The following is a 72,089-nucleotide window of genomic DNA, read 5'->3' as shown; positions in this document are numbered from 1 at the left end:
CTGCTGTTCGATCGGTTAAGCCGTCCGATTTGAATTACTCTTCGGATCATGAGATACTATACTTTAACACTTGGTCAATTTTCAACGTGTTCAATGCACTATGAGTGCCACTCGATCGAACAACCGTCCGATCAGGTGTGTGACAACTCGAATTTCCAAGATTTCTATTCCGCATTTATTGCACGTTCATTGTTCGAATAGTTAATTATTTGCACAACTGATTGCTATGGAATGGTATACGTTTTGATGAAATAAATCGTATTGTGTGATTGTGCATGGTTGTTTGATTAATTGTGAGAGACTTGTCAATTATGTGAACCTGGTGGTGAAACTGTGAAATGCTTGTAAGATGGTATGCTTGTGTAAAATATAATTATTCAGGGTGTATTGAGCAATTAGTGAAAAGTTAATTATACTTAACCCTAATCCTTCACTAAACCACACATACACACAAAAATCCAAGCACGTAGTTCACAATTCTCTGGCAATCATCACCAAATCATTGGCAAGACATCACAAGTTTGATTCCTCTCTTTCTCTAGGATCAACACAAGGTAATTGTTAATGATTGTTCGTTGATTATTTGATTGTATCAATTCTTGATTAATTGTTGATTGATGGAATGCTTGTAAACCCTAGCTTTGATTTGATGGTTCTGTGCTTAATTTGAATCTTGGTTATTGAAATGATGATGATGATTAGGATATACTTGATAGATTGATCATGTGATGATTGTGTTGTTAAGTATCTAATGAGTGATTGATTCTGCATTGTGAAACTATGTAACTAGGGTTTTCTGGTCGTATGAAAACAAGAAACGTAACTATTGTAGAGAACGTAACTGATACAATCGTGACTGCTTGTAGTCTGAGCTTTGTGAATGTGTTAGTCCGACTTTCACTAATTGTATTAGTGTCCGAGCTTTAATAGGTAGTATGGTCCGATGTTTACTTCAGTTTAATGTTGTCTGAGTTTCATAGAATACTTAGCCCGAGGTTATATGATACACTTAAGTCCGAGTATTTCAAAGATAAGAAGGTCCGAGCTTTAACCCTATACCCTCTTGTCCGATGTTTAACCTTGTAAAGGGACCGAGTTTAGTGATGAATTATCAAGGTCTGACCTTTTTGCATGGTACAAGGTGTCCGAGTTTCAACATGGCAACCTAGTCCGAGTTTCCTCTCATATGTATGTCCAAGTTTAATGGGGGGGGGGGGGGGCAGCCTAGTTCGAGTTTCATGACACCCTTGCATGATCCGAGTTTTGATTCCCACACCCCTGGTCCGAGTTTGTTAACCTTGCCACATAGTCCGACCTTTAAACCCCCAATACATTGGTCCGAGTTTCATAAAAGGGGATGGGTTATTGTCTGAGTTTGTGACTTGTTTCTCAGTTGCCATCCGACTTTTAAACAGGGGAAACCCCCCCCCCCACACTTGTTTGATGTTGTGTAATTGTCTGATGTTGTGTAATGATCAAATTGAAACAACGAGCTGCATGATATATTATGTTAATTCTGTTAAGCTGTGTATGACACTTTGATTCCCTGACTTCGTTAAACGTGTGAAGTTATTTACACTGTTAAATGTATAAAGCGTGTTAACAGTGGCCACTAGAATAATATACGCGTAAGATTAAACCGTGAAATCAGGGACGCTACGCATGAATTACGTGAATAGGATTGACTGCTTACATGATGTATGATTCTATGTGAATAATTGTATGATATTGAATGCAACGGTATGATCCTGCATGTGTGAACATTTTATGTAATATCATCGTGTACACAATAAACACACAAAGCACCGTTGCTTGAATATCGAGGATTGTAAACCCTAATTGAATGAATCATGTGCAATATATCCTAGGTCGTGTGTAACGGACTTAGAGATTAATAAACCCTAGAAGCAATAACATACCGAGCAAACCAAGGTGAGTTCACACAGCCAAGGCATGGGGTTCCCAGGGTGGGAATGGGATTGGATTACTTTATTGTACATACTCAGTTGATTGAACCTAACGATAAGGATACGACTAGACTAGTAACACTTATTGAACTGATCTTCGCACACCTGCCAAGGGTTGGCCGCGATATTATGACTGACTTCGCACACCTGCCTTTGGAAGGCCGCAAACTGTAATTTCTTAATCTTCGCACACCTGCCTGGTAGGCCGCGATACAGGTAAACCTAGTCTAGAATACTCGGGATGAACATCCCCTAATATCTTCGCATACCTGCCTGGGAGGCCGCGATGGAAACTAATACGATACATGACATAACGAACGAACATACTACTACTCACACTGCACTATTACTGAACTGTTAACTGTGAACTCGCTCAACTAGTTGTTGATCCTCTGTTACATGCCTTGCAGGTCGTTAGATACTTATGGAGCTTGCACAGGGAGGAGCAGGTCGTTGTGGAGCATGGATTATGTTTTGAAACTTATTGAACTTATGTTACACATTTGGGTTTTCGTACTTATGCTTCCGCTATACTTATAAACTATGATTATGTTTTGAACACCTATCGTATCGAATGATTGGTTTACATTTATTATATTTGACATTAGTTGCATGTTCGATATGATTGGTGGCTTGATCCTGGTCAGTCACGCTCCCAAGCGGTGATACTCCGCTGGTGGATTTTGGGGGTGTGATAGATTGGTATCAGAGCCATTGGTTATAGAGAACTTGGTTTTAATATGGGAAAACGTTTTTATTAAGACCAGACTATAACCAGAACAGTGCTCTCAACGATCCACAACGAAGCTTTGCTCCACGTGCAAGACTCGACATACTAGGTAATAAGGTTTATGTTTATTACCTGCTTGCTAGAACTGCATAGAACTTTGCTCGTAGTATGCTTACATTACTTTGCTCACTACTTGTTATTGCTTGAGAACACCTATGTGCTTACATTCTTCTGTCATCGCACTATTCGCGAACCTTTCTCACTTATGTTGCCTTTGATGTGAAGATCAATGGCCGGACGAATTAACATGACTCAAGCCCAGCTAGAGGCTCTCGTTCAAGCTCAAGTTGCTGCGGCACTTGCAGCTGCTCAAGCAGGTAGTATACCCTGCAGTATAGACACACACTAGGATCTTTAGATCCTACATTAACTCTCGTATTTAACCTTGTCCTATTCGTACACAATAGGTCAACACGCGCAGCAGCCTGTCTGCACTTTCAAGAACTTCATGGACTGTCGTCCAAGCTCATTCAGTGGCACCGAGGGGGCAGTGGGACTCCTCCATTGGTTCGAGAAGCTAGAATCTGTGTTCGAAATGTGTGAATGCCCTGAGGCTCGCAGGGTCAAGTACGCCACTGGCACTTTGGAAGGAATCGCGTTGACTTGGTGGAACGCGCAAGTACAGATCCTAGGGTTGGCAGCTGCTAACGCCACCCCTTGGAATGATTTCAAAGAATTGATCAAAAGGGAATACTGACATTCACAAGCTGGAAGATGAACTGTATCACTTGAAAATGACTGGGTCAGAAATCGAGGCTTATACCAAGAGGTCGAACGAGTTGGCTGTGTTGTGTCCAACTATGGTGGACCCTCCATACAAGCGCATTGAGTTGTATCTCAAGGGTTTGGCGCCAGAGATCCAGAGCCATGTGACATCGGCTAATCTTGATAATATCCAGGCTATTCAGCGCCTTGCTCATCGTATTACAGATCAGGCAGTGGACCAGAACAGGCTGCCAAAACGTGTCAAGGCTACCACTACTGCTGTCACTACTTCTGCTACTCCCAGTGACAACAAGAGGAAATGGGAGGGGGATTCCAGCAAGGGATCAGTTTCTGTTCAGTCTTAGTAGCGCAAGACAAATGACTACCAGAATTCGAGTCAGCAATCATCTGGCAGTCAGGGGCAGGGTGGATATCGGGGAATTCACCCACTGTGTAATAAGTGCAACAGACACCACAACGGAAGATGTCGCAGGGAACGTTGTCAAAGATGCCTCAAGATGGGTCATGAGGCAAAGGATTGTAGAAGCTCTAGGCCAGCAAATCAGAACCAGCAACTCCCACCGCCAGCACCACAGAACCAGCACCAGCAGCCACAGCGTGGAAACCGGGGATGTTTCTAGTGTGGGGCTGAAGGCCACTACAAACGTGATTGCCCTCAACTGAACCAGAATCAGAATCACAACAACAACAACGGGGGAAACAACAACAACAATGGCAACGAGGCTCGTGGCCGTATGTTTGTGCTAGGTCGGGGTGATGCAGTGAATGATCCCAACGTCGTTATGGGTAAGTTTCTTCTCGACGATATCTATGTTACTGTCTTATTTGATTCGGGTGCTGATACAAGTTATATGTCCTTGAAAATGAGTAAACTGTTAAAACGAACACCAACACCCCTAAACACCAAACATGTCGTAGAACTAGCAAATGGTAAAAGTGTAGAAGCCACGCATGTAGTCAAGGGTTGTAACATCGTTCTAGCGGGTCAGACCTTCTCGATAGATCTTATTCCTATAGTTCTGGGTAGTTTCGACATCGTCATCGGCATGGATTGGTTATCTAAGCAGCAGGCAGAGATTTTATGTAAGGAAAAGATCATCCGTATTCCTCGCTCTAAGCAAGAACCTCTCGAAGTTCAAGGCGACAAGAGTGGTGCTGTGGTTGGCATCATCTCTTTCTTAAAGGCGCATAAATGTTTACGAAAAGGGCACACTACAATTCTGGCACTTGTCACTAACGCATCAGCAAAAGAAAAGAAGCTGGCGGATATTCCAGTTGTGCGTGACTTTCCTCAGGTGTTTCCTGAAGATTTACCCGGTTTACCGCCTCATCGTCAAGTCGAGTTTCAGATTGAGTTGGCTCCTGGAGCAGCACCAATAGCCCGCGCACCGTATCGTTTTGCTCCAACCGAACTGGAAGAACTGTCGAAGCAGCTACAAGAGCTCTTGGAAAAGGGCTTTATTCGTCCAAGCTCATCGCCTTGGGGAGCTCCAGTACTCTTCGTGAAAAAGAAAGATGGCACTTTCAGGATGTGCATCGACTACCGCGAACTCAATAAGGTGACGGTGAAGAACCGTTATCCTCTTCCGCGCATAGATGACTTATTCGAACAGTTGCAAGGGTCGTGTTATTACTCCAAGATAGACTTGAGGTCAGGCTACCATCAGCTGAGAGTCCGGGATGAGGACGTCTCCAAGACAGCATTCAGAACTCGCTACGGCCATTACGAGTTTCTTGTCATGCCATTCGGGCTTACGAACGCGCCTGCAGTCTTCATGGATCTTATGAACAGGGTGTGCAAACCCTATCTTGACAAGTTCGTCATTGTCTTCATCGACGACATTCTGATTTACTCCAAGAGTCAGGAGGAACACGAGCAGCACCTACGATTGATCTTGGAACTGCTACGAAAGGAACAACTGTACGCTAAGTTTTCAAAATGCGACTTCTGGCTTCGTGAAGTCCACTTCTTAGGCCACGTGGTGAATAGGGATGGGATTCATGTCGATCCATCCAAGGTAGACTCGATCAGGAACTGGCCTGCACCGCGTACACCAACGGAAATACGCCAATTCTTGGGTTTGACGGGGTATTACAGACGATTCATCAAAGACTTCTCCAAGATCGCACAGCCGCTTACTATGTTGACACAGAAAGGTGTTACCTATCGTTGGGGTAACACACAAGAAACGGCCTTTCAGTACCTGAAGGATAGGCTTTGCAGTGCACCTATTCTCTCATTGCCGGAGGGCACAGATGACTTCGTGGTTTATTATGATGCATCGATACAGGGTCTTGGTTGTGTATTGATGCAGCGGGATAAAGTTATTGCCTACGCTTCGCGACAACTCAAGGTTCATGAACGGAACTACACGACGCACGATTTAGAGCTGGGAGCTGTTGTTTTCGCGCTTAAGATATGGCGGCACTACCTGTACGGTACCAGGTGCACGATTTACACCGATCACAGGAGTCTCGAGCATATTCTTAAGCAAAAGGATTTGAACATGCGTCAACGGAGATGGGTTGAACTACTGAACGACTACGAATGCGCCATCAAGTATCATCCAGGCAAGGCCAATGTTGTGGCCGACGCCCTCAGTCGAAAGGACACCCTACCTAAGCGCGTGCGAGCGCTACAGCTTACTATTCAGTCCAGTCTTCCTGCACAGATACGAGCAGCTCAGATAGAAGCATTGAAACCCGAAAACGTCATGGCTGAAGCCTTACGCGGTTCAAGGCAACGAATGGAACAAAAGGAAGACGGCGCCTACTATGTAACGGGGCGTATTTGGGTCCCACTTTATGGCGGTTTACGAGAGCTTGTGATGGACGAAGCACACAAGTCTCGCTACTCGGTACATCCAGGGTCGGATAAAATGTACCACGACATCAGAACTACATACTGGTGGCCTAGCATGAAGGCCCACATCGCCACCTATGTTGGCAAGTGCTTGACCTGTGCAAGAGTCAAGGTTGAATATCAGAAACCCGCAGGCCTACTTCAACAGCCTAAGATACCTCAATGGAAATGGGAAGAAATTTCCATGGATTTCGTTACAGGCCTACCTAGATCTCAGCGTGGGAACGATACAATATGGGTAATCGTGGATCGACTCACCAAGTCTGCACACTTCCTAGCTATAAAGGAAACGGATAAGTTCTCCACTCTCGCAGACATTTATCTTAAAGAAGTTGTTTCGAGGCACGGAGTGCCCACCTCTATCATTTCGGATCGGGATGCACGATTCACGTCAGAACTATGGCAAGCGATGCACAAATCCTTCGGCTCACGATTAGACATGAGCACAGCATATCACCCTCAGACAGATGGGCAGTCTGAGCGAACGATCCAAACTCTTGAAGACATGCTTCGGGCATGTGTTATTGATTTCGGCAACGGCTGGGAAAAGCATCTCCCTTTGGTGGAGTTCTCATACAACAACAGCTATCACACCAGCATACAAGCCGCTCCATTCGAGGCATTGTACGGACGTAAATGCCGGTCACCTCTCTGTTGGGCAGAGGTGGGGGATAGTCAGATCACGGGTCCAGAGATTGTAGTGGACGCCACGGAAAAGATTGCACAGATACGACAACGCATGGCGGCAGCACGCGACCGTCAGAAAGCCTACGCGGATAAGCGTAGAAAACCATTGGAATTTCAGGTCGGGGACCGGGTTTTACTAAAAGTCTCACCCTGGAAGGGTGTGGTTCGTTTTGGCAAACGGGGCAAACTAAATCCGCGGTATGTCGGACCGTTCGAGATCATTGAGAAAATAGGCAAAGTAGCCTACAAGCTAAACCTACCAGCTGAACTCGGTGCAGTTCACAATGTATTTCACGTGTCGAATCTGAAGAAGTGCCTGTCAGATGAGACCCTCATAGTTCCTTTTAAGGAACTCACTATCGACGAGCGGTTGCAGTTCGTCGAGGAACCTGTAGAAATCACGGACCGCGATGTGAAGGTCCTCAACACAAGAGAATCCCTCTTGTTCGAGTTCGTTGGAACTCCCGACGTGGCCGAGAGTACACCTGGGAACGCGAAGACCAAATGAAAGAAAAGTACCCCCAATTATTCGAAACCAATGCAACCACTACTGAGGCTGAAGCTACTACTACTGAATTTCGAGACGAAATTCCAAATCAACGGGGGGATGATGTGACACCCCAGGAAAACCAGTGAACGATATAACTTACCTAACTTCCTCAGTGAGTGCGTACCAAATTTCGGGACGAAATTTCTTTTAAGTTGGGGATAATGTGACAACTCGAATTTCCAAGATTTCTATTCCGCATTTATTGCACGTTCATTGTTCGAATAGTTAATTATTTGCACAATTGATTGCTATGGAATGGTATACGTTTTGATGAAATAAATCGTATTGTGTGATTGTGCATGGTTGTTTGATTAATTGTGAGAGACTTGTCAATTATGTGAACCTGGTGGTGAAACTGTGAAATGCTTGTAAGATGGTATGCTTGTGTAAAATATAATTATTCAGGGTGTATTGAGCAATTAGTGAAAAGTTAATTATACTTAACCCTAATCCTTCACTAAACCACACATACACACAAAAATCCAAGCACGTAGTTCACAATTCTCTGGCAATCATCACCAAATCATTGGCAAGACATCACAAGTTTGATTCCTCTCTTTCTCTAGGATCAACACAAGGTAATTGTTAATGATTGTTCGTTGATTATTTGATTGTATCAATTCTTGATTAGTTGTTGATTGATGGAATGCTTGTAAACCCTAGCTTTGATTTGATGGTTTTGTGCTTAATTTGAATCTTGGTTATTGAAATGATGATGATGATTAGGATATACTTGATAGATTGATCATGTGATGATTGTGTTGTTAAGTATCTAATGAGTGATTGATTCTGCATTGTGAAACTATGTAACTAGGGTTTTCTGGTCGTATGAAAACAAGAAACGTAACTATTGTAGAGAACGTAACTGATACAATCGTGACTACTTGTAGTCTGAGCTTTGTGAATGTGTTAGTCCGACTTTCACTAATTGTATTAGTGTCCGAGCTTTAATAGGTAGTATGGTCCGATGTTTACTTCAGTTTAATGTTGTCTGAGTTTCATAGAATACTTAGCCTGAGGTTATATGATACACTTAAGTCCGAGTATTTCAAAGATAAGAAGGTCCGAGCTTTAACCCTATACCCTCTTGTCCAATGTTTAACCTTGTAAAGGGACCGAGTTTAGTGATGAATTATCAAGGTCCGACCTTTTTGCATGGTACAAGGTGTCCGAGTTTCAACATGGCAACCTAGTCCGAGTTTCCTCTCATATGTATGTCCGAGTTTAATGGGGGGGGGGGCAGCCTAGTCCGAGTTTCATGACACCCTTGCATGATCCGAGTTTTGATTCCCACACCCCTGGTCCGAGTTTGTTAACCTTGCCACATAGTCCGACCTTTAAACCCCCAATACATTGGTCCGAGTTTCATAAAAGGGGGTGGGTTATTGTCTGAGTTTGTGACTTGTTTCTCAGTTGCCATCCGACTTTTAAACAGGGGAAACCCCCCCCCCCACTCTTGTTTGATGTTGTATAATTGTCTGATGTTGTGTAATGATCAAATTGAAACAACGAGCTGCATGATATATTATGTTAATTCTGTTAAGCTGTGTATGACACTTTGATTCCCTGACTTCGTTAAACATGTGAAGTTATTTACACTGTTAAATGTATAAAGCGTGTTAACAGTGGCCACTAGAATAATATACGCGTAAGATTAAACCGTGAAATCAGGGACGCTACGCATGAATTACGTGAATAGGATTGACTGCTTACATGATGTATGATTCTATGTGAATAATTGTATGATATTGAATGCAATGGTATGATCCTGCATGTGTGAACATTTTATGTAATATCATCGTGTACACAATAAACACACAAAGCACCGTTGCTTGAATATCGAGGATTGTAAACCCTAATTGAATGAATCATGTGCAATATACCGAGCAAACCAAGGTGAGTTCACACAGCCAAGGCATGGGGTTCCCAGGGTGGGAATGGGATTGGATTACTTTATTGTACATACTAAGTTGATTGAACCTAACGATAAGGATACGACTAGACTAGTAACACTTATTGAACTGATCTTCGCACACCTGCCAAGGGTTGGCCGCGATATTATGACTGACTTCGCACACCTGCCTTTGGAAGGCCGCGAACTGTAATTTCTTAATCTTCGCACACCTGCCTGGTAGGCCGCGATACAGGTAAACCTAGTCTAGAATACTCGGGATGAACATCCCCTAATATCTTCGCATACCTGCCTGGGAGGCCGCGATGGAAACTAATACGATACATGACATAACGAACGAACATACTACTACTCACACTGCACTATTACTGAACTGTTAACTGTGAACTCGCTCAACTAGTTGTTGATCCTCTGTTACATGCCTTGCAGGTCGTTAGATACTTATGGAGCTTGCACAGGGAGGAGCAGGTCGTTGTGGAGCATGGATTATGTTTTGAAACTTATTGAACTTATGTTACACATTTGGGTTTTCGTACTTATGCTTCCGCTATACTTATAAACTATGATTATGTTTTGAACACCTATCGTATCGAATGATTGGTTTACATTTATTATATTTGACATTAATTGCATGTTCGATATGATTGGTGGCTTGATCCTGGTCAGTCACGCTCCCAAGCGGTGATACTCCGCTGGTGGATTTTGGGGGTGTGACAAGGTGACCCCCTGCTAAGAACTTAACTGCTGAAGTACCTAACCGATCGGTTAGCCGGCCGATCGAACAACCATCTGATCGACCGACCTGAAAGGTAAAGATACTTCAATGTTTTCAAATACTACAACGGAAACCTCAAATAGTCAAACCATCATACACAAACACATCCTTCTCAAAGGAAGAAACAATCCACTCGAACAGCCATCTGATCGGCCTACCAACCGACAGGACAGCTGTCCGAACGGACAGTCAAACCGAACGGTCAGCCGTCCGATCGACCAGCTGCCGACCCTCCAATACTCAATTACTTTAAACGCTAACCATTATCGCATGTATTACGTGACTAAATGAATGCTTGTTGTTATGTTTACACGTGGAATGTTGTCTACCTGCCTTAATGACGATAGTACTATAGTTTGGACTCAGCACCCGTTCACACGGGGGTTGTTAAGGACAATTACTTGCATGGATTACGGTGGTAATCATGTATTGCGATCTGCCTCGGGCAATCAACCCGCAGTCATTGGTATCGATAAATCCATGTCGATAATTAACATGCTTCGTTTTCCTCTGTGTACGTGCTGGTTATGCGTAAACTATTTCGAACTCTATTATGCTATTATCAAACTTGTATGCTCACCTTTACATTTTATGTATTGACTTTATTTTAACGTATGTGACAGGCAATTAGGATGCTTATCTGCTAGGAAGGCGAGCTTAGAATAAGCGTCTAGAGCATAGTTGTCTGTAGATCTTGCAGATCGAGTCTCTAGAAGCATTTGAACAATATTTATATTTGAAATCTGAGTTGTCGGAACAAAATAATTGACTTGATGTTATCTGTAATAATATGTTTGCTATTTAAGGTACGGTATTGGACGTATTATATAAATTGAATTGTAATGATAGTTGTTATGGAAACTTCTGGACAATCTGTTTCGCTCAGTGCCATGCCCCGATGATTCCGCCATCGGTTGGGGTGTGACAAACCTTATCCTATATCTATATCTCTCTCTCTCTCTCTCTCTCTCTCTATATATATATATATATATATATATATATATAGTGGAGGGTTCAAATGAGAAGAATTTTTTTGTAATAATAAAAAAGAACAAACTTCAACCAATAAGAATGCTTTATTTTACTTCATTTAATTTTTGTATTTAATATGGGTGTAAGGGTATATTGGTAAAATTAGATAGATCATTAATTGTTAATCTTCCTTTTTAATAGCTAACTAAATTAGATTTGTAACTTATTTTCAAAAATATATATATATATCTTTTCAAAGAAGAAAAAAATTAATTTAAGGTGTAGGATAAATTATGAGGTGTGTAGAATGAATTACGAGTTGTGTAGGATAAATTTCAATATGTTTAGGATAAATTTCAAAAACGTGTAGGATAAATTTTGACGTGTCTAGGAAAAATTATAGTGTGGATGATGATTATCTTTATGACTATTTAATTAGTCAAAAAGAATAATAAATGAGATGAGAGAAAACAATTTAATGTTTTACAATTGTACCCTTTGTTCTTTTTCTTCTCAATTTAATTTTCTTCTCAAATGAACCTCCCCCTGTATATATATATATATATATATATATATATATATATATATATATATAGAGAGAGAGAGAGAGAGAGAGAGAGAGAGGACTGCTAAAATGAAAACCACCTCCAGTTGTAAGAACCGCGAGAACCAGTTCCTAGCCATTAGATCTTCAAGATCAATGGATGAGATTAAAATTAACTAAAAATAATATTAAATATTTTTTGTCTTATTATGTTTTTAATATTTTAATCCAAAAGGATAATTTAGTAAAATAACTCTATTTTGTCCTTTTGTTTTTATTGTTTTTTATTAGATTTTTGTATTATTATGTTGGTTTTTATTTTTTAAACATAATTTTTTTATTGAAAGCATTTTTAAATTCATATTTTTAAAAGATTTCTTATACTTTTTACATTTTACGTTTTACGTTAAATTTTTTACGTTTTACGTTAACGTTTTTACGTTTTACGCGCCGGTTTTTGCACGCCTTTTTCAATCGTCGTTTTTTTAACGCGCCGTTTTTATGTCGGGGCTTTTTCAAGCGTCGTTTTTTTAACGAGCCGTTTTTACACGCCGTTTTTCAAGTGTCGTAATTTTAACGCGCCGTTTTTACACGTTCTTTTAACGCGCCGTTTTTTACACTTTAAGTTTTTTACGTTAAAATTTTTACGTTTAACGTAAAACTTTTTATGTTTTTACGTTTTACGTCAAACTTTTTACGTTTTACTTAAAATTTTTTACGTTTTACCTAAAACTTTTTACGTTTTACGTTTTATGTTAAAAAGTTTACGTTTTACGTTAAAAAGGTTTCGGTTTAACTTTTTTTTACAAAAACTTTTTTACGCAAAAAACGAACGCACCCAGAAATCGCACACTCGGGAGAGGTCTCAGATATATCGTTATCATCATCGACTAGGGGGGAATAAGAAAACAACATCAAAACAATGTGTATCTCGAAAAAAAACGGGGTTTGGCTCAGATTATCCGATAATCAAAAGGCTGCAAAAGTGGGGTTGCAGGTTCAAAAAACCTACCCTCCGCCGTCCTTGTCGCGCCATCGTCATCAAAATCTATGGTTTTTTTTATTGCATCATCGCCCCCCCCCCCACAAATCCAAACCGATCAAAACCCACATTATCAAAGAATACAAATGGATCATTCAAGAAACCTGTATCCAGATCCAAAAAACATTCAAACATCAAACAACGTCAAGAACCGAACCAAAAACATCAAACAACCCACCAAAACAGAGACACCCCTCCTCACCCCACCCCTCCACCCATCATTCACCTCCGCCGCCGCCACCGACACACCGCCCCCTTAACCCACCACAACAATCCCCCTTCACCGGCCACCGCCGCCAAAAAACGTCAAGATCAGAACCAAAAAACATCAAACAACATCAAAATAACAGAACCAAAAAACATCAAACAAACCCCCAAAACAGAGACACAAAGAAAAAATCGCTACATTTGTCTCTCTCTTCGTGTTCCACCACCACTAAAGAACTGAACCACCGGCATCACGCACCGCCACGACAGTTGGGTGGCCGGAGATTACTGTGGATACGGAGGGGGTGGGTGGGTTGCAGTTAACTATCGTCGGACAGCCCATCGCCATAAACGGGATGAAAGAGATGAGAGATTTTGGAGCCACCGACATCACGCGCCGCCACCACAGTTGGGTGGCCGGCGATTATTGTTGAGACGGGGGGTGTTTTAGCTGGTGGTTGTCGTTGAAAACAGGGTGGATGAAAGGAGTGGATGAGAGGTTTTGGGAGGGTTGCAAGTTTTGTGTGCTTCTCCGATGATGACAGAGATGAAAATGGAGGAGAGTGATTTGAATTTAAAAGACAAATGAAAGAGAAGAGTGAAGAGAGAAGAGAGATAAGAAAAAAACAATACAAATACCTGCTATAATTAATGAAGAGAGATAGAGAGAGATTAGACATATGGGGTAAATGACCAAACTACCCTTTTGGTTGGCATAATCTAGTTGGTGGAGTGTGGTTCTCACGGTTCTTACAACTGGAGGTGGTTTTCATTTTAGCGGCTCCCTATATATGTATATATATATATATATACACTATATATAAAAGCATATTCGAAGGGTAGAAATGATTATTTGCCATTGTACAAGCATTTCAAGCACATTTTACAAGCATTTTAAGCACGAATGTGTTGAAAGTCCTTTTAACACCTTTTCAACACACGCAACCCACGCAGGCGGGATAAACAAAACCCTAATCACCTTTCAAATTTTAAACCCATTTCTCCCTCTCTCTCAAATTCCCAAGAACTTAGATCTAGATTTTCTCTCTCTCTCTGTCTTTCTGTATAGGTTGTATTATTGGCACACCTTGGCTTATTAAATCGACACCCTCAATACGCATCGTATAGGCCTATACGATGCGTATTGAGTTGGTTAATTAATTCTGTGTCAGTCAAAGGCTGACACTATCTCACGGGGTTAAAGTAATACGCATCGTATAGGCCTATACGTTGCGTATTACTTTTTTAGAAAGTATGATCAGCTTTCTGTCACTGTTGAGTGACGTAAAGTGATTGACGTAAGCCCTATACGCATAGTATAGGGCTATACGACTCATATTGAATTCTAAATTTGAATTCTTCCTCCCCTATTTAAACGACGAAGAAGACGATATATATTCACATTCACTAACAAACATGTCTTGGTACAACTATGTTTTCGGTGAGCCGTCTGACGCAATCACGAGCACGTTTATTTCGGATAGCGGTGTGGTATATCATTTTTTTTAACTTATTTCGTTTTTTTTTGTTTATGAAATACTTAGCACACCGTTTGTATTAGGCGGGGTCTAATGTCCCTGATTCTTACGATTGGGGTGGAAATGATGATCACGCGCACGAGGTCGTGACCGGCTATCGTCCCCAATGGGATTCCCCATCATAATGAATCGTTGTTTCCAGACCTCAACGAGGTAAGTATATATATTTACTTTTTTATATTCGGCGTTAAGCTTACCATTACCTTTTACCCGTTTGTTTTTTTAGTCTGCTATGCCCCGCCAACCGTTGTTACCAGATTTGAACGCGTGTAGCCAAGATCAAGGTTATGGGTCTCCGTATTATGAACCCGGTTATGTTCCCTCGTACAGACAGGAAGAATACGGCAATAACGTTTTCGTTTGTGGTGCCTCGGGAGTACAAGAAGACGTTGGTCAGCCTTCTTGCGTGCAAGAGTCATTGGGTGAGGATCCACCCGTGCAAGAGTCATTGGGTGACGAGCCACCCGTGCAAGAGTCATTGGGTGATGAGACACCCGCTTACCCTGAAGTTTCGTACAAAACTGATTTAGGTACGAACGATATATATTTTTGTTACATGTTATATTTTTTTCTGTTAAAAATTTATTATAAAATGTTAATACAAAATACATTAAAATTGTTATATCTTTCAAATAGGATAAAAATTAATTAATAAATGTTATATGAAATATTTTTATAAACTTAATTAAACCAGTTATATTTTTTTAAATATTATAAAAATACATTAAAATTGTCATATTTTTTAAAAATATTCGTTGAAGTGTTGAAGACACTCGTATTATACAAACGAGATGATTTCACCAAAACAGGCGTGAAACCCATAATTTGGTGAATGACTCTCAATCCGCTTATTCAATTTTGCACGAAATTACGCCATCAAGTTAGGAGTGAGATCCATATCTTGACGGTAAGTTTCCAATTCAAACTCTAGTGGACCCTCGTCAAAGTGTTGGAATTAACTTTCTTGACCCAACGAATACCAACCACACTTATGGTACGAAATCTTCAAGTTAGGGGTGAAACCCGCATCTTGTCGACTAGTCCCGTTCCTCGATTTTCAATCCCGCCAAAGTTTCAATTTTTCAATTGATTAGGGACGTGTAGTAACTGGAAGGGTAAAGTACCGTTAATCGCTTCTCAACGAGAGTATTTTACCTATAGGCCAAAGCACGTTTCCCTAATTTGAAAGGACTTTCGATTCACTTTGGAATAGTTGAAGTTTCTAAACCCGAAACAATCCGATGTTTTATCAAGCCTCTCTTTTACGTTAACTCAATTTCTGTGTGTTTTAATACTTGTTACCTCGTTCATTTCAAAACCGATGCACAATTCGCACGTTCCTCGCAATAAAAAACAATAATAATTTGCATAATAATAAAAAAGTACATTCAAAATTGTTATATTTTTTTAAATTACTTGTTATATTTTTAGGATTTTTTATCCCGTGATGATTTGGAAAGTTGGGTAAAACAAAGGAGTTTACCCAACAGATGTGTTATTGTTACCAGACGGTCCAAGGATCACCGGGTGTGGCTCCAATGTTCTCGTAGCGGCGAGCATGAGAGTAAGGCCACGGTTAGGAAAACCGGCAGCAAAAAATGTGCATGCCCTTTTCTGGTGATAGGTCGTCTCGACCAAAGTCGTCAGGCTTGGCGGATAGATTATCTGAACAAAAATTTTAACGAGACGCACAACCACGGCCCTGCTGAACATCTGGAGGGTTACGCGTATGCTAGGAGGCTTAGTCCTAATGAGTTTAGGCTGGTGCAAGAGCTGACAGATCAAGACAAACAACCCCATACAATCTGGAAGGCCGTAACCGAACAGAACCCTGAGAACAAATGTGTTCCGAAAGACATACGCAACACTCGCCAAAATATTAGGGCCGCAAAGTTCGAGAAAAAATCATCTCCCATGCAGCGGCTGGAACAAATCCTCTAGGAAAAAAAGATGACCTATTACATATAGGCGGAACCTTCCACCAACGTCGTTCAGCATGTATTTTCCTGTCACGAGAAGTCCTTTGAAATGTGGAGGGCATTCCCACATGTGCTTCTGGTCGACGCTACCTACAAGACTAACATGTACAATCTTCCATTTTTGCAAGTTGTGGGTATAACGTCGACAAACCAAATTTTCTGTGTTGCGCATGCATTTCTTTCAAACGAGCAGGAGGCAACGTACGTCTGGGTCATAGAGAGGGTCAGGTCTATGCTGCACGAGTGCATGGAGCCGCGTGTAATTCTAACGGACAGGGACGAGGAACTGATAAACGCGTGTAGAAAAATATTCCCTGGCGCACACAGATATCTCTCCAGGTTCCACATCTTACAAAATATTGTGAAGCACTGCAAGAATTCGTTTAATTCGCAAGATTGGGATGCCTTTATTTCTCAGTGGAAAACAGTGTGTAATTCCGCTACCGAAGAGTTATACAAATATAATGTCCTCAACCTTCAGAGACACGTTATCAATCAACAACGTACATGTATGTTCTCTCTAAGTAAATACATTCCTACAAATAGATATATAATTTGAATATGTTTATTTTTTTCAGATGTTTTTGATTACCTATGTAATAACTGGTTAAGCACCTCCAGACAATTGTTCGTATTTGCATGGACCAATCAAACCCTGACATTCTTCCAAACTACAACAAACAGAGCTGAAGGCGAACATGCTGCATTAAAGAAACAGCTGACAACACCGAAATGCAGTCTGGAAACGCTGGTGAAAAAGGTGGACACCTTGGTACTAAAGCAATATGCGCAAATAAAGAAATCCTTGGAAGAAAGCCGCACCAAGCGAATGAACAGCCACCTTCAGATTCCTTTGTTTGCAACCTACTTCTTAAAGTTTCCATCCATGCTCTTAACCTATTGGAAAACGAGCTAACACGGAGAATAGACACGTTGCGGTCATTCGGATCAACATGTGGCTGCCAGCTGCACTCGGGTGTCGGGTTGTTATGTGCCTGTCGCCTGGAAAGATTGCAGAATACAGGTACTTATAGACTTATAAAAAATGTTTTGTTGTCTTAATTTAATATGATTGTCTAATGCTCTTTTTTTTTGTTTTGCAGACTGTGTCATTCAGCTCGAAGATATAGACATTTTCTGGAGAAAACTTGACCTGAACCCATCAAATTTTGATGAGGAAGATGTTGATGTAGACAAACAATTAGAATATGTGAAACAACAATTGTCTACCCAACCCCCACAAGAGAGGAAAAGCGTCTTAAAGATCATGGCGGTGGTAAACCCATATATGAGCGACAAAAAACCGCCTGTCGTACAAAAAAAGACTCGCGGGCGGCCAACTTCCAAGGTCCAACAAAAAAGAAAAGAACAACCTGTTAGAGATAGCTCAGTTGGGCCTCCCAGACAACAAAGTAGGTGTGACCCTCCTCGACATAGCTCTTATGTACCATCGCAAGATTCCCTAATACCGTCTACCTCTGCAAAGTCTCTAAAGTCTCAAAGGTCGTTAAATCGACGCGGTCGTTCAACATCTTCACGTGAAGAAGAGCCTGGCAAGGGCAATGCCTTTCCGTTAATCACTTTTCAGTCTCGATCCCTTTTCCTTTATCCGTAGGATTTTCTATTTTTGGAATTCTCCTAGTTGCGGGTTTCCTCCTACGTACTTTTCTCCAACCTACATATCTTCTTCTTTTCTTAGCTTTTGCTTTCTCAAGAGATGGAGCTTGAAATTCCATAGGTTCCTCCACATCAGCAAAGTAACCAGTAAAGTCATTGGAGACTTCGATTGGTACTGGATAGAGATTGAGATTCTGAAGGGCTTCAGATAGCTCATTCATGCTGTTTAGCATATATGCAAAATGCACAAAAATGCTAAGTTAAAATTTTATAATAAAATTTCACAAATACTATTTTAAGTATTATTGCATACCGTGTAATTATACAAAGAACAACTGAAATCTAAACACACTAGGATTTATTGTCACTTATTTATTTACGGGATACTTTTCATTAGAGCTTCTAGCTTGTAGGTACTATAGGTACTGATTTAGAGGTTTGCATTCACTGCTACAGTAGCTAACATGTAAAGATCTGCCCATTTTTCATCTAATTGGTCTTCCCATGGTGGATTATTGCCTATTTCCTGGGTTTCCGGATTAAACCTCACTTTCTTCGATTTGGATTTCTTTCCTTTTTCCTAACTTTTCCTAAGTATCGAATTTCTTTTACTGGGAGAAAGTGGCTTTTCAAACTGGGCTTTACGGACAAATATTCCTTCCTCCATATCTGCGGGGTATTTTGAGGAAGTTCCTTTTTCTTTAGGTGCAGTATCTAATTTATGATAGATATCCGAAAGTTTTTGTTTACCCATACTGTAGTTAACAAATAATTAGTTAATAAAACACATAATCACAGAAAGGTAATCAGTAGAATTAAGTATTTTGTAGAATACTTAATTTGCTTAAATCAGTGGCTCTGATACCACATTTTCCTGGCACGGCCCACGGGCCCGGTTTGACCCGGTTCGGGAGCCGTGGGGCAGGAATCCCGTGGTATTTAGTTTAAAGCGACAGCGGAAGTCTTTTTAATACAGGATCTTTTAATACTAAAATCGCCCGTTTACTTTATTACATAAAATTTAGGGATAAAACCCTGTAATTTACAATAAGGTGATTTCACGGGGAAATCTTTAATTCTCCAAAACATGTTTCTTTATTTATTTACATTGAGCCACTCTTTTAAGCTGATAGTGCTTCACGGCACTTTCTTTGGATTACACCAAATCACCTGAAACATGTTTGAAAAAGATTTTGTCAGCGGGGAAATACTGAGTGAATCATTCTTTTAATGTAAAACAATATTTAGTTATAATTTACAGTATTAAGAGCGATTACAATGTTTCTACATGTCAACCATATACCCACGGTATTTGTCACTCGACTACCCATTGGCTATCTCGTTGTCCAATGGTGTCTGTGACTATGGTCATATCACCCCTTGGCTATCTTGTTGTCCAATGGTGATGGATTAACAAGTAATGTATACAAAACCCCACATACCGGCTGTAATGAAGACTACAAAGACTTAATCCCTGTAATTATAACTTTGAAAATAGTTTCGAGTTTTGTAAAGCATAGTTGATAAAAAAGAGAATGACTCACATTGCAGATTTAATGAGCAGTGTATAAGCCTACTGATTAGCCTCGTTTAACCTAATTTAAATAAAAATGCACACAAACTGGGTTAGTAACTAATACAACATTTACGATAATTCACGAGATTAAACCCTCACAACGATTGACAAAGTGCAATACTTAAATATCCAGCGGATTCGCAACGAATAACAGAGCATAGCCCGAATTTAGGCAATACCCAAATATCCTGTCGGAATCACGACGAATAACAAAGTATAAACCCAATGTGAGCAACAATCCACCAATCGTTGGATAGTTTCAATCGATCGGATGTTGAATCGTAATAGCGATCGAGTTATTACCCTGTTTTGCGGCAGCGATTCGTGAATCGTGTGTGTTTTCTAGTAAACAGCTAATATCTCGTAATATATATGGAATTTTAACGTCGAATCAGTGTCAGAATTCAAGTCCCAAGGCCCCCTATTTATACCCGAAATTTTCCCCCCTTGCGCCACGCGAAAGGTCTCCTTGTGCGCGTCGCGTGGCGCGAGAGACCCTAATCTAGCATAGGGTGGGTTCGTGTCCAGGTAGGCTTGCTGAGTTGACAGTTCGTGCAATTTCAATTTAGACAACGAAATATAAAGATAATCATCAACTAGGGTTTACCCCCCCTGAGTTTTAGGGGCCCTGATCCTGATTCCGATTGTTCTGAAAATTTTAGGGTTTATGCAGAATTACTTGGGTTTCTCAATTAGGGTTTCCTTAATAGACAATTACCATACTAAGTATTACTTTTAGTGAGAGTTATTACATCCTCCCCACATTAAGAAAAATCTCGTCCTCGAGATTTACTGTAATAGCTGAGGGTATTTCCGCTTCATTTCTGATTCCAGCTCCCAAGTGTATTCTGGTCCTCTCTTTGAATCCCATTTGACTTTGACTAGCACTAGTCGTTTGTGCTTGAGAAATTTAACTTTCCTGTCTTCTATCTGTAGTGGTTTTTCTACAAATTTTAACTTTTCATTTACCTCTACATCTTGAAGAGGTACTACCAGGGATTCGTCAGATAGACATTTCTTGAGGTTGGATACATGAAATACATCATGTACTCCAGCTAGTTCTTCTGGTCGTTGTAGACGATAGGCTACTGGTCCTATTCGTTGGGTTACTGGAAATGGTCCGACGTACCTTGGACTCAGTTTTCCTTTCTTACCGAATCGTACTACTCCTTTCCAAGGAGAAACTTTCAAGAGTACTTTGTCTCCGACTTGAAACTCTAACGGCTTGCGGCGATTGTCTGCATAGCTTTTCTGACGATCTCGAGCCATTTTCAGTCTTTCCTTGATTTGAGTTATCTTGTCAGTGGTTTCTTGCACAATTTCTGGACCTGATAATTGACTTTCTCCTATTTCTGCCCAACAAACAAGAGTTCTGCATTTGCGTCCGTAAAGTGCTTCGAATGGGCAGCTTCAATGCTTGAATGATAACTATTGTTATAGGAGAATTCAATCAAGGGTAAGTGGTTATCCCAGTTACCTCCAAAATCTATTACACATGCTCGGAGCATGTCTTCCAGGGTTAGTATCGTTCTTTCACTTTGTCCGTCTGTTTGTGGATGATATGTCGTACTTAAATTTAGTCGGGTTCCCATTGCTTTCTGGAAGCTAGTCCAGAAATGGGAAGTGAAACGACTATCCCTATCCGATACAATGGAGAGTGGAACTCCATGTAAGGATACCACTTCGTCTACGTACAACTTTGCTAACCTTTCCATGCTAAAGGTTTCTTTCATGGGTAGAAAATGAGCTGATTTGGTTAATCGATCCACAATTACCCAAATTGCATCATTACCTTTTTCTGGTTCTGGGTAACTTAGTAACAAAATCCATTGTTATGAGTTCCCATTTCCATACAGGCATTTCTAATTGTTGTAGTAGTCCTGAAGGTTTCTGATGTTCTGCTTTTACTTGTGAATAGGTTAGACACTTAGATACATATTCAGCTATGTCCTTTTTCATACCTATCCACCAGAAATTATTTCTTAAATCTTGGTACATCTTATTGTTACCTGGATGCATGGTATACCTAGATTTATGGGCTTCCTCTAAAATCTTATTTCTTAATTCTCCTTGCTTAGGTACCCAAATTCTTTTCTTGTGGAATCTCCAAATTCTATCACTTCCTTGTTCCAGTTCCTTTATATACCCTTTCATTCCTTCCGTATCGTCCTTGATTGCTGTTTCTTGAATTTTCTTCAATTGTTCCATTAAATCTAATTGCAAATTTAATCTAAGCATATGAACTCGTCATTGCTTCTCATGATATTTTCGACTTAAGGCATCTGCAACTACGTTCGCCTTTCCTTCGTGATACTGGATATCACAATCGTAATCACTTAGGATTTCCATCCATCTCCTTTGCCTCATATTCAATTCTTTTTGCACAAATATGTACCTTAAGATTTTGTGATCTGTATAAACAGTAAACTTACTTCCGTACAGATAATGTCTCCAAATCTTAAGGGCAAAAATTATAGCTCCTAATTCTAAATCATGAGTCGTATAGTTTTCCTCGTGCTTCTTCAATTGTCTGGAGGCATACGCAATTACCTTCTTGCGTTGCATCAACACACATCCAAATCCTAATTTTAAAGCATCACAGTAGACTTCAAAATCTTCTGTTCCTTCGGGTAAAGCTAAAATTGGAGCATTTGTTAACCTTTGCTTTAAAATCTTAAAAGCTTCTTCTTGTCTGGGTCCCCATTCAAACTTAACTGCTTTACAGGTCAGCTTAGTCAAGGGTACAACTATCTTAGAAAAATCTTTAATAAATCGTCTATAGTATCCAGCTAGGCCTAGAAAGCTTCTGATTTCCATAGCTGTTTGTAGGACTTTCCATTTAGTAATTGCTTCTACTTTAGTAGGATCTACATGGATACCTTCGTGATTCACCACACGACCTAAGAATTGCACTTCTTGCAACCAAAATTCACATTTCAAGAATTTGGCTTAAAGCTTTTCTTTTCTTAACAAAGTTAAGAGTGCATGTAGGTGCTCACAATGTTCCTCCTGACTTTTGGAGTAAATAAGTATATCGTCGATGAAAACGATCACAAATTTATCCAAGTATGGTTTATAGATTCTATTCATCATGTCCATGAATGCTGCGGGTACATTCGTTAATCCGAAGGGCATGACTGTAAACTCATAATGACCATACCTAGTTCTGAAAGCAGTTTTAGGTATGTCTTCCTCTTGTACTTTCAACTGATGATATCCGGAGCGTAAGTCTATTTTAGAGAAATACCTAGCTCCCTAGAGTTGATCAAAAAGATCATAAATTCTAGGTAATGGGTATCGATTCTTAATTGTAACTTTATTCAGCTCCCTATAATCAATACACATTCGCATCGATCCGTCTTTCTTTTTCACAAACAACACTGGTGCTCCCCAAGGGGATGAACTAGGTTGTATGAATCCTTTATCAAGCAACTCATCTAGTTGTTTCTTAAGTTCTAGCATTTCAGTGGGTGCTAGCCAATAAGGTGCCTTGGCTATTGGTGTAGTTCCAGGAATTAGATGAATTCTAAATTCTACTTCCATATCGGGTCGGGTGGTAACCCGGGTAATTCTTCTGGAAAGACGTCTGGGTATTCTGAGACTACCGGGATGTCATGAAGTTCCTTACTTTTAGTGTTAATGATTACAGAAATCATATACACTACTTCTTGTTTTCTTGAATAATTGGCCAACTTCATTACTGAAATGAATTTCAATGGTTTTCGTGGCTTATCTCCTGTAATTAAAATTACCTCTCCTGTAGGAGTACGAATTTCTACGGAATTTTTATCACAAAGGATTCGAGCCTGGTTGGTTATTAACCAATCCATTCCTAACATGACATCGAACCCAGCTAATTTCATAGGTAACAGATTTGCAGAAAACTTATGGCCTAATAGCTCTATCTTTCCTTCTTGCAAAACTTTATCTATGTTAACAGAATTCCCATCTGTCGTTTCGACCGTAAAAATCTGCCTAAGTGTGGTTAAAGGTAAATTAGGAGCTTGGCAGAACGGAGTATTTATAAAACTTTGGTTTGCACCAGAGTCAAATAATACTTTTGCAAACACGTCGTGAACTAGGAACGTACCAGCTATCACATCAGGGATGAGTTTGGCTTCTTGAGTGGTCAACTGAAATGCCCGTGCATTCTTTTTAGTATTTCTGTATGCTGGTTTGGCTTTGTTGTCTGTTGGTTTAGCTAGCTTAGGACATTCTGGTCTTTTTCCTACAGTCTTCTTCTCGATGTCCTATCGTTTTGCAAAAGTTGCAGGTCACATTGCATCTTCCAAAATGATTCTTTCTGCAATTTCTGCAAAAAGGCGGATTTGCGGATTGCCTCATTCCTCTCTTCTTGAACTTATTATTATTATTACCCACACGAAATCCTTGGGTAATCCTTTGAGCCAATTCCTTCTTTCGATCTTCTTCTCTTGTGCGTACCAGTTCATCAGTTAGGGTATTAGCTAACTCCACAGCATCGTCAATAGTGCGAGGTCTCGCAGCTTTAACGATATTAGGGATTTCGCCAATTAATCCCCAAATGTATCGGGAAATGAGTACCGGTTCTGGCGAAGCCAATATTGGTACGACTCTAGCATATTTGAAGAAAGTCGAAGTATATCCTCGACAATCTACACCTACCATGCGGTGGTTCAGAAACTTATTTGCCATTTGTTCTTTTTCATATTTGGGACAAAATTTTCTTTCCATTAACTGCTTAAATTCTTCCCAGCTCATGGCATAAGCTACATTTCTTCCTTTGGCTTGAAGTGCCGTATTCCACCATTCTAGCGCTCCTTTGAAAAGGTGTGACGCGTACATTACTTTATCTTCTTCGGCACATTTACTTATTGCAATCACTGCTTCGGTTTTCTCTAACCATCGCAGTGTTGCAGTAGCTCCTTCATTACCTGCAAACTCTGTTGGTTTACAGGCAAGAAATTCTTTGTAAGTGCAACCAGGCGTTGCAGCTTTCATTTTCTTAAGAAGTGGGGCTTGCCGTGGATTGTTGTTATGATTATCATGATTGCCGCCTCCGTTTACACTATTACTAAAATTATCTTCCTGAGTACGTTTACTAGGAATGATTTGTTGCGGTTCAACAGGTTTTTGAGCAGCAGCCACGATTGCTGGAATAGCATTGTCTATCCCTTGAGTAATGATATTCTCAATATCTTGTCTAGTCATATATTGGTTTTCCTGATTTTGCTCAGATTGATTTCCTTCATTAACTGGTTCATTACTAGCGTTTTCCATCTGATAATTATTATAGATATAAACTATTTGTGTCAAATAATTGTTAATCTAACAAAACAATTGCAAGTAATCACATAAATCTTTTCACAACACATACATATAGCCAAAATTGTCGATTTCTCGACTTCCATTTTAATAGATTATATTAGGCATCAATACACACTGTTTATATTACAACGTTTTATTCCTGAGCTATTTCACAGAGTTATATTTTACTACTACTGCTATTATACAGACATACTTCCGAACCCCACTATTCTTTGGTCAACTGGCAGTTTAGTAGCGACGCTCCCTCTCGTCGTATTTCCAGGAGATTTGTTCTCCCATTTCCCGGATCCTATTCCCCGTACCTATTAGTTCTTCGCCAAACTGACAGAGTTCGGCTAAGTTTTCGTTACTCATCGGCGGGTTTGGTATAGGTTCTGGGTCAAACTGAGGAAGAAAGGTATAAGGACTATTTATTACGTTCTGGAACTGCCAATCGTTAGTCCATCACTCGTCCATTCCTCCTAAAGGTTGGGTGTGGATTAAAGGGTCTAGAATAGCTGGTTCCAAATTTATGGGAATTTGGGTTTCAGCGGAGTAAGGGTAAAGGTTGTTGTTGATAGGTCTAATAATATCACAGTTTGCCAGTAGATGATCTATTTCATCTTGAAATGTTACTTCTTCAGTTTGTTTAGAACTCTCTCCCATTTCTATCCTTGCTGGTCTAGAATTTTTCCCGATTTCTATTCCTGTTGGCCTAGAGTTCTCTTCATTCTCGATCCCTTTTCCTTTATCCGTAGGATTTTCTATTTTTGGAATTCTCCTAGTTGCGGGTTTCCACCTACGTACTTTTCTCCAACCTACATATCTTCTTCTTTTCTTAGCTTTTGCTTTCTCAAGAGATGGAGCTTGAAATTCCATAGGTTCCTCCACATCAGCAAAGTAACCAGTAAAGTCTTTGGAGACTTCGATTGGTACTGGATAGAGATTGAGATTCTGAAGGGCTTCAGATAGCTCATTCATGTTGTTTAGCATATATGCAAAATGCACAAAAATGCTAAGTTAAAATTTTATAATAAAATTTCACAAATACTATTTTAAGTATTATTGCATACCGTGTAATTATACAAAGAACAACTGAAGTCTAAACACACTAGGATTTATTGTCACTTATTTATTTACGGGATACTTTTCTCTAGAGCTTCTAGGTTGTAGGTACTATAGGTACTGATTTAAAGGTTTGCATTCACTGCTACAGTAGCTAACATGTAAAGATCTGCCCATTTTTCATCTAATTTGTCTTCCCATGGTGGATTATTGCCTATTTCCTGGGTTTCCGGATTAAACCTCACTTTCTTCGATTGGGATTTCTTTCCTTTTTCCTGACTTTTCCTAAGTATCGAATTTCTTTTACTGGGAGAAAGTGGCTTTTCAAACTGGGCTTTACGGACAAATATTCCTTCCTCCATATCTGCGGGGTATTTTGAGAAAGTTCCTTTTTCTTTCGGTGCAGTATCTAATTTATGATAGATATCCGAAAGTTTTTGTTTACCCATACTGTAGTTAACAAATAATCGATTAATAAAACACATAATCACAGAAAGGTAATCAGTAGAATTAAGTATTTTGTAGAATACTTAATTTGCTAAAATCAGTGGCTCTGATACCACTTTTTCCTGTCACGGCCCACGGGCCCGGTTTGACCCGGTTCGGGAGCCGTGGGGCAGGAATCCCGTGGTATTTAGTTTAAAGCGACAGCGAAAGTCTTTTTAATACAGGATCTTTTAATACTAAAAATGCCCGTTTACTTTATTACATAAAGTTTAGGGATAAAACCGTGTAATTTACAATAAGGTGATTTCATGGGGAAATCTTTAATTCTCCAAAACATGTTTCTTTATTTATTTACATTGAGCCACTCTTTTAAGCTGATAGTGCTTCACGGCACTTTCTTTGGATTACACCAAATCACCTGAAACATGTTTGAAAAAGATTTTGTCAGCGGGGAAATACTGAGTGAATCGTTCTTTATATGTAAAACAATATTTAGTTATAATTTACAGTATTAAGAGCGATTACAATGTTTCTACATGTCAACCATATACCCACGGTATTTGTCACTCGACTACCCATTGGCTATCTCGTTGTCCAATGGTGTCTGTGACTATGGTCATATCACCCCTTGGCTATCTTGTTGTCCAATGGTGATGGATTAACAAGTAATGTATACAAAACCCCACATACCGGTTGTAATGAAGACTACAAAGACTTAATCCCTGTAATTATAACTTTGAAAATAGTTTGGAGTTTTGTAAAGCATAGTTGATAAAAAAGAGAATGACTCACATTGCAGATTTAACGAGCAGTGTATAAGCCTACTGATTAGCCTCGTTTAACCTAATTTAAATAACAATGCACACAAACTGGGTTAGTAACTAATACAGCATTTACGATAATTCACGAGATTAAACCCTCACAACTATTGACAAAGTGCAATACTTAAATATCCAGCGGATTCGCAACGAATAACAGAGCATAGCCCGAATTTAGGCAATACCCAAATATCCTGTCGGAATCACGACGAATAACAAAGTATAAACCCTATGTGAGCAACACTCAAACAATCGTTGGATAGTTTCAATCGATCGGACGTTGAATCGTAATAGCGATCGAGTTATTACCCTGTTTTGCGGCAGCGATTCGTGAATCGTGTGTGTTTTGTAGTAAACAGCTAATATCTCGTAGTATATATGGAATTTTAACGTCGAATCAGTGTCAGAATTCAAGTCCCAAGGCCCCCTATTTATACCCGAAATTTGCCCCCCTCGCGCCACGCGAAAGGTCTCCTTGTACGCGTCGCGAGACCCTAATCTAGCATAGGGTGGGTTCGTGTCCAGGTAGGCTTGCTGAGTTGACAGTTCTTGCAAATTCAATTTAGACAACGAAATATAAAGATAATCGTCAACTAGGGTTTACCCCCCTGAGTTTTAGGGGCCCTGATCCTGATTCCGATTGTTCTATAAAATTTTAGGGTTTATGCAAAATTACTTGGGTTTCTCAATTAGGGTTTCCTTAATAGACAATTACCATACTAAGTATTACTTTTAGTGAGAGTTGTTACAATGCGCACAGATACAAAAAAAAAATTCCAAAAGTGTTCCACCCCTACATTTCAAGAATAAAAGATGTGAGGCCGGATGGACATTGTGGGTTTTGGGTGACGGCTGTGAGTTTAGGGTTTGAACAAGACTACTTTGGGTATATTCGAAACCAACTACGTGAAGAGCTGTCGGGTCTAAACAAAGAAATGTGGAAGTACGTCTTCGATAGTGAATTACCAGGGGACTACGACCAACAAGTACAGAGAATAGGTTTTACTGGGGTTGGAATGGCACCCAGGGAACGTTGGATGGAGATGCCTCAAGCAGCACTCCTTCTTGCCAATAGGTTTGGTGTGATTGTTCACATATTAGACATCCAAGGTTGTTCTACTGTATTTCCCTTATATGATCTAGAGCACGAACGTGACCCCCATTAGTTCGTTTCACTGTTATTTGTTAATGGTAGTCATTTCATCCACGTCAAACTTGAAGGGGACTATCCAATGCCGCCACCGAACCTTACGTAGAGTAGACGCGCGCGCGAAGAAGCTTTACGTTGGATGGAAAACTACACGGAACGGATAGCGTTGTATGATATGCTAAGGAAGCCTAACATTGACCCTACATTGCTTGTTATTGATTGATTTGTAATTTTAAAGAATAATTTATTTGTATAATGTATTCCATTTGTTTATTGCCAAAACAATGCATTATATTGATTAATTTGTAATACGAAAATACGGTAAAATATTCGAAAATGCGCTAAAATACGTCAAAATACATTACTTTTGACAAATAAGTTATCGATATTTTAAGTGAGACTTAAAAATATATTATTCAAGACTACAAATATACATGAATAAAATACCCCCATCCTTGGGAAGAAAATACGGAAATAAATACTCGAGAAGTGTTGTTACAAAATATTGTTAAGCAATTATTCCAAAATGAAATATAATTTAAAGTTAAAATAATTTATTTTAACAAATAATTATAACTTGGAATAACATAAGAAACGCAACTCAAAAACGTTAAACTCTAAGCCAAGGCACGACCCGTTCGCCTAATAGACGTTAGTACACTGTAAGTAGTCGTGATTAGCTGCGAAGATTTGAGTTGCCGGTACTGAAGACGCAATACTGTGAGTTCATGTCCCCCTTTTTCTTTTAACTTTTTTCAGTTTTATACTTCGGGGGTGAAATACATGTTACAATTATTACAGCGTTTTATACATGGTATGGTTAGCTAAGGAGGGCTACTTCTAGATCATGTGAGTGGTTGGTATAGCACTTAAGGCCATTAATCCTCATCGTAGGACCGAGGGACATGAGTGATAGATCTATTCGGGTGTAGCGAGCCCCACCCCTGAGTCCGCTGAGTGGACCATGAGGTGACTATGTCTTATTGACGAAATCTGCTAGGTTTGAAGTCTTCCTGCATCACTTCACACATACCATTGGCTTTGCAACCCAATGGTGATCTCTTTTTCCTTATTGCTACATACTAGGGACTTACATACATACTTACAACGTTTCAAAGGTTTATACATACACACAAATGAACACATGAACTCGCTCAACTTTTGTTGATGTTTTTCAAACTACATGTATTTCAGGGAAATTGTAAAGTGGATCTGGCGGGTGTTGGAAGTTTTTATGTTGCGTTAAGAATAAAGATGTCATCCATGGTCTTTGAGTTTAGTTAGTGTGTCTTATTCCTGGACGAGACACGTCTTCCAAACCTTGGTGTTATTCATTAACTTTTGGCGAGTCTTTAATGAACTCATAAACAATTAGGATGATTTGTAAAACTTGAATTTGAAGTCTACGTTTTAAAACGATGTTATGTTTTACACTTAATTGATGGATGACAAACCTATGGTTTTATCATATAGTTGATGTTATGATTGAATGCAATGATATTAAGAAAGTCACACCATAATCATGCTTCCGCAAAAGTCAGGGTGTGACAAAATGTTCGAAAATACGGTAAAATAGGTCAAAATACAATTAAATACGCTAAAATACCTTAAAATACCCTAAGATACATGAAAATATGCTAAAATACCTTAAAATACGATATAATGCTCTAAAGTACACTAAAATGTTCGAAAATACGGTAAAATACGTCAAAATACAATTAAATACGCTAAAATATGCTAAAATATGCTAACATACGCTAAAATACGCTAAAATGCGCTAAAATACCTTAAAAATACCCTAAGATACATGAAAATATGTTAAAATATCTTAAAATATGCTATAATGCTCTAAAATACGAAAAAATACGTGACTAATGATATTTCCACAAGCGTATACATATAACACGGCACTATGGAGTACAAGCGAACTTCAAACAAAAATGTACGTAATCATAAAATACGATATTCGCACCCAACCGAACTCCACCGAAACGACGTATGTTGAAGTCATACGTCATAAAACGACAAAATATGCGAAAGTTCGTCAAAAAACGACTCGTATACGCGTCGAACCGAGGAAAACACGAAAAACCAAATTTTCAAACTATGGCATATACGATCGTATAGGCCAAAGTTGTATCATATTACCCCATAAATACGAATCGTATATATCTGTACGATACGTATTATCCCCTGGATTTATTAAAAAAACAGGGGTATATTGGTAATTTCCTACCCATCGTATAGATCTATATGATTCGTATAAAATAGAAAACGATATAACCCCTTAAAACACAGGGGGTTGATACGATCCAAAAACAAACAAAACTCAAAATACACCCAAATACACACACATACGGTGGTATACATACGGTGAAGAAACGGTCGAGATTTTAAGATCGAAGACTAGTACGGTATTCATCTCCAAACCCTCATCATTTAAATGTTTTCAATTTTGCATTTTAGTCGTAGGTTTTGTGTGATTTTTGGGTTGAAAACTTGGGTTTTTTTTAGGGGGGGGGGGTTTCAAGAACTTTTGAATCGATCCCGATGCGTATCGGCCTATACGCTTCGTATAGTTTCAAAATTTCAAATTTTTTTCAAGAACTTTTGAATCGATACGATGCGTATCGGCCTATACGCATCGTATGGATTTATAATTTCAGAGTTTTTTCAAAAATATTTCAACTGATACGATACGTATGAGCCTATACGCATCGTATTGATTCTAAATTCTTGTTTTTTTTTCCTTTTCAGTTTTATAAAGTATAAACAAATGTTTTATATCTTAGTTTCTTTTAATGTTTTACTAGTAAGTAGAATGTTTTTATTTTTAGTCGAAGTTGTCCGTATCGCGCGTAGGTCGATAACGAGCGTCGAAACCTAAGACGTCGTAAATATATATATATATATATATATATATATATATATATATATATATATATACATATATATATATATAGAGTAGGGTTCCTGCGGAAAGTGTGTTTTTCCTAGAAAGTCTAGGAAGCAATAAGAACGCGACATGTGGCATTGAAGGATTTTAACTAAAAGGGCAATTGTGTAATTTGAATATTATTTTAATTATGGATTATTTTATTAGGATAACTAACTATGGAAACTAAATATTCCATTTAAATCAAATTGGCAGTTTCAATTTAAATGATACAAGACGCTGTGTTTCTTGACAACGTGTTTTAACAGCAAGCAGATTTCTTGACGCTGTGTTTTAACTGCAAGCAGATTTCTTGACGCTGTGTTTTAACAGCAAGCAGATTGCTGGAGGATTATTGACACTGTGTTTTAACAGCAAGTAGATTTCTTGACATTGTGTTTTAACAGCAAGTAGATTTCCTTGACAATGTGTTTTAACAGCAAGCAGATTTCTTGACGCTGTGTTTTAACAGCAAGCAGATTGCTGGAGGATTCTTGACACTGTGTTTTAACAGCAAGCAGATTGCTGGAGGATTCTTGACACTGTGTTTTAACAGCAAGCAGATTTCTTGACATTGTGTTTTAACAGCAAGCAGATTTCCTTGACACTGTGTTTTAACAGCAAGCAGATTTCTTTACGCTGTGTTTTAACAGCAAGCAGATTGCTGGAGGTTTCTTGACACTGTGTTTTAACAGCAAGCAGATTGCTGGAGGATTCTTGACACTGTGTTTTAACAGCAAGCAGATTTCTTGACATTGTGTTTTAACAGCAAGCAGATTTCCTTGACACTGTGTTTTAACAGCAAGCAGATTTCTTTACGCTGTGTTTTAACAGCAAGCAGATTGCTGGAGGTTTCTTGACACTGTGTTTTAACAGCAAGCAGATTGCTGGAGGATTCTTGACACTGTGTTTTAACAGCAAGCAGATTGCTGGAGGATTCTTGACACTGTGTTTTAACAGCAAGCATATTTCTTGACATTGTGTTTTAACAGCAAGCAGATTGCTGGACACACTGTCATTGTCTTCGTCTTCAACACAACCCAGTGTCTTCGTCTTCAACACACTGTCATCAATCAACATTAAAATGGTAAAACACATAAACCTAGAGCCCATCTAACATGTCAAACATTGAGGTCCATTAACTAAAAATAAGAACCCGATTCAATGATAGAAAAAAAAATTGAAACAAGTATGAAAAACAACCGATATATGACTAATCAGAGAAGAATATTTGCAGGAAAAATGGTTGGTTCTTCTTTGGTTGCGTTAAGGGAGAGAGAGAGAGAGAAAGAGGGAAATCCCATGATTTTAGGGATTGGTTATTAATATGGCAGTTTCTTGACTAATTTAAAACACTTCCAATTACCAAAATACCCTCACTATATTAAAAGTCTCTAATTATATAACTCAAATATTACGAAAATGCCATCCATTAGATCTAAGCCATTAAAAACACCAATCGGATGGCCCAGATCGCTTCCTAGACTTTCTAGGAAAAACACACTTTCCGCAGAACTCCTACTCTATATATATATATATATATATATATAGTGGAGAGTTCAAATGAGAAGAAATTTTTTGTAAGATCAAAAAAGAAGAAATTTTAACCAATAAGAATGCTTTATTTTACTTCATTTAATATAAGTATTTAATATTACCATAAGGGTACATTGATAAATCTACATATGTCATTAATTTCTAGTCTTCCTCTTTAATAGCTAACTACATTAAATTTTTTGTAACTTATCTTCACAATATATATTTTTTCAAAAAAATAAAATAAAATATATTAAAGTGTAGGATAAATCACGAGTTGTGTAGCATAAATTTCAACGTGTAGGATGAAATTTCGAAATATGTAAGATAACTTTTGATGTGTGTAGGCAAAAAAAGTTAGTGTGGAGGATACTAGTCTTTATGACTAATTAATTAGTAAAAAATGACAATAAATGAGATAAGTGAAAAAACTATTTAGTATTTTACAAAATTACCCTTTGTTCTTTTTCTTCTCAATTAAATTTTCTTCTCAAATGAACCTTCCCATATATATATATATATATATATATATATATATATATATATATATATATATTATTTTTTAGTTGAAACGTCCGTATCGCGCGCAGGTCCGTAACGAGCCTCGAAATCTAATACGTCGTAGATAGATAATAATTAGAATATACCGTTCGGGTCGTCCGTAACGCAATTAGGTCCATTTCGAGCGTCGAAACCTAAGACGTCGTAAATATATAGTTTTTTTTTTATTTTTTTAGTCGAAACGTCCGTATCGCGCTTAGGTCTGTAACGAGCCTCGAAACCTAATACGTCGTAGATAGATAATAATTATAATATACCGTTCGGGTCGTCCGTAACGCGATTAGTCGTCCGTAACGCGATTAGGTCCATTTCGAGCGTCGAAACCTAAGACGTCGTAAATATATAGTTCTTTTTTATTTTTTAGTCGAAACGTCCATATCGCGCGTAGGTCCGTAACGAGCCTCGAAACCTAATACGTCGTAGATAGATAATAATTATAATATACCGTTCGGGTCGTCCGTAACGTGATTAGGTCCATTTCGAGCATCGAAACCTAGGACGTCGTAAATATATAGGTTTTTTTATTGTTTAGTCGAAACGTCCGTATCGCGCGTAGGTCCGTAACGAGCCTCGAAACCTAATACGTCGTAGATAGATAATAATTATAATATATAGTCGTGCTCGTCCAGGGAGGTGGTGGTATTATATTTTTTTAAAATTAAATAAAAATTGTTATATTTTGAAAAAAAAAATCATTAAAATTGTTTAATCATGCAGATATGGATGTCGCTATTGGTAGAGGGAGAGGTCGGGGAGGTGGCGGTAGAGGTGGTGGTCGAGGTCGAGGTGGCGGTGGCGGTGGACGTGGACGTGGCCGCGCACATGGAGCGGCAGGGGCGTTGATCGCGGTGCCGGTGCCTGGTAGGCGTGGACGTGGACGCGGCCGGGGGCACGGGCGTGGCGCTGACCCTGGAGAGGATCCCCTGTTGGAGAATAATTATCTGAAGTTCGAGGAGGGGAGCGAGGCTTATCACATATGTGAAAAAGTTTCGTCGTATGGAGATCGACGGCCACGATGCCCTCGATTGGGGAGCTCTAGAAGAGGTCGCGGAGGCGGAGAGAGCCCGACAGTTCATCGGACACGATACTCCATGGTCGAGGTATACTATTTGTTACTGTTTTTTCTTTGTTTTGTATACGACATGCATACTAACCACACTGTGTGACAGGTTGTTCGATATTGCATACACGCCGTCTTATAGGGTCATGGCGTGCGAGTTTTTGTCGAGTTTCGAATTCGCTCCCAGGCCTGCAGACCGTCCGGAGGATGATGACGACGAGGACGACCCGTGGATAGAGGTCAGCTTTCGTTTATCGGGGCAGTGGCATTTGATGTCACTCAGACGGTTTGCCGAGCACTACGGCCTTTACAGGGTAGAGGAGTTAGACACCCCCATCTACACCGACGGCATATGGATGGCCTCCCGTACGACTCTCATGATGTTCTGGTAGGTGATCAGCACGCGTCGCTTCGGCACGTCGTCAAAGCAGAGGGCTTCCTTTATCACCGATCCCCTCTACCGCTACCTGCACAAGCTTATTGCTACATCTATAGCAACACGCGAGCAGAGTCGCGAGTGGTGCACTCAGGGGGATCTCTTTTACCTGTACTGCCTTATATGGGGGAGAGGTGCGCCCTCCATCGCTGCCTAGCCCAGTGGTTCACGACGGCGTTCCACAGACAGGACAGGTCTGTGCTGTACGGGGGGCGTACATCACACGTATCGCCGTCTCCTTGGGCCTTGTTCCCCAGCAGGACCAATTATTCTCGGAGGGGGGCGTGGTAGAGCCGAGCTTTTTGACCCGTGCTACCTTGATCGGCATGCACGTGACGCGTGACTTCCCTAGGCTCGATCTGCGACTTATAGGAGGGACCGGGCAGGTGTTTGCCCCCGTTGCTCTCCCAGACGAGCTAGAGTTGCTTCCGGAGCCGGCACAGGGTGAGGGTCAGCCGGCAAATGGTGTTGCCGCAGAGGGCGACGACGACGACCACTCCGATGACGACGATGGTGACCACGTTGAGCCACCACTATCTCTGCCGCCGCCTCCATTTCTGTTAGGTGCTCCGACACAGCAACCGCAGCCACATGGGGTGCCTCAGTACCCCCAGCACGTATTCAACGACGAGCTCGATCCAGCTGTGGCACGTGTGTTACATGAGTTGGAGGACCGGATGCAGGTGCAGATGGACGCCGCTCACAACCGTATGGAGCGTCTTCTCATGGAGGCGATACAGGCATTCCGGCACGGTGAGCAGTCCGGTTCGTATCTGGGGGCGGGGACCTCAAGCACTGCGGGGGCGGGGCCCTCAGGCACCACTCAGGATCCATAGCTTTAGGATCGTTGTACTTTTGTTGTATTTTGATGGTTTATGTATTTTGAACAATTGCCTGTGTATGTACAAACTTATTATGTAATTAAATTTGCAATTTTAGTTTATTTGTATTTGTGATTGTTTATTTTAACTGTTTAGATTGGTATGCTTGGTTACGTACAATCGATAATACGACATTAAGTTAAAAATGTGATATGGTACGATATAAAAATAATACGATATTTAACGATATAAAAATAATACAGATTTTAAAACTTATTAAAATAAAAATAACTAATAATAAACACCAATAACAAACCAAAAACACCAAAATCCTAACACAACACACAAAAAGTAAACTTCAAAAATTCAAGGTGTCAATACGTATCGTATATGCCAGCCGCAAGACAACACCTGCACCTGTCAGTCTGTAATATTTTTTTAACTTTTTCAATACGTATCGTATAGATCTATATGATGCGTATTAAAAACATTGTAACATTTCGTATTTTGAATCTTTCTATTTAAAGATTCATGGGTTGTACACAGATGTACTCTCATTTTACCCTATTTTGCATTTCGAGACTTGGATCATAATGAAAAATGCATTGTTTTGATCATATGCTTGTTTAAATACTATGTTATGTTATTACACGATAAATCACGTCAAACTATGTCGAACATGTAAAAATAATCGAAAGATGTTCTAATCTCAACTCCTAAATCGAGTATTATCAAGAGATTACCCTAAACTAGACAAAAATCGGGAATTCGTACGTTAATTCGGTAGTTTACCAGAAATTTGGGTTAAATCGAATAATTACGATATTTATTAATATTAAACAAATAATAAATAAATTATTTTAATTATCATATATTATAAAAGTAATAAAAAATAACAAATTATACTAGTTTTAACTAACTAAGTTAGTTAAACCCTTGTAACCTTGAAATTTACCAAGTTAAGCCTAACTTGGTTAAGTTTAACAAATGGACCAGCTAACTGAGTTTGAAAACTCAGCTAGTTCAGTTAAAGGTCAAAAATAACAAAAAGGGGGTCTCCTGGGTGAGAACCGCCCTTATACGGATTCGAACTCGCGACCTCATGTTTAACAAACGAACAACTAACCACTCGGCCGGGCATGCCACATCCAAACAAACTTGGAAACAATTTGATTTTATACGCTAATTCAAGTTGACCGGATTCAAGTTTTTGCCGCCCAAACTGAAAGCGTGTGCACCAGTCAACTTTCCAAAGTTGACATCTCCTTTTTCCTCGCTAAATGACCGGGACAACCTCTGTCAATCATAAATTATGACTAATCATACCGAATCAGTTGATTCTTTCCTTATCTACTCGACATTGATCAAGCCTATAAATCCTGGTGCCCACCTCATTCCGAACTCGCACACCACCACCACCTCGACGCCCATCACAGCCTCTCATTCTTCTCCCTCACCTGCACATCACCGGAATTTCACACCCTTCTCGACACCTTCACGTCTCGACGACACTGCCTTTGGACTTCCTGTTCGTCTCCGGAATACCCAACCACCTCCGCCGGAGAACCGCCGGAGAAGACAACCCCGCCGGTAACCCTCCGACTCTCTTTTCCGGTTTCCTTTCCAAATTTCTTTCTTTCTTATTTTGTAACTGTTATATTATTACTATTATTATTATTATTGTTAATACGTTAAGACAGTAATAATATCACTAATATTAGAAATCAGATTTTTTTTAGTATTTGTTTATTTATTTATTGTAATCAATAATATTATTAATAAATCAGATTTATTATTTCATAATTTATGTATATATATATCATATATAATATTATATTTATAAACAGATTATTATTTTTTTTTCAGAATTTATATTTATATCATTATCAGAATTATTATGATTAATATATATATTATCAGAATTATGCTATTATTAATTATTATTATTAATAAGGTTACTATTAATAATATTTCAGTTATTAATATAATCAGATTTATAAACTTAAATTAATCAGATTTACAAATATTTTTAATACAAATATAATATAAACATTATTATATTAATCAAATTTATTAATAATATGTATAGGATTTTTAATCCAAAATAGTATTATTATTACTACATATTATAAACTATAAAATCAGAAGTTATATTATTATTTCTCATTAGTTTTAAACATTTCTATTATTATAAATTTTATTATTATCAATTTCACAAAAAGTTCATTTATCACATTAATCATTTTACCAATTTAACGAATTCCCAATCAAATAGGGTAAATCTCTTGCAACTCTTGGATTCAATCATTTCCTTTACCAAGAAATACGCAATGCACTCTAAGGTGAGTATACTCGATCCCATTTTCGTTTTAAACACTTTGGGTGCAACATGTATTCCATATTCAAATTACACAACACTTGAAACTTGTTATATTCACACTCTATCCACATTTAAACACGAAACATTTTGCTGCTTATTAATCTCATATGCTATGCAAGTTGAACGTATTGAACAAGTTGAACGTATTGAACAAGTTGAACGTATTGAACAAGTTGAACGTATTGAACAAGTTGAACGTATTGAACAAGTTGAACGTATTGAATAAGTTGAACGTATGGAACAAGTTGAACGTACTGAACAAGTTGAACGTATTGAACAAGTTGAACGTGTTAACTTCCCGCTAGTCTATTGGGAAAGGCAAAGTGGATCATGTTTTTCGTGTTGGATATGAGTATTTACACATTCTATTCTACTATGCTATGTATCAAACTTGTATACTCGCCAACATTTTTTTGTTGATGTTATTTTAATACATGTTGCATGTTGATAGTCAAGATGATGAAGGAATCAAGTTAGGGTGGATTAGAAACACACCTAGAAATAAACTATGTTGGAATCTTGTTTGTTCATTTGAACAATGTATGACATTTTAGAATTTATGAAATTGAATTTAAATTATATTGTCACAATTAGTGTTATGTTGTTTTGAGCAATTTGTTCGTCTCATCCCGATGTTTCCGCCATCGGTTGGGGTGTGACAAACATAGGGTGTGCAAATAGATAATGAGGTGTGGGAATAGAAATCCCCTTCTTTATTCACCCTTAAATCAATGAAGAAGAACATCGTTCCATTTGTTGATGTCGATTCAAGCCTAAATCACCACAATTTCTGCTCCTACATGTTTCTCCTCTATCTAGGGTTCAGACCATACCCCATTAAAGGAGGCCGACTAAACTAGGGTTTCGACTACTGATCTATTTATGCACGTATGTTCTTCAGACAATCAAGGTAAGGTGGGTGTTTGGCATTCCTTCTCAAAACTGACTTATTAACTTATATAAGTTATAAGTGAGAAGTCAGAAATTCTGACTTCACAAAAATGACTTCTCAACACACAAAAGCCACCAAAATAAGCTAACCCAAACACTCAAAAAACAACTTATTAACTTTTATAAGTCAATAAGTTATAAGTTGCTCCAAAATAAGCTAACCCAAACACCCCAAGGTTCTTTTATTTTGAGTTCGTATTTCCGGTGACGGGTGATTTTGTGGTTTGGGGCACAGATCTAGCAATCTAGCAATGGCAGATTCATGTTATTTGGGTTTTAAGGTTGTTGAGGACTAATGAGGCGATTCCATGTGATGGTATGGTAGAGAAGTAATACATCTGCTACAAGTACATTTTCTGATTTTAGTTAGGGTATTTTTATTATTTTTTATCTTCTTCATGTGGTTTTTATGTTTGTACACTTTTTACAGGGTATGGAAAGGCTACTCTGTTAAGAAAGGTCTTAATTATGCCTTAAAAAGAAGGAAGCCTGCCACCGATTTAACAAGAGAAAATCTGCAAAGGTATTATAATGTCTTATTTTAATTAATTAAGTGATGGATGCTCATATTATTGAAGGAAAAACAAGATGCTCGAATACTTATGATACTTGCATTTTCTATTTTGTTTTTCAAGTGGCGAGTGGAAGGACTTGCAGTTTAAAGAGTGTAATTTTCACGCTAAAGGTTTTCCAATTGAAGGGGGTTACCTCTATCCTTTACTTAAAGCAAGAGTGCAATTCATCACTATCTGATTAGATGTTTCAAATATCTTATCTTGCTGTTATTGTTTTGTATAATTGCAAACGAATGGAGGTTCTATGGTTGAGACATGTTGTCATTAAAAAAGATGCATATATTTAAATATCTAAGTTATTTCAGGTGAGGCGACAAATGCAGATGATTTTTCTTCAGATGGGGTAATGTCAACTATAACATTTCATATGATATCATTTTAATGAATAATAGTTTATATTATGTAAAACCTATTTGTTTTATTGTAGATTTGAGGAGATGCCTACAAATAATTATGTTGAAAGCAGCAGGTAGCTATTGTATTCTTTCTTTATACAACTTGATTGTTCATAACCTTGTGATCTTTGTTAAAAAACACAATTTTTATAAATACAGCTTCTGGAATTTTGATGCACTTTTCCAACCGCAACAGCACCCTGCCCGTGATTCACACGATGCATATTTCTTAAAAGGCATGCTCAAAGTTTATATTTGTGTCAGGTTTATAATTTACTCTAATGGGTGACGTGGCAATGGTATATGCAGAATGTAGGATTAATCTTGACGTTTCGGGTTCGGGTCATGGATACGGGTCGGAAATGGAGCTTCTTGGGTCAAATGGGTTGCATAATTTTAGTTAATTAGTCACATGTTTTTATTGGTTTAATTAGAACGTGGGTTAGTGTTTGTTAGTTGAGTCAAATAATGGAGAAGTGGTCATAGTCGGTTAGTATTTTCCTTTATTTACGTTTGCATGAATCTCTCTCTCTCTCTCTCTCTCTATATATATATATATATATATATATATATATATATATATATATATTAAACTTTCAGAATGAATAAAGTGTGTGTTTTCAAGCAGAAATAATTATCTTGTTCGTGAGTTTCTTTGAGTGTAATTGAAGCTTAAACCCAACATTTGGTATCAGAGCTATAGGCTCGTACCGTGGGATTGGTGAGGTTAAGAAAGAGGGCAGGTTTGAGAGTCGATTTTTAGAGAAGAAGGGAGCAGTCCCTTTAAACTGCGGAAGAAAAAATCAAGAGAAATAGACGCATCAAAATTAATAGAGATCAAAGAAAAGAAAGGAGAAAGTTCTGAGTGAGCTGTAGAGGAAGAAGGCAAGATCGATTATTTTAATCGAAATTAGGAGCGGAGGTTCTGTGTGAACCGAACATGGTTCTAAGTGCGCCGTGCGGAGACGAAATCGAGACTTGAAACGAGTTCTTAGTGAGCCGGGAGAAGATGAGGAAGAAGATGATCAATGTGATTACAGAAGGGTTCTGTGTGAGCCGCCTTGATGGTGACAGTAGCTTAAGGTAGACAGAACATCAGCAACACAAGCTCCATCAAATCTTACTTGTACGTTAAAACTGAATGATGCATGAACGCAAGAGTTTTTGTTTGTTTTGATGGTGAAGACAGCCGAGAGCTATGTGAAGTTCGATCTTGTGAAGCCGATTAAAGGAAAAGAAGGTGATTTGTATTTGTACATGTACAAGACCGGAGTGATCTGTGTGAGACAAGCTAGCCACTGGTATAAAGCTCGAAACGAATTGGTGAGTGCAAAGAATGAAATCTGCGTGATTTTCTTGATCAGCCGGGAAAAAAAAAATTGTGTGGAGACGTGTGGTGTGGTTAAAGGAACCTGTGTGGTTCAGCGATTTCAAGTGAAGAAGGTTCATGGGTGGTTCAAGAAAGTTAGCAAGAAAAAAGAGAAAGTAACGGGTCAAGATTAAGGGGGTGGCATTGATAACATCCGAGATCTCTTCGGTCACAAGGTATGCACAATTGCATTAATCTGTTCCAAATAATGAAAAACCGGTGGTGTGATTCTGTTTTCGCTTTTTTGCAGGTGGATCTTGGCCTCATTAAGAGTAACCCTATATGTTGTATTGGCTTATAATACAAATGCTAGGATGAATGGCCGGTTAAAAAAACATTAACTATCAGTTCTTGATTTTGGCTCCATAATGTGCTATATTTGCAGTCTGATCCAAACCTTGGTTTAAAAAAGCGTGAAGCGCTCCGAAGCGTTTTGGTTCCAAAAGCTTTAAGCGCGAGGCGAGAGCTTCACGTATACGAAGCGCTCAAAATAAAAAAAATAAAAAAAATATTGTATATATCAATATGACCTACTCTACTTGTTAATCAATAATAAACACAAAAACATGATTAAAAAGCACACTTAACACATAAAAAACATGGTTACAACATAAATTAAAGTCGAAACACACTTAAAACATAAACATAAAAATAGTCTTTTCCGATGAGAAGGACTTTTCCGAGGCAGCAGTAGTGTTGTTTGATCCTGAGACCAATATGATTTCTAAACAGAAATCAAGTTGACAGCAGCAGCAGCGAAGAAGAAGCAGGCAGCAATGAAGAAGAAGCAGGCAGCAGCAGCAGCGTGAAGAAGAAGAAGCAGCAGCCAGCGTGATTTTTTTAGGGTTTAGACTTAATAGAATCTGTTTTTAAAAGCAGGTCGCAGGTGGGCTTTTTTCTTGGGTATATATTCTTTAAATTAGGCCCATGTTGGTGGGCTTTTTAATTATACAACAAACATTATAAAACCAGCCCAGAATGGCGCCTCAGCCGCCTAACGCCTCGAAATTCTAGCGCTTTAAGCCCGCTTCATAGCGCCTCATGTACTTTAACGCTTTATGTGAAAAAAGCGTTTTTATGGGCGCCTCGGGCGCCTCACGCCTTAAGCACGCCTTAAGCTCGCTTTTTTAAACCAAGATCCAAACATAAAGAGTTTCAGTCTTTGGCTGCTACTGTTCCTGTTTATGCAAGACCAATGGATGATGGGATTTATCGTGCCGTTGATATATACCTCAAAGTAAGAAGTAGCTCAGAACTAAAGTTGGAAATATGGACGAGTTGGGTAACAAGTCAAAATCGGGTAATTTCTGGGATAGGCCAGATAACAATAAACAGGCCAGAGAGGAGATATGCATTCCGACCGCATATAATTAAGGAACTAATTTGCGCTTGCTACTCAAATTAACCTAAACTAACACTTTTCCAACCTCATTCATTATGAACCCTTCTTCTTTTTCACTTTTTCACAGGTGGGTTCTCTGTCTTTGCTGGGGTGTTGGAGAACGTACCCGAGAAGGTAATGATCTGTACTGGGAAATGATAGAGAGTGGTGTCATTAAGCTAGGTGATAAGCCGGTTTGTATACCGGAGTTCAATAGCTTATCACTTCTACAAATTTTAAATTTTACTGTAAACTGATGTTTTTTCTTTTATGTTTGTAGAGCGAGAGCAAGTGTGCTCTTGTGTACGGTCAAATGAACGAACCCCCAGGTGCCCGTGCTCGTGGCAGTTTCCAGGACAGTTTTTTCACGTCCTTATCTAAAAAAACCGGTTAAAAATATTGGATTAATTTCCTATATACTCTTACAAACTTGAAAAATTTCGTATATATCCGACCAAAACTAAAAATAACATATATGCCTTTACAAAGTAGATAAAATATCAAATATAACCAGTTTATTAAAAACAATCTAATAAATGATCAATTTGTCTTTAGTTTTTTAACTTCATATATGCTCATCTTTTAACTTCATATTTTTATATAACACATTTTTAGCTTAAGTTTATTTTTACCCATTCTTTTATTTTTTTTTATTTCCACCCTTAATCAATAGTATACTCCATATATTATATTTAAGCTAAATAAGTTAAGCTAGAAATGAGTAAATATAATATTTGAAGTTAAAGGTCTTTTTACGGGATTTCAAAGTTTTAGAAAAATAAGCGTAAAATTGTCATTTATTAAATTGTTTTTAATAAATTGAGTATTTATGATACTTACCCTACTTTGCAAGGGTATATAAAATATTTATAATTTTGCAAGTTTTTAAGGGTATGTATAAGTTTCCTAAAAAATGTTTGATGTTGTGAATTGGGCCCAGTTGACACGTGTTTAATATGACAGGGAGTGTTGGAGGGGAAGTACAATGACTTACCGAATTGCTCTCTCGTATCGATCTGCAAAGGCGCTTGTTGAAATGCAGAACTGGAGAGCATTGTTGGAGAAAGATCAGGTACAAAATTTCAACCCGTGTACTTATTAATGTGTTGATTTAAGTTAGTGTTTTATCTCAAACAAGTATAAAAAAGTCTTAATGAAATGTGAACGGGTCAAACAGGTTGAAAGTTTGGTCTAAAGTTTATTTTTTAAAGCATACAACCTCCTAACTCGTTTTATTCAAAAAAAATTACTTACATTGATACTATTTTGTTTTTATAACACAAATTATTTATAAAAAAATATCGGAATAACTTTAGTTTCAGGTCACAGCTGCGAATCAAGCAAAGAAGGGGCCGTGTATTCCAAGGATGGAATGAAGGGAAGATATACTTTCCGCCAACGTGTAAGTACCTCACCAAATTCAGAGAGATATACAGGAGACAGTTTGCACCATAAGGAGAAAAAACGAACTCCTGCGTGGTATAAGATCTGCTTACAAAATATATGGTTCTTACAGTTCTCTACTTAATATATACGCTTGAATGAATGAGATTTTTTCAAGAATACCGCGTTACTGATACGAGTAATAATGGTATTTTTCAAGATCAGTTATCATACGTGCGTGGCGAATCAAGTTTTTCGGATCATAGGCCCGTGTACATCATATTCTGGGCTGAGGTCCAGTCGGTCCAAAGCCGTTTTAGAAGAAGCATGAGCTCTAGACTCGACTATGGCGAGGCATTGTTGCCATACTCACATGGCTATACCGAACTATGCTTTTTTTAACCCGCCAACAAAACAAATGGAGCACACAAAGGCTGATTTTCATTCGTTAGGTTCGCGCCACAAATCGTGTATCATCATATCTAACCATCCGCTTCTGATTGCGGCCCGCCAGCTCTCGCCAGTAAACAAGTAAACACGAGTTTACAATGGCTTTGTCATATGCAGGTGCATCGTATCCTCATCACACCACCAAATGGGAGATCAAGATGATTTCTGTCATTTTATAAATTTTATTCATGATTCTTTGTAGTTGCCTCTAATGAGTAATAAAGTAATTTTTATCCCAATCAGCATGTTGTGAAGCGGCGTAAATGAAAGTAAATGTTATGAGTTAGCTTAAATTATTGAAACCCAATATTGTAGATATCATTACGTTTAACTCTATGTAAGGAATTCGCCAATACCTTAACTATTTACTTGCACTTTTGGCTGGTTCAAATAAAATGACTATATTCCTCCTGTCCGAATCTTGCTTTAAATTTTCTCTTACATAAATTCCAAACAAAAAACATAAATAAAAAATTTACCATCAAACTCATGATTATAAACGAAATTGCTTGCTTGCTTGTAGGTTGTTCAGAATTCGATTAAAAATGTTCGAATTCGAGTTGATTCGTATTCGAGCCTGGTAATCGAATTAGAATCGAATACGAGTTTTTGATTTTCGATTCGATTCTAACTGAACTGAACTGAACCTTCTCATGCACACCCTTAGAATTACTGTTGGTGCACTACATCTGTCGACTTCGTCTTGTATCGAGTCTTAGTCTTAGATTGTTAGATCAGGGCACATTTTACGAGAAAACTGGATGTTGTATGTAATTAGGTTAGTGATTTCGCTCTTATGGACCTAGGGTTTCGCTTTTTAGGTCATGATAGGGTTTCGCTCATGTGGACATGTTCCTTGGAGCGAAACCATCTACCCTATATATAGGTCACATAAGCGAAATCAGAGGAATAGTTTTACGATTCCATACCGAGGTGCTGTCGGTGTAAGTTTTGGATGTAATCTGTCAGATATCAATACAAAGAGGTGTTAAAAGTGATTTGCTAGTTGTTTCTAAGTCAGATACTTGTTTTCCGCACCTGTATCTGATCAAAACTCCTCTGAAAGACTCGTTCGAGTCGAAACACGATCCTACAATTGGTATCAGAGCAGGAGCTTGATTGCACTGATCAAACACATTGATTCGTACCAGATTTCAGCGTTTTCAGGTCTTCAGATCTGAATTTAATCTAATTCTTCATTTTTTCACTTTTATCACAGTTTTCACTGTTTTTCGTCAAATTGAACGGGATTTTACGGTCCGAATCAGCTGATTTTTTGATATGTTGTGCGAAAACACCTGATCTATAACCCTACCAAGTTTCAGATCCAAACTCCTAGCCGTTTAGGAGAAATTTCAGTTTTTTGTTTCGATTTCACGTTATCAACGAGATTTCGCTCATACGGTTTGAGGTTTCGCTCCAAATGATCTACTTATTTCGCTCTTGTGGTTTCGTTCATATTGACATTTTGATTTCGCTCATTAGTCATTATCTGATTTCGCTCTTGTGAACAAAAGTTGATTTCGCTTTAACTGTCATCGTTTTGCGTGAACACACATTATCAGTCCAATCAATTGTTAGTGTATCTGGTCTTTATAACTGCTTGTCGGCTAATAAAAATCAAAGTCATAAGTCCACTATTTCAGAAGGTCCAATGAGATTTTAGTAGGCAATAGTCTTGCATGTGAATTTGTGTGATGAAATAATAGTTGTCGGTCATTGAACAGAGTAAACACGTGAACTGCTGAATCATTTTGTGATACTGCATCGGCCCAATCAAAGTGTTGTGTAATTTGAAATTGTCGGACATATTGTGTGATTTGAAATTGTGTATATTAGCGGCCCCATCAGCAGCCAAATAACAATTGAAGTGCATTTAATATTGTCGGCTTAGTGAAAGATAAGGCCCAATGAGAATAAATCAAATATAAATGTTGTCGGCCATGTTAACAAGTTAAATGTAAATTGTCAGTAGCCCACTACAAGAGTTTGGCCCAATCAGCTGACATTTACGATCAATATCATTCGTCTTGGAAATCATCAAATAGTTTGTGTTGGCAAATTGAAGTTGTTGGTCATTTTGGCGGCCCAATCACATTTAATAATAATAGAGTTGTCAATCCATCTTATATCATTGGCCCAATCATATTTGTTTACCATTTGAAGTTGTCGGCCACTGATTCCATTTTTCCATACATTACATGTGAGAATAAACAAATTAAATGGGTGGTAACATTTGACAATTACATGTGATATTGGTTTGAAAGTCAAGTTCATTTTTGAGGTGATAAAAGTAAATAGCTAACTAGCCAACATATTATTTTTGTCGTGTATTGACAATCATCGAAGTGGTGGGTCGATTGAATTACAAACCCATTCATTACATTTCATTACAAAGTTTGACCCCGTTGACTCACCAATCAGGTCACAATTTGATTAGAAGGATTTTAGTTTGTTCAAGTTTAAAGTGCAACAAATCAAGTGAAAATCCAAACGAGTTGCCAACCAATCCTAATCAGTTTCATTTGTCCGTGTTTCAGGTGATTTGTCAAGCATCGGATACTCGCACGAGCGAATCCCCACTCGATCCGTTGTCGCCTAATCTTTGATAGTCATTTGATTGTGTGAAAATTTTGTATTGTTTGAAAATCTGTTGTTGTGAATCTTTTCATTACCAAAGCATGGGTTCTGAGATTTATATTGCAATGAACAAATTTGATAATTTTACAGGTATCAAGGGAGAGTCTACAAACGAATTGATCGAGAGGTATTGCAAGCTGCATATAGAGATGAGAAATTTGAACATTAACAAAATGGATGAGACGTGGGTTAATAAGTTGGCAAATGCTTTACCAAATGATGTGTGGGGTACATATTTGTCGGCTTGGAAAAATAGCTTGGGATATTTTGGATTCAATTTGAGCACGTTTGTCGAGAAGATTCAAGCTCAAGAACTTGAGTTCCAAAAGATTAGAAAATTGAGGTCTGATTCAAGAGAGAAGAGTAAAGCAGCAACTGATGAAGAAAAATTCAAATCTGAAGAAAATGTTCAAGTGGTAGAGAAACAAGTTGACAAAATTTCAGCTATTAAGGTTGAGAAGAAGGCTGAAGCTGTAAAGATGATCGAGAAGTGCTTAAATTGTGAAAATCTGAAATCTGAAAATGCCAAACTCTTGAGGGATTTAGAGAGTTTGACATTAGAAAACAAAAATTTTAAAAATTCAGAAAATGATTTGAAAATTCAAATAAAAAATTTAGAAAATGAAAAAGTAAAAATTGAAAAAGATTTTCAAAGTCAAATAAAGATTTTAGAAGATGAGAAAGATATTTTTGGTAAAAATAATCTTGAAAAACAAATTGCAATAAATTCTCATCTTGCTAAAATCATTCAGCTTGAAAAAGAAGCTGAAAGTGATCGGAATAAAATTGCTGAGTTAGAAAATAAGTTGAAAGGTTTTGTGACTTCTGCACCATATGTGTGTCCAAAACCGATCAATGCTATTCCAATAAGTGACGATGTCACAAATTTTGACAAAGTCAAAATTGAAGATTGCGATGAGAAATCTGATGATGAAAATGAAAAAAATTGAAAAACAAAAATTGTTTTTGAAATTAAAAGATAAATTTCAGAAAACTGTTCTACAATCGACTAAAAAGGGAGAATGCTCTAAGCAAAAACCTTTGAAGAAGAAAGTGGAACAGAAACAAAAAGATAAAAATTCGAAAAATTTTCAAAACAACAATAAAAGCTCATCAGTTCAGTCATCCAATCATTATGCAAAATCACAAAAATCTAAGAACAAAAACTCACAAAAACTTGGTAATGAGTGGTGCAGGTTTGACCACAGTGCTCAAATGCCAAATCAAGGATACAAGAGGAGACATGAGTACCACAAGGCAAATCCATGCTATGATCTGAGTGTGTGATATGAAAGTGGTGAATGGTGTCACACCCCGGCCGCGTATAACATGCAACCGCGGCGGAATCGCCGGGGAGTGTTGGGACAGAATTAATTGTTTCACAACTATGGCATACAAAGTTATATTTTATTTATTAAACACGAGTGTTACATCGTTTCAAAATAGGAAATAAAGTGTTTATAACATAATTAAACTAGTCTATCTTCGTTTTATGTCTCTAAGGCACAGGTCCGCCCTAGTATCACATTCATCATCCTAAGCGACAGCTCCTGAAAACACATGTGAAACTAGGTACGTTAGCATAAAAATGCCTGTGAGATACATAGATTTTGTGAAAATTGGATTCATGACTTGAGTTTAAAGAAAACGTTTAATAACAGTCAGTCATGAACCTTGTAAATTGTTTTGTCTTGTAAATCACTTGAAAAACGAAAAAACCAGATGATATGTATAGAGAAATGTAAGGTTAAACGAATAACCAGGTAAAATGAGTTGAATAAGATAAGTTGTTGGTAAAAATAATGTCTTGTGAAGAATATGTTATTTGTTTAATACGTAATATGTCTAAACTGAAATGATTTTGATAACGCTACGATATGTAATATTATACAAACATTTATATATAGGAAGTACCACCGGCGTATCCACCATGTTTGTATCATATTACATACGCCACGTTACTAAAACCTTTTACCCAAACCAACCATCATGTAAATTGTTCATGTATAAATCAATTGTCAAGTGTTATTGTGTAAACCCTATCGAAATGTCTATGTTCAATGTAAACCACCAAATATGTATATCAATGTCAAAATGTTTATGTTTAATGTAGATCATGTAATGTGTACCCAAAATATATCATGGATGGTAAGTGAAATGTATCAACTAAACCATATGTAAAATGCACAAAAACAAGGTATTGAAGTAAAACATGGTTTAAATCAAAGTTATGTTTTATGGAACAAATGCATGCTATACTGATACAAACATTTATGCGGTATTGTGAAAATGCATACATCCAAGCCTTGAGACTGTGGCGATAAACCCTTAAACAAATTAAAGGTTTATCTAAGTTATGTGTATCGAATTCGGTCATTCCTTTCATCCAAACCAACCCAGGATGTCCGAAACGAGAGTTGTCAATTCCTATGGTACCACTACCTACTAACGGGCGGCATGATCGGTGTTAATGAATGTACATTGTATAGTTTAAACAAACCAAATGTCATACCAAAATGTAGGCATGTGATTGAATAATTGTACTAAGTACGCACACAAGGGCATACATAGCATAAAATGTAGTGTAAAATGATGTACTAAGTACGCACACAATGGGCATACATAGCATAAAAGTCATGTAAATCAATGTGCTAGCATGCTCAGTCAACATACATAGCAGAAAAGGTAATGTAAAACAATGTGCTTAATATGCTAAGTAAACATATGTAGCAGAATAAATGTAATGTAAATCATGTACTAATCAGTGTACTAAAGAACATAGCAAGTATATGATGTGAAAACAGGAAAGCATGAAAGTAACAAGTAGGCACATGTGTTTCACCCCGAAACAGTTTGGAAAATAGTAAAAGAGGGGTTCAATGTACTCACCTGAGATTGCTTTGTAGTTCTTGTATAACAACCAAATAATGCTAGAGATCACGGATATCAAACGGCACCTAATAGGTAGCTATATTAATATACCGGACCAAAATCGGAAGGATCGGATAGTATGCGGGTTCCTAAACCAAACGAGTATGGAGACTCGTGTAATATGTTTTAACAAAGCCTACATACTAAAATGAAACCTAACCTAAGTGCTTACGACCCATCACGACCCGTTTAGGTAGCTTATGTTACCTTAACGCGTCGTTCGCGAAGAACGCGTTTGGAACGCCTAACATCGTGACCATAAGGTATAACCTCGGAAGGTTATAGCTATGGTCACCTAATGTGTTTGGTCGGATCCTAATGATCGACCAAATGGGTCGGGTTCGAAAGTGTAAGCGATTGTTTAGATCGCTTACCTTACGACCCTATATAAGCACTAAACTAAAAGTGACGAGCTAAGCATGTTAGAACATGCTTAACTAAGTTTAGAAAACAGGTTTGGTATCAAAACAAACGGTTTTGATACCCACGAGTAATTTGGTTACAAGATACACAAGAATGCGCATTTTGGCCGAAACTACGACTCGTCACTGAGCCTAGATAACGTGGTAATCAGTAGGTATAGTCATTACGGACTATAACCATCCTGATCACGCTCACGTTATGAAGTTCCAACGAACTTCGTGTTGACCATAAGCTGGTCAACGCAGAAAGTCAAAGAAAACTTTAACTTTCGGACTTGAAAAGCGAATAAAAGAACGAAAGAACACTTACGAAGGGTCCCCGAAAGCTAATCTCGATCCAGGAGCTCAGGTATGAAGCAAAGGCCTCAACTTAGAGCTTTAGATCAGATTTTGTGGGTTTTTAACCAAAGGGGGGTATTTATAGGAAAAGCAAGACCGTTAGGATCGTTTCTTGAATAACGTGCCACGATCTAAGCCGTACACTTGTCGCAAAGTTATGGTAGCTTATTTTGCCCCCACCATAGGAATTTGACACGTGTCGTTGCCCTTTGGGTGATCGAAAGGCCATTGCAAGTGGATCAGAAAACATTGAATCTGGTCTGTATGTCTGACGCGGCCCGCGTCAGGATACACACAAAACCCAGGCGGGCCGCCTGGCCTTGTCTGATCAGCACAAACTTTTAGAAATTACAATTTTAGTCCCTGTTGCATATTTAAGCCATTTCCAACACTTCTAAGGCCCGTAAAGCCAACTTTAAGGCCCTAAAATGATGCCTAAACATTGTGGACATGAAACATGCTCAAAAATATGTCGGATGTTGGTTCGTTTGGTCGTACGAACGCGATGTTCGCATAATTACGACGGAATGCGCATAAGCACGAAAAACGATCCAAAATGCGTGACGAATGGATTTTTCTCATGCCAAACACTAAGGCATAATATTAGGATGCTTACATAAATTTTTGGATGTCCGGATGTATTCAGAACGTAAGTTATGCACGAAAGTGCAAACTTGTGCACTTTTTGACACTTTTAGCCCCTGAATGATCCAAAAGTTTGTTTTAGCATACCAAACCCCTCAAAGCCTATTTCTAAGCTATGTAAAGGATATTTATGGTATGTTTAACGTATGGACATGTTCCAGAATGTTTGTTACAGTTCAAATTGGCATACTTTCGCAGTTTGTCAAGTTTAGTCCCTGTAAGCGAATTAACTTGTTTTTGCCATACCAAAGCCTTCAAAACTTATTTCTAAGTTATGTAAAGGTTATTTAAGGTATGTTGAGTATATGTTGATGTTCTGGAGTATTTGTCGCATTAAACTGAGTACGTTTACGCACCAGTTTGCGTATAATTCTCCAGAAAGCGATGTAGAGTTTAAAATCGAACGAAAGTCAAAACATGAAAAATGTAAAACACAACCAAACAAAAATTGGGATCAAATAACATTGTTTTATTGATAATTGAACTGTTCATAATGATTTCGAGCACAAATGTTGCAGTCTCCCCTACTTGTGGAAATTTCGTCCCGAAATTTATTTAGAGGAAACTCGTGGAAAAAGATGCGGATATTTTGCCTTCATTTGATCTTCACGTTCCCAAGTAAACTCGGGTCCACATTTAGATTCCCAGCGAACCTTGACCAAAGGAATGCGCTTGCGTTTAAGCCACTTGACTTCACGTTCCATGATTTCCACCGGTTTCTCAACAAATTTCAGTGTTTTATCAACACGAATTTCGTCAAGCAGTATGTGGAGGTTCTCATCAGCCAAACACCTCTTGAGATTGGACACGTGAAAGGTTGGATGAACATTTCCAAGTTCAGGAGGTAACTCAAGTCTGTAGGCTACCTTACCGATTCTTTCGACGATCTTGAATGGTCCAACGTATCTAGGTGCAAGTTTTCCTTTCTTTCCAAATCTGATCACACCTTTCCAAGGTGAGACCTTAAGTAATACATGATCACCGACTTGAAAATCCAAGGGCTTGCGTTTTAGGTCCGCGTAACTCTTTTGACGGCTTCTAGCTGTCTGAAGGTTATCACGAACTTTCTTAACCTTATCTGTTGTTTCTAAAATGAGGGCAGGTCCAGTAAGTTGAGCCTCGCCGATCTCATTCCAGCAGACTGGTGAACGACATTTTCGACCATAGAGAGCCTCGAAAGGAGCCATGTTGATGCTAGAGTGATAACTGTTGTTGTAGGAGAATTCAATCAACGGAAGATGTGAATCCCAACTACCACCAAAATCGATCACACAAGCTCTAAGCATATCCTCCAGAGTCTGGATTGTTCTTTCAGATTGACCATCCGTTTGCGGATGATAAGCTGTGCTCAGATTAAGTTGGGACCCCATAGCAGATTGCATGGTTCTCCAAAAATGAGAAGTGAAACGAGCATCTCTGTCAGAAATGATGTTCAAAGGAACACCATGTCGAGCTACAATTTCATCCACGTAGATTTAAGCAAGTTTGTCAGCTGAAAAATCCTCACGGATTGGCAGGAAATGCGCTGATTTAGTAAGACGATCAACAACTACCCAGATGGCATCGTGACCTTTCTTTGTGCGTGGAAGTTTAGTAATGAGATCCATAGTAATGTTTTCCCATTTCCAAACTGGGATTTCTGGTTGCTCCAATAAACCGGAAGGACGCTGATGTTCCGCCTTCACCTTAAGACAAGTAAGGCATTTTGATACATATAAGGCAATCTCTTTCTTCATACCAGGCCACCAATACTGAATACGAAGATCCTTATACATCTTATCTGAGCCAGGATGAATAGAATAATGAGACTTATGGGCTTCATCCATAAGCAGGGTACGAAGATTATCTTGGCTTGGGACCCACAAACGGTCCATGAAGTAATATGATCCATTGTCCTTCAGTTCTAGAGCAGGAGTTATGTGATAAGGAAATTCCTTATCCATCAAACCTTGTGAAACACAAGATTGTTGAGCCTGAGAAATACGGGCTTGGATATCGGATTGAGCTTGAATAATAGATTGGACACGAACACAATGAAGCTTAGTACGTTCCTTGCGACTCAAAGCATCGGCTACGACATTTGCCTTACCAGGATGGTACCGAATTTCGTAGTCATAGTCGTTTAGAAGCTCCACCCAACGTCTTTGCCTCATGTTGAGTTCCTTCTGATTGAAGATATGTTGAAGACTTTTTTGGTCTGTGAAAACCACACATTTTGTACCGTACAAATAGTGTCTCCAAATCTTAAGAGCGAAGACAACTGCACCCAACTCAAGATCATGAGTGGTGTAGTTCTTCTCATGTATCTTCAACTGTCTCGATGCGTATGCTATGACTTTGTTCCTTTGCATTAGGACGCAGCCAAGACCCAATTTAGATGCATCGCAATAAACGATGAAATCATCATTGCCCTCAGGCAAGGTTAGGACAGGCCTGTCGCAAAGTTTTTGTTTCAAAGTCAAAAACGCTTCCTCTTGCTTGAATCCCCAATCAAAGGGTTTGTTCTTCTGAGTTAGAGCAGTTAGAGGAACTGCAATCTTCGAGAAATTTTCTATGAAGCGGCGGTAATAACCCGCAAGACCAAGAAAAGAACGAACTTCAGTAGGAGTAGTAGGCGTATCCCAATCCCTAATCGCACTGATCTTGGAGGGATCTACATGAATACCTTGTTCGTTGACAATATGTCCTAAGAATTGAACTTCTTTAAGCCAGAATTCACACTTGGAGAATTTGGCGAAAAGTTGCTCTTTCTTTAGGAGTTCCAAAGTAAGACGAAGATGTTGCTCATGATCAGCTCGCGTCTTAGAATAAATTAAGATGTCATCAATGAAAACGATGATGAACTTATCCAAATAAGGTTTGCAGACCCTATTCATCAAGTCCATGAAAACAGCAGGAGCATTAGTCAAACCGAATGGCATGACTGTGAACTCATAATGCCCATAACGAGTACGGAACGCTGTCTTGGGAATATCTTCTTCATGCACACGGAGTTGATGATATCCAGATCGCAGATCAATATTTGAAAAATAAGAAGCGCCTTGCAATTGATCAAAGAGATCATCAATGCGAGGTAGGGGATATCGATTCTTGATGGTAAGCTTGTTAAGCTCACGATAATCGATACACATCCTAAAAGATCCATCCTTCTTCTTGACAAAGAGAACGGGAGCACCCCAAGGTGAAAAGCTAGGACGGATAAAACCTTTGTCAGAGAGTTCCTGTAGCTGCTTAGACAACTCTTGCATCTCAGACGGTGCAAGACGATATGGAGCTCTGGCAATGGGATTTGCACCAGGTACGAGATCAATACGGAACTCGACTTGGCGTGCTGGGGGTAGACCAGGTAACTCTTCAGGGAAAACCTCTGAATAATCCCGAACGACAGGAATATCTTGAATAGACTTACCTTTGCCCTTATCTGCTACAACATGTGCCAAAAAGGCCACATAGTTCTTCCGCAGATACTTCCGAGCTTTAAAACAAGACATGAGTTTGAGACCACCAGTAGGTTTCTCACCACGAACCTGTAGGATCTCACCTGACGAAAGCGGCATGCGTATGATCTTCTCAAAACAGACTATCTCTGCGCGATACTTGGCTAACCAATCCATACCCACAATAACATCGAAGCTTCCAAGTTGCATAGGCGTGAGGTCAATAGGAAAAAGATGGTTGTTAAGGTTCAACTAGTAGTTGCGGAGAACAGAATCAAGAACAACGGGTTCACCGCTCGCCACTTCTACTGTCAATGGTTTACCTGGTTTCGTTCTAGACACGCGAAGCAATGGTTCAAAAGATAACGACATAAAACTCTTATCGGCACCCGAATAAAAAAGAACAGATGCTGGCTGATTATTAATAAAGAACATACCGTTCACCACATTATCATCTGCTTGTGCCTCTTGTGCGTTCATGTTGAAGACTCGACCTCAAGCCTGAGCCTGATTCTGATTTGCATTCTGGTTCTGGTTGGCTAGCCTTGGGCACCGATTTCTGTAATGGGTCAGATCCCCATAGTTATAACAAGCACCTGGTGGGTAGTGTAGTCATGCAGCTTGACCCTGTTGCTGAGCAAGAGGCTGAGCTTGGTTCTGGTTAGCAGGAATGCGGCAGGTGGCAGCAAGATGACCATTTATTCCACAGTTGGTGCATTGACGACACTGAACCTGTGGTGGGTGATGGCTGTTACACCTGTTGCACAAAGGTGCATTGCCAAGATAAGGCTTCTTGGCTGGAGGCTGTGCGGGTTGGTTGGGAGCTGCCCGGTTGGCTTGGGCAGTGACAGCATAGTTTTGGGAAGCCTTACACTTCTTTGCTCTTTTCGATGAACCAGAATCCTTTCCATTTTTGTTTTGACCTTTCTTGCTATCTTCCTTGTCAAACGACTGTTTCTTGCCCTTGTCACCCTTCCTGTGTAATTTATTCTTCCGAATCTGCGACTCGGTCAATGTCGCTGATAACTCGATCGCCTGACAGAGTGTGGTAGGGTTACTACCAGTAAGGATGTCTTGTACCGAGTCAGGCAGGCCGTCGATGTACCTTTCGATAGCCTTGTTGAGTGGGGCAACCATAGTCGGGCAAAGCAGACTCAACTCCTCAAACCTATCAGTATATGCCCTGTGCTCGCCACTATCTTGTTTCAAATCATCAAACTTTTTCTCTAACGCTCGTTGCTCATGACGAGGACAAAACTCCCTCATCATAAGGGCTCTGAGTTCAGCCCATGTTTGTGCTAGAGCAACTTCTGCACCACGATCTCTCATTACCCCATTCCACCATGTAAGAGCCCTCTTCTGAAACACGCTCGAAGAAAACTCGACCTTGCGATTATCCGGACACTGAACGTGGCGAAAAGTATTCTCAACGCTCTCGAACCATTGAAGAAGCCTAGTTGCTCCCTCAGAACCACTAAACTTGAGTGGTTTAGCCGAGTTAAAATTTTTGAAATTGCATGGAGCATTGTTGTTGTTGTTGGCTTGGTTCCATTGAGCAAAGAGATTTAGGAATTGAGCAGCCATCTGCTGTGCAATAATTTCTGCCAGCTCAGCAGTAGCTATCTGGTTTTCGCGTCGAGGAGGCATTCTAAAAGAGGAAAACATGAAAGGAAACGAGTGAGATGATTAGATGAAGAGAATGAGATGAAGCAAAATCAACAAAAGCAAAGATGGTGGTTACGCATCGCAAAGCAAACAAGCGACACGAAATGTCTGGTCAAAGTAAATGGGTCAAAAATAATGTATCGCGAAGACATGTTCACCTATAAGTGAACACTCACCCCAAGAGTTCCCAGGTAAGAGTGACTGGTCCGATTATGTGGATTTGTACGAACACTCTAGCCTTAGACAGAAAACTCAGGGTACAGGCATTCACTCTTCCAGTTCGCACGTGTTCACACTATTAAAACCCGAAAACCTTGACGAGATTTTTGAAAATCCAAAGGGGTTCAAAACCATATAACAGAGGGTTCAAAACCTAGTAATCAATCATCCTAGAATAGATGATTAATTTTCGAAGCGGATTCGGAATCGAAATTCTCGTTGTGGTCATCACCTAAGGATAGGTGAAGTACATGTTTTAAAATCTAAACACAAGATAACTTGTGTTAGGGTCCTAGAAAGTTATAGTCTAGGTCAAAGCATTACTAATAACCTAATTCCCTATAACCATTGGCTCTGATACCAACTCTTCTGTCACACCCCGGCCGCATATAACATGCAACCGTGGCGGAAACGCCGAGAAGTGTTGGGACAGAATTAATTGTTTCACAACTATGACATACAAAGTTATATTTTATTTATTAAACACGAGTGTTACATCGTTTCAAAACAGGAAATAAAGTGTTTATAACATAATTAAACTAGTCTATCTTCGTTTTATGTCTCTAAGGCACATGTCCGCCCTAGTATCACATTCATCATCCTGACAGCTCCTGAAAACACATGTGAAAGTAGGTACGTCAGCATAAAAATGCCTGTGAGATACATAGGTTTTGTGAACATGGGATTCATGACTTGAGTTTAAAGAAAACGTTTAATAACAGTCAGTCATGAACCTTGTAAATTGTTTTGTCTTGTAAATCATTTGAAAAACGATAAAACCAAATGATATGTATAGATAAATGTAAGGTTAAACGAATAACCAAGTAAAATGAGTTAAATAAGATAAGTTGTTGGTAAAAATAATGTCTTGTGAAGAATATGTTATTTGTGTAATACGTAATATGTCTAAACTGAAATGATTTTGATAACGCTACGATATGTAATATTATACAAACATTTATATATAGGAAGTACCAGCGGCGTATCCACCATGTTTGTATCATATTACATACGCCACGTTACTCAAACCATTTACCCAAACCAACCATCATGTAAATTGTTCATGTATAAATCAATTGTCAAGTGTTATTGTGTAAACCCTATCGAAATGTCTATGTTCAATGTAAACCACCAAATATGTATATCAATGTCAAAATGTTTATGTTTAATGTAGATCATGTAATGTGTACCCAAAATATATCATGTATGGTAAGTGAAATGTATCAACTAAACCATATGTAAACTGCACAAAAACAAGGTATTGAAGTAAAACATGGATTAAATCAAAGTTATGTTTTGTGGAAACAAATGCATGCTATACTGATACAAACATTTATGCGGTATTGTGAAAATGCATACATCCAAGCCTTGACACTGTGGCGATAAACCCTTAAACAAATTAAAGGTTTATCTAAGTTATGTGTATCGAATTCGGTCATTCCTTTCATCCAAACCAACCCAGGATGTCCGGAACGGGAGTTGTCAATTCCTATGGTACCACTACCTACTAGCGGGCGGCATGATCGGTGTTAATGAATGTACATTGTATAGTTTAAACAAACCAAATGTCATACCAAAATGTAGGCATGTGATTGAATAATTGTACTAAGTACGCACACAATGGGCATACATAGCATAAAATGTAGTGTAAAATGATGTACTAAGTACGCACACAATGGGCATACATAGCATAAAAGTCATGTTAATCAATGTGCTAGCATGCTCAGTCAACATACATAGCAGAAAAGGTAATGTAAAACAATGTGCTTAATATGCTAAGTAAACATATGTAGCAGAATAATGTAATGTAAATCATGTACTAATCAGTGTACTAAAGAACATAGCAAGTATATGATGTGAAAACAGGAAAGCATGAAAGTAACAAGTAGGCACATGTGTTTCACCCCGAAACAGTTTGGAAAATAGTAAAAGAGGGGTTCAATGTACTCACCCGAGATTGCTTTGTAGTTCTTGTATAACAACCAAATAATGCTAGAGATCACGGATATCAAACGGCACCTAATAGGTAGCTATATTAATATACCGGACCAAAATCAGAATGATCGGATAGTACGCGGGTTCGTAAACCAAACGAGTATGGAGACTCGTGTAATATGGTTTAACAAAGCCTACATACTAAAATGAAACCAAACCTAAGTGCTTACGACCCATCACGACCCGTTTAGGTAGCTTATGTTACCTTAACGCGTCGTTCGCGAATAACGCGTTTGGAACGCCTAACATCGTGACCATATGGTATAACCTCAGAAGGTTATAGCTATGGTCACCTAATGTGTTTGGTCGGATCCTAATGATTGACCAAATAGGTCGGGTTCGAAAGTGTAAGCGATTGTTTAGATCGCTTACCTTACGACCCTATATAAGCACTAAACTAAAAGTGACGAGCTAAGCATGTTAGAACATGCTTAACTAAGTTTAGAAAACAGGTTTGGTATCAAAACAAACGGTTTTAATACCCACGAGTAGTTTGGTTACAAGATACGCAAGAATGCGCATTTTGGCCAAAACTACGACTCGTCACTGAGCCTAGATAACGTGGTAATCAGTAGGTATAGTCATTACGGACTATAACCATCCTGATCACGCTCACGTTATGAAGTTCCAACGAACTTCGTGTTGACCATAGGCTGGTCAACGCAGAAAGTCAAAGAAAACTTTGACTTTCGGACTTGAAAAGCGAATAAAAGAACGAAAGAACACTTACGAAGGGTCCCCGAAAGCTAATCTCGATCCAGGAGCTCAGGTATGAAGCAAAGGCCTCAACTTAGAGCTTTAGATCAGATTTTGTGGGTTTTTAACCAAAGGGGGGGGGGTATTTATAGGAAAAGCAAGACTGTTAGGATCGTTTCTTGAATAACGTGCCACGATCTAAGCCATACACTTGTCGCAAAGTTGTGGTAGCTTATTTTGCCCCCACTATAGGAATTTGACACGTGTCGTTGCCCTTTGGGTGATCGAAAGGCCATTGCAAGTGGATCAGAAAACATTGAATCTGGTCTGTACGTCTGATGCGGCCCACGTCAGGATACACACAAAACCCAGGCGGGCCGCCTGGCCTTGTCTGATCAGCACAAACTTTCAGAAATTACAGTTTTAGTCCCTGTTGCATATTTAAGCCATTTCCGACACTTCTAAGGCCCGTAAATCCAACTTTAAGGCCCTAAAATGATGCCTAAACATTGTGGACATGAAACATGCTCAAAAATATGTCGGATGTTGGTTCGTTTGGTCGTACGAACGCGATGTTCGCATAATTACGACGGAATGCGCATAAGCGCGAAAAACGATCCAAAATGCGTGACGAATGGATTTTTCTCATGCCAAACACTAAGGCATAATATTAGGATGCTTACATAAATTTTTGGTTGTCCGGATGTATTCAGAACATAAGTTATGCGCGAAAGTGCAAACTTGTGCACTTTTTGACACTTTTAGCCCCTAAATGATCCAAAAGTTTGTTTTAGCATACCAAACCCCTCAAAGCCTATTTCTAAGCTATGTAAAGGATATTTATGGTATGTTTAACTTATGGACATGTTCCGGAATGTTTGTTACAGTTCAAATTGGCATACTTTCGCAGTTTGTCAAGTTTAGTCCCTGTAAGCGAATTAACTTGTTTTTGCCATACCAAAGCCTTCAAAACTTATTTCTAAGTTATGTAAAGGTTATTTAAGGTATGTTGAGTATATGTTGATGTTCCGGAGTATTTTTCGCATTAAACTGAGTACGTTTACGCACCAGTTTGCGTATAATTCTCCAGAAAGCGATGTAGAGTTTAAAATCGAACGAAAGTTAAAACATGAAAAATGTAAAACACAACCAAACAAACATTGGGATCAAATAACATTGTTTTATTGATAATTGAACTGTTCATAATGATTTCAAGCACAAATGTTACAAATGGTATGATAACAGGGTGTGTTACGCGTGTGGTGTTCAAGGACACATTGCTGTTAACTGCCAAAATCAGTGGTTTGAGACGAGAAGATGCTATAACTGCCAAATCAAAGGTCACATTGCCAGAGATTGCCCAATGAGATCAATGGGAAGATCGAGGGTTGAATCTCAGAAAAGGGCAAAGAAATCAGTCAGAGTCGAAGAAAAGCCCAAAGCACAGAAAGTGGAAGAAAAGAAAGTGAAGTTTTCTCAGGGGCAGAAAGACAGACTGAGGAAAAAGAGGAAGAAGGCGAGAGAGTATCTCGAGAAAATTTTGTCCTCGCGTACATCAGGAAAACCAAACAGCAGTTCTGATAAATCATCTTGCTTTTCAAAGAATGGTAAATGTTGCAAAACGAATTCATCAGATACAAATCTGAGGACAGAAGAGAAAGGAATTTTGAAGAAAGACAAAGTTGTTAATCAAAAGATTAACAAAACAAAGAAAGTGAAATTTTCACTTCTCGGCGATGAATCTGACTCATCAAAGTCAGACAAGCCACATTCAGGCAATGAATCTGGTGTGGTAAAGCCAGAAGAGCCATGTGTTGAGGTAAAAAGGGTGAATTCGTGTTTAACAATGGATGATGCAAATTTTCCACCATTGTTGAACAAGAATTCAAAATCACCCAAGGATCGTCAGGCTTGGGTGAATCTGTTCAAATAGAAAAGCCTGACTTGCCGGAGCTCCCAGGTTGGTAAGCGAGGAGCAGGTATCAGCATCTTTCTTGAGAAATTGGCTACGGTAATGTCAATAATGCAATGGTAAAAGGTTTGTTTGTGTTTATTTACAAGTGGTTAGAAGTTTTGATTGTGCATAATGTGTGCATATGGTAAATCAAGGACATTAATTTGTACTTGTATTTTCCTACAAGTGGTTGAAAGACAAGATGATGAATCACATCCCTAAATCTGTTATTGATAAACCTACAAGTGGTAAAATCAATCAAACTTATTTTCCGGAAAAACCATTTTGATTAAAACAAACTTAAGTGTTTTGAAATCTAAATGGGAAAATAGTTTGTTGATAGGGGGAGTTCTGATTGTTTATGCCAAGTGAATGGTGAATTGATGTGATTTGATATCGGTTGTCAAGTTTTGTACAGTTTGTTTTACATTTCATGTTTCAAGTAGGTCAAGAGCTTAGTTAGTTTTCATATTTTCTTTAATGTGTTTGCATTTTAGGGGGAGTAGAAAATTTCAGAAAATCCAAAAACATTAGAAAATTTGAAAAAGCCAAAAACATGATAAAATCAAAAATTGAGTTTTGTTGTGAAAAGAGGAAATGATAGTACATCAGTGGACTGTCACAACGTGCTAAACATATGAAAAGGTTAAAATGTGATAAACAATCTTACTGCGGATGTGTCAGTAGGTTTTTACACATTTAGTAAATTGTGACGAGATATAAACCTAAATTCAAACTTGCTTATTCTGTGGGTTAACAAAACTGTTTGGATATATAGGTAACCCCTGAAATCTTGTTTAAAAGGTCCCTTATTCTGAGATACTAGGTCTTTATGCTCAGTGATATCTGGGGTATTATCCCGGGACTTCTGCTGTATGGAAGTACTGACCTAGTCCCCGGATAATGCTTTCTGCAAAAAGTTTGAAATATAGCTTCGCCCTCAGCATGCTGATGAAACAATAAAATTGATAGTCACTGCTGTTGAAATCAAAAGATCCTCTAAAGGGGACACACCAAAAGTCGAAGCCGTCATCTCTCTGCGTATACGGAAGTATCGACCTGAGCTCTCACGGCCCTCGCAACATAACCCCTGAACAGATATCATCTGTGGTATACTCACCTGTAAGACTGAATATTGAGATCTGGATACGGAAGTATATTCAAGTAGTGGGACACACAGATAAGTTTAAGTTCTTAAAACATTAACATCGTATCTCGGATCAGTTGAACTTTGTGTGAAAATTTAAGTGGACCAGTATACTGACAATCTAAATGAATTGTTTAAAACTTAAAATGAAATGAAGCTTAACGGTGTTAGTGACACGTCTCATTAACTGATATGATCCTCTTACACGAACTCACAAAAATATAGTTTGTAAATATTTCATTTCTGCATTTTCTTGATTCTATAAGCAGTGTTAGTTATTTTCTTTTAGAAAAACCAAATAGATTTTCGGTGTGTTTTAGCATAAATTTCGAAAAATTCAAAAAGATTTTTGACGACTGATATTGAAAAACTGATTTTCAAAATTACAAGTGCTAAACATGATGAACAGATGGTTTGAGAGAGTGTGTTGGTTTGACAAGAAAAATAATATAGTTTCAAGTGGTTCATCAGTATCTAATTGTTTGATTAGATTGTGATAAGATCTTCAATATATGCTTAAATGTTTATCATAAAACTTATGTTTGTGGTAGAGTTTTATGCAGGTAGAGTCAACATTTGAGGGGGAGTGCATGTTGGTGATGATGAATTTAAAGATGTCAACATCTGAGAGAAGAAGTGTGTTGGTGATTTAAGAGAAAGAGATAAAGATAGAGAGAGAAAAGCCTAGAGACTGATCAAGACCGAAGGAAATGAAGACACAGCATTGTTGTGACTCGATAGTCGATTCGTCAACATCTGAGGGGGAGTCTGTTGGTGCACTACATCTGTCGACTTCATCTTGTTTCAAGTCTTAGTCTTAGATTGTTAGATCAGGGCAAGTTTTACGAGAAAACTGGATGTTGTATGTAATTAGGTTAGTGATTTCGCTCTTATGGACCTAAGGTTTCGCTTTTTAGGTCATGATAGGGTTTCGCTCATGTGGACATGTTCCTTGGAGCGAAACCATCTACCCTATATATAGGTCACATAAGCGAAATCAGAGGAATAGTTTTACGATTCCATACCGAGGTGCTGCCGGTGTAAGTTTTGGATGTAATCTGTCAGATATCAATACAAAGAGGTGTTAAAAGTGATTTGCTCGCTGTTTCTAAGTTAGATACTTGTTTTCCGCACCTGTATCTGATCAAAACTCCTCTGAAAGACTCGTTCGGGTCGAAACACGATCCTACAATTAATAACAAGTGTTGTGTTTTCCGTTGCGTCGCTAATTTGGTTTTGGTTTCGCTAATTTGGTTTTGGTTATGGCTCAAAACCGAACCGCCCCGTACATAGCCTTAAACTCACCAACCTAAGTGATGTTTCCCGCCGCATCGCGCGGGTAAACGACTAGTATGTGTGTGTGTGTGTGTGTGTGTGTGTGTGTGTGTGTGTGTATACATATATATAGGGGATGGATCATGAGAAAACTAGTTTAAATGAGAAAACCAAAAAACTAACTAAAAAAAGCCTAAAAAACATACCAAATTTTTTTTTTATTTTTATAAAAAAATCGCAGCTTTTTATGCATGGAAAAAAATTTTCAAAAAAAAAAATAAAAAAAAAGAAGTTTTTTGTTGTATTGCATATGTGCACTATTACAGATATAGTGCACATGTGTAGTACACATATAATGCACATATAATCCACATGTGCAGTACAACAAAAAAAAATTTTATTTTTTTTCATATATAAAAACTAGCGTTTTTTTATAAAAAATTATAAAAAAAAAATTGGTATGTTTTTTAGCTTTTTTAGTTAGTTTTCTAGTTTTCTCATTTATATGTAGTTTTCTCATGATCCTCTCCATATATATATATATATATATAGGGGACCGCTAAAATGAGAACCACCTCGAGTTGTAAGAACCGTGAGAACTACACCGTACGGGGTGAGGTGGACCAAATTTTTTTTTCATAAACGTAGATGCGTGTATTATAAACACATTTGTAAAAAAAATTAAAAAAAAAATGTCGTGTGTGTAGTTTTGAGCACCACAAGTTTGTGTTTACGGGTACCGTAAATCCTACCGGAAAATTTACGGTACCTGTAAACATACACTTGTGGTGCTCAAAAACTTTTTTTTTGAAATTTTTTTTATAAATGTGTTTGTAATACACGCATCTACGTTTGTGAAAAAAAATTTGGTCCATCTCGCCCCGTACGGTGTAGTTCTCACGGTTCTTACAACTCGAGGTGGTTCTCATTTTAGTGGACCTATATATATATATATATATATATATATATATATATATATATATATATATATATATATATATATATATATATATGGAGGGGCTCATGCGAGAACCACCCTTATTGTGAGAACCGCGAGAACCAATGTGAACACAACCTAAAATAGCTAAAAAACCTAAAAAAACCTAAACCCCCCCCCCAAAGTTAAATGCTAAAAACTAAAACCCCCAAAAAATCTAAAAAAAACCTACCCCCCCCCCACCCCAAAAAAAAAAAAAAAAAAAAAAAACCTAAACCCCCCTTCCCGACCCCCAAGCTAAAATGCTAAAAACTAAACCCCAAAAAACCTAAAAAAATCTAAAAAAATAAAAAAAAATCTAATTTTTTTTTAATATTTTTTATGCTCAAATCGCTACTTTTAGTGGCAAAAAAAAAATTTTTTTAATTTTTTTTGGCTTCGAAAAGTAGCGATTTTTATATAAATAATTTTTAAAAAAAATTGTGTGATTTTTAGCTATTTTTAGGCATTTTTTGTTGTGTTCACATTTGTTCTCGCGGTTCTCGCAATAAGAGGTGGTTCTCGCATGATCTTCTCCTTATATACATATATATATATATATATATATATATATATATATATATATATATATATATATATATATATATATATATATATATATATATATATATAGGGTAGGGTTCATGCGAGAACCACTCTTATTACGAGAACCGCGAGAACCAATGTGAACAAGGGGCAATTTTGTAAATACCAAACAACTTTTAAAATATTGGACTTCAAGCACAAATTAAATTACACGTAATACAAACTTTCATGTCCACTCTCTCTAAGCTCTGATTAGATCCAGATCTCTCAACATTTTCTCAACGTTCAACCTGAATCTCTCAACAATTCTCAACAATATGTCCCTGAATCTCTCAACAATACTCAACAGTTCATCGATTACATCATCGTCTCGAATACATCATCACTTCACTGTCATCAGTTCGGATATTGAAGCATCTGGATTGAGATTTTATCTCAGATCCGAGATTTTACCAGCAGATAGTCATATAATCGAGGTTAGTTCCCAAAGTTCGTCCAAACTTAGTCGTATAATATATATTATGAACTTAATCATCGATCGTACATTCTTCATCCATTCGTAATTAAGGCAACGTGATTATAAGCATTGTGGATTTTTAATTCGTTCATAATTAGGGAAATGTGATTATAAGAATAGATTATTCAATGAGTGTGTCATAGTGAATTTGAGCAATTAAAGTTAATAATATCATTCAAGTGCATAGTGAATTTGAGAAGATTTGTTTAGGATACGTGTAGATGATTTTGTGTAATTAGAATATGTTGGTGTTGTTGTTTTAGGTAATGCACACGTGCATAGTGAACTTGGGCAGTTTTGTGTAAGATACGTGATTTTGTGTAATTAGGATATGATGGTGTTATTGTGATTTTGTGTAATTAGAATATGATAATGTTATTGTTTCATGTGATGCACATGTACATAGCGAACATGAGCAGTTTTGTTTAATATACGTGTTTATGATTTTGTGTAATTAGATTCTGTTGATGTTGTTGTTTAAAGTGATGCATATGTGCATATTGAATTTGAGCACATAACATTGAACTTTACATATGGATTGATTTTAAATATCATTATAAGAATATGTGATGCACATGTACATATTGATTCACAAGTGCATAATGACAATGACATGTGATGCACATGTGCATATAGATGCACAAAGTGCATATAGATGCACAAATGCATATCGTTTACGGTAATGAAAAAGGTGTTTAATGCACATACTAATTGAAATTGCATTTTGGTTATATTATGTTTCAATTATTACTGTAGATAAAAAAACGGAAAAAAGCGAAGAAAATAACATTTGTGTTGAGATAGAATGACGAAGGGGCGACAAAACTGTCAGATGATAAGGAAGGTGAATACAAAAGTGTTAAACGAAAAGCCAAAAAAGGTTGGTTGTTAGTCGATGATGCAGTTGGTAGTATATGCACATGTGCATCCAATTGTTACTTTCATGTTGAACGATGTTATTTGATGACATGTGCAGTTATTGCAGGAGAAAGAAATATAAGGAATAGGACAAGTAAAAAGCACGATGTGATGGATGACAAGGGCGACGAGACGGTGGAAAACTTCCACCATTAATGAAAGAAAGTTGCATAGAACGTATTATATTGAAAATTACGGTTGTTTTTGTATGGTGGTTTATATGTTAGTTATTTTTTATTGATAATTTATATTTGTTTATTGGACGATGACAACTATACGATCATTAATTCAGTAATTTGATGTAATATGGTATAGTATATGTTGGAAATGCACATGTGCATAAGGTGAATTAGTATGCATAGTGGTGATATATGATGTGTTTCCGGATGATTATAATCAGTTTACAACGTTTTCAAATGTTATATGGTGGTTAGTATAGTATATGTTAGAAATACACAAGTGTTTATTGTTGTGACATAAATGATTATGTTGCCAATGCACATGTGCATATTTATATATTATTATGCATAGTGGTAATGTATGACGGTGTTAGGTATAGGATATGTAGTTTACAATGTTGTATGGTATAGTATATGTTGGAAATGCACAGTTACCTATTGATGTGATATGATGAGTGGCATAGTTTATGTTGGCATTGCACATGTGCATAACATAGAGGTAGTAATGTATAATGTTGTTTGACATATTATATGGTGGGAATGCACATGTGCATAATGTATACGTTGCAATGTATAATAGGTGGGTTGAAAATGGAGTACATGTAGTTAAAACTTAATGGCATTAAAAACCGTGCATCGATAAGTTTAGATGGTATGGTTTCAATGTTGAAAATGCACATGTTGGGTAATGCACATGTGCATGATGTTGAAACAGTGGACATGTTGGTAATTTATGTTAATTAGTCATGAATACAACAGTGAATACTACACCGCTAAGTAGATAAAAAATAAGTTTAAACAAGGAATGTAAACAAAAAAACAAGTGATAATCAATTTATAAGTAGTTCAAGTATTTTTTTTGGTTGTCCTTCTTTTGAACATAATATGTACCATTCTTTTGAACATAATATGTACCATAATATGTACGGATGTGTACAATGCTCAATGTAGGATTGTTCCTATATATAAACAAAAAACAAAATGAATAAAAAGAGGATATAAATATCATAATTAATAAAACATATGGAATGTGTACGCACAATGTTTAAACGGTCAACGATGTATACATGGTCCACAGTTTATCGGTCAACCATGTATACATGGTCAACAGTTTATCGGTGATGATTATAGTGGGTCAACAGTTTATCAGTGATGATTATAGTGGGTCAATAGTTTATTAGTGATAATTATAGGGTGTTAAAGTGATAATTATAGGGTGTTAGCGTTATGATGCACATGTGCATGGGAAATGTGCTGATGGTTAACATATGATTATAGGGAGATGATTAAAGGGTGTTGGCAATGTGATGCGCATGTGCACGGTTATGTATTAATGGTTAACAGTATGATTAGTTATGATTATTGGGTGTTGTTAACGTGATGCACATGTGCATGTTCATGTTCATGTTAATTATGGTTAACAGTTTACGGATGACGAGTATCAGTGTTATCGACATCATGCACATGTGCACGATCAGTGACGAGTATGGGTGTTATCAACATAATGCACATGTGCATGATCGTTGTATTGATCAATCAGATAAACAAAAAAATGAACAATGTTAAATAAACTATGATACAGGAACATAGGGTAATCAAGCAAATGTTAAATTTTTTTTAACAACAGCAAAACTTCTCATACCGCAAAACTTATCATACCACAAAAGAAATACCAGCGATTACCATCGATTATCTGGTAAAACAGCAACAAGGGGTAAAAATCTAAACAAGACAAAAAAGTGCAGAACATACTCTGCACATACACAGCCATAAAAACATAAAATAACAAAAAAAAAAAAACAAATTAACCCAGCCTTCCCAGCTATCAACACAGAACTTCGAACGATATTTTACCCATCCGAACGAGAGGTTAATAACATCCTCGGAAGCCGACTCCAAAGAACGCTTGCCCCTCTTAAAGAGCCTGTTGTTACTATCCTTCCAAATTACCTATAAAGTGGAGTAAATTATACCCTAAAGCAATGTACTATTGACAAAAGAATCTAGTCGCGTATACTCCTGAACAAGCTGCTCTAGGGATGAGAGGCCTGTAAGGTCCCAGTTACACCAAACAGAGATCTTCATCCACACCGCCTTGGCTATCAGGCACTCAATAAAAACATGCGTGACCGACTCCGAAACCCCCGCACACTTTATGCAGCAACCAGTAATGGTACTAGCTCCTCTCGCACGTAGATTTTCCCCAACCAGAACCCAATTCTGCAGCAACCTCTATATGAAACCATTAACTTTAATAGGGACCCAGTTAAGCCACTCGGACACCTTAAAATCCGACCCAAAGCAAGCTTCATCCAGGACTTTTCTAGCAGCAACCACTCGGACAAAAAAGTGTAGAAAATACTCTACACGTACACAGCCATACAAAACATAAAATAACAAAAAAAAAAAAAAACAGTCAAAACCCAGCCTTCCCAGCTATCAACACAAAACTTCGAACGATATTTTACCCATCTGAACGAGAGGTTAATAACATCCTCGGAAGCCGACTCCAAAGAACGCTTGCCCCCCCCCCCTTAAAGAGCCTGTTGTTACTATCCTTCCAAATTACCCATAAAGTGGAGTAAATTATACCCAAAAGCAATGTACTATTGACATAAGAAACTAGTTGTGTATACTCTTGAACAAGCTGCTCCAGGGATGAGAGGCCTGTAAGGTCCCAGTTACACCAAACAGAGATCTTCATCCACACCGCCTTGGCTATCTGGCACTCAATAAAAACATGCGTGCCCGACTCCAAAAACCCCGTACACTTTATGCAGCAACCAGTAATGGTACTAACTCCTCTCGCACGTAGATTTTCCCCAACCAGAACCCAATTCTGCAGCAACCTCTATATGAAACCATTAACTTTAATAGGGACCCAGTTAAGCCACTCGGACACCTTAAAATCCGACCCAAAGCAAGCTTCTTCCAGGACTTTTCTAGCCGTTTGAACTGTGAACCCATCAGATTGACGAGGAGGGTATATATGTGATGAATCAGAAGATGCCATATGTATCACAAAGGGGTTACAAGTGAAATCATGTTTATTTGTAGGTAGATGACAAATAGTAATATAATCGGACTGAGTAATTGTATAAGGACACTTACAGTGGGAATTGGTAACAACATAGAAATTGGTAACAGAATAGGTGTAATAAAAAAGTATGTAATTTGTTATGATTACCGGATAAATGATGTGTTCAACCGAGTAATCGTAGAAGGACGAGCCGAATTAGTTATTGCAGTGGTGACTTATGAGCAGATGTATGAATGTCACTAGATGAGTTGTCGTCGGAGGACTTGTCAGGGAAGGAGTTATCACGGTGGTGGTGCGATGGTGTCGCGGTGGTGGCAGAGGTGATGTGTCGACGGCGGCGGCGATTGTCAGGGGAGTGGTAGCAGTGAACGATGATTTGAATGAGGATGTAAACCCTAACTATTTGAACAGAACGAAGATGGAAGATGTAAACCTTGTTAGATGGAATTCACTTTAATTACAAAAATGCCATGTGTTCACACTGGTTCTCGTGGTTCTCGCAATAAAGGGTGGTTCCTAACGGATCCTTATCCTATCTATATATTGTGAGGTTTATTGGGGAACACTAAAAAAATGGGAACCGGGGAACACTCCTAAAAATTCAACTTAACATGTTAAAAAGCAAACTTTTCTAATTTTTTTCGGTGATTTTTCTTATAAAAAAAATCAAAAACTAAAAATATAAGAGTAAATTACAAAAAATCGTCCTTTATGTTCATACTAGATTGCAAAGTGTCCTTTGCAAAGTGTCCTTTGTATTCAAAAAGTACAAAAACGTACTCGATGTTTGCAAATCACTACACATTATGTCCTTTAACCCTAACTCAGTCAGTTTTATGGTTAAATCAGGTAGATTGGTAATTTTACTCATTTATTTAAAATCTATTTAATAAATAAAACAAAAATAGAATTTTGAAATTTTAAAACTATATAATATATATATATATATATATATAAAGAAAAAACTGTCTCTCTCCCTCTAAACTCTGTTTCTCTCTCTTTCTCTCTGTTTCTCTCTATCTGGTTCTTTGTGTTCACACCACCAACACTATAAACCACCACCACTACCACCCGCCTACCACCACCTACCCTCACCGGCCATCACCGCCATCACCCACAACCACCATCACCTTCCCCCATTAGCCATCACCACCTTCCCCCAAAACCATTAGCACCTCCCCCCACCACCACTACCACTACCACCCACCTGCCGCCACCACCTACCCACCACTACAACCTGCCACCATACACCCACCCCTAAATCCCCAAATCAATCAAACTAAACTGAAATCACATCAAACCACTTCTAATCCATACTTCCACACATCTACAATAATAAGAGTCACGAGGAGAACGTGAACGTGAAGGTAGTTTGGGGTATAATTATAAATAGTCGATCACAATTTTAAACCAATTTCTAACGAACACCAATATTGTGCGTAAATACCTCTTTCAGAAATCACGAATGACTCAGTGTACGTCGAGTTCATATTGTGCTGAAATTCTTAAAATTACTTCATCAACTGAGAGATGTTTTCTTTGATTTTCGAACTTCAGTTGTTCTAGGGTTTTAATTTTCTATTTATTATGTCTTGTTTGCAAATTGTCAGGGCATTTGAACTTCAGGTTCATAAATAAAAAACCAGAGAGTTAAAAGAGAGAGAAAGAGAGTTTAGGTGCGGTGGTGGGTTTGTGTAACGGCGGTTGGCCGTCGTTGGTAGAAGTTGTGCAACGGGAGTAGAGGTGCGGTGGTGGAGGGGTTGACGGTGGTGGTGGTGCAGCAGTGATGGTGGAGGTGTGGTGG

General features: G+C 38.2%; 1 protein-coding gene and 1 long non-coding RNA gene across 6 annotated transcripts; both read left to right on the top strand.

Annotated features, from left to right (window-relative positions):
• The first annotated feature begins 39,361 nt into the window (after positions 1 to 39,361).
• Positions 39,362 to 43,267, top strand: LOC110897444 (phenylalanine--tRNA ligase alpha subunit, cytoplasmic-like). 4 transcript variants are annotated; one of them, XR_004876056.1, is made up of 8 exons: positions 39,362 to 39,507; positions 39,622 to 39,714; positions 39,827 to 39,876; positions 40,072 to 40,109; positions 40,194 to 40,235; positions 40,321 to 41,706; positions 41,781 to 43,046; positions 43,192 to 43,267. XR_004876056.1 is itself a non-coding variant. In XM_035981520.1 (6 exons), exons 3-6 carry the CDS (start codon positions 40,084 to 40,086, stop codon positions 40,563 to 40,565), a joined length of 240 nt encoding a protein of 79 aa, XP_035837413.1. In that variant the 5' UTR covers positions 39,585 to 39,714; positions 39,827 to 39,876; positions 40,072 to 40,083; the 3' UTR covers positions 40,566 to 40,693. The 4 variants fall into 4 exon arrangements, 2 of the variants coding, with proteins under 2 accessions (XP_035837413.1, XP_021999885.1); XR_002568654.2 differs by lacking the exon at positions 39,362 to 39,507 and having other exon boundaries at positions 39,585 to 39,714; XM_035981520.1 differs by lacking the exons at positions 39,362 to 39,507; positions 41,781 to 43,046; positions 43,192 to 43,267 and having other exon boundaries at positions 39,585 to 39,714; positions 40,321 to 40,397; positions 40,471 to 40,693.
• A 607-nt stretch (positions 43,268 to 43,874) lies between these two features.
• Positions 43,875 to 45,030, top strand: LOC118485431. 2 transcript variants are annotated; one of them, XR_004876058.1, is made up of 3 exons: positions 43,875 to 43,983; positions 44,228 to 44,390; positions 44,520 to 45,030. It is a non-coding gene; the product is annotated as an uncharacterized LOC118485431 (long non-coding RNA). The 2 variants fall into 2 exon arrangements; XR_004876057.1 differs by having other exon boundaries at positions 44,515 to 45,030.
• The last annotated feature ends 27,059 nt before the right edge of the window (positions 45,031 to 72,089 follow it).

Source organism: Helianthus annuus, chromosome 13 (assembly GCF_002127325.2).
Source record: "Helianthus annuus cultivar XRQ/B chromosome 13, HanXRQr2.0-SUNRISE, whole genome shotgun sequence".
Classification (NCBI taxonomy): domain Eukaryota; kingdom Viridiplantae; phylum Streptophyta; class Magnoliopsida; order Asterales; family Asteraceae; genus Helianthus; species Helianthus annuus.
The sequence above is the reverse complement of the archived record's forward strand: the minus strand, read 5'-3'. Positions and strand labels throughout refer to the sequence as shown.

Excerpts from the sequence above, each read along its gene's own strand:
- LOC110897444 (XM_022144193.2), top strand. The coding sequence starts at position 40,084 with ATGCAGATGATTTTTCTTCAGATGGG. Across the intron at positions 40,110-40,193 it reads ATGATTTTTCTTCAGATGGG|ATTTGAGGAGATGCCTACAA; the intron begins GTAATGTCAACT and ends GTTTTATTGTAG. Across the intron at positions 40,236-40,320 it reads AATTATGTTGAAAGCAGCAG|CTTCTGGAATTTTGATGCAC; the intron begins GTAGCTATTGTA and ends TTATAAATACAG.